The sequence below is a fragment of the Durio zibethinus genome, chromosome 1, assembly GCF_047325235.1.
Source record: "Durio zibethinus cultivar Kanyao isolate XHJ-2024 chromosome 1, ASM4732523v1, whole genome shotgun sequence".
NCBI lineage: Eukaryota > Viridiplantae > Streptophyta > Magnoliopsida > Malvales > Malvaceae > Durio > Durio zibethinus.
The window spans coordinates 29,437,441-29,509,529 of NC_143162.1; the positions used below are offsets into that span (position 1 = coordinate 29,437,441).

General features: G+C 31.0%; 5 protein-coding genes across 14 annotated transcripts; all 5 read right to left on the reverse strand.

Annotated features, from left to right (window-relative positions):
- Window positions 1-7,428: 7,428 nt before the first annotated feature.
- On the reverse strand, window positions 7,429-12,674 carry LOC111310746 (pentatricopeptide repeat-containing protein At1g43980, mitochondrial). 10 transcript variants are annotated; one of them, XM_089764268.1, is made up of 7 exons: window positions 10,259-12,674; window positions 9,894-10,072; window positions 9,715-9,800; window positions 9,532-9,573; window positions 9,299-9,425; window positions 9,084-9,223; window positions 7,429-7,723 (listed from the first exon to the last, which is right to left on the reverse strand). In XM_089764268.1, the coding sequence occupies exon 1, from the start codon at window positions 12,388-12,390 to the stop codon at window positions 10,417-10,419; it is 1,974 nt and encodes a 657-aa protein (XP_089620394.1). In that variant the 5' UTR covers window positions 12,391-12,674; the 3' UTR covers window positions 7,429-7,723; window positions 9,084-9,223; window positions 9,299-9,425; window positions 9,532-9,573; window positions 9,715-9,800; window positions 9,894-10,072; window positions 10,259-10,416. The 10 variants fall into 10 exon arrangements, with proteins under 10 accessions (XP_089620394.1, XP_089620397.1, XP_089620388.1 ...); XM_089764271.1 differs by adding an exon at window positions 8,542-8,616 and having other exon boundaries at window positions 9,084-9,425; XM_089764262.1 differs by adding an exon at window positions 8,034-8,616 and having other exon boundaries at window positions 9,084-9,425.
- A 4,042-nt stretch (window positions 12,675-16,716) lies between these two features.
- Window positions 16,717-19,924, reverse strand: LOC149520522 (Tetratricopeptide repeat (TPR)-like superfamily protein). The gene has a single exon (XM_089764297.1). The coding sequence runs from the start codon at window positions 19,774-19,776 to the stop codon at window positions 17,644-17,646; it is 2,133 nt and encodes a 710-aa protein (XP_089620423.1). The 5' UTR covers window positions 19,777-19,924; the 3' UTR covers window positions 16,717-17,643.
- Window positions 19,925-21,380: 1,456 nt separating this feature from the next.
- Window positions 21,381-24,025, reverse strand: LOC111311214 (uncharacterized). Its single transcript, XM_022910591.2, has 2 exons — window positions 23,003-24,025; window positions 21,381-21,764 (listed from the first exon to the last, which is right to left on the reverse strand). The coding sequence occupies exons 1-2, from the start codon at window positions 23,965-23,967 to the stop codon at window positions 21,704-21,706; spliced, it is 1,026 nt and encodes a 341-aa protein (XP_022766326.2). The 5' UTR covers window positions 23,968-24,025; the 3' UTR covers window positions 21,381-21,703.
- A 19,762-nt stretch (window positions 24,026-43,787) lies between these two features.
- On the reverse strand, window positions 43,788-45,634 carry LOC111311215 (2-oxoglutarate-dependent dioxygenase 19-like). Its single transcript, XM_022910592.2, has 4 exons — window positions 45,342-45,634; window positions 44,899-45,119; window positions 44,412-44,739; window positions 43,788-44,302 (listed from the first exon to the last, which is right to left on the reverse strand). The coding sequence occupies exons 1-4, from the start codon at window positions 45,573-45,575 to the stop codon at window positions 44,057-44,059; spliced, it is 1,029 nt and encodes a 342-aa protein (XP_022766327.2). The 5' UTR covers window positions 45,576-45,634; the 3' UTR covers window positions 43,788-44,056.
- Window positions 45,635-55,681: 10,047 nt separating this feature from the next.
- LOC149520523 (uncharacterized) lies at window positions 55,682-61,358 on the reverse strand. The gene is given in 4 exon segments (XM_089745651.1): window positions 55,682-57,946; window positions 58,243-59,402; window positions 59,847-59,971; window positions 60,482-61,358. Coding segments are annotated over 4 exon segments (4,404 nt in total). The 3' UTR covers window positions 55,682-55,704.
- Window positions 61,359-72,089: the final 10,731 nt, after the last annotated feature.

Below are 72,089 nucleotides of genomic sequence, written 5' to 3' on the forward strand. Positions count from 1 at the left end.
TAACTTAACAATATTATTTTTCAATATTTTGTTGATTTAGTTTTTTTAATATTTTGTCATTAATAATGTTATGTCTTATAACAATATTGTTTTTAGTTTCTTATGCTTGGCAGATGATGGTTCCTTTTATTTCACTATAGCTTTGCATCATTATGGCTATTTTTTAGGTGGTCAATATATAGAAGGACAAATAGCTTATTTTGACTTGTATGAGGTTGATAAAATGTATTTATTTGAACTTCATAGCATGGAAAAAATGATGAGGCATGTTGGATTTAATATGCACTTCTGGAAAAAAAACCTAATAGAGAGAATAGATTAGTAAAAATTACCATCGAGGTTGATATGATAGAGATGTATGAGCATATGCTCTAAGTAGGTACATTGTTGTTTACCAATAGTCCAAGGCATATGTTGAGTCTAATGTGCAGAGACCTAGTACTAATGCAAAATGACCTAATGTAGAAGAATTTAATGAAAATGAAAACAATAAAAATGGAACTAAGAGTGAGGAATTTGACTATATGGACAGTGAGGACTTTGACTATAAAAAATACTAAGTATGAATTGGATAAAGATGAAGATGAAAATGATGTTAATTTTGAAAATTATGTGGATACTGAATGTGATAAAGATAAAAGTCATAAAGAGACAAAAAAAAAAGAATTGTGAGTCAATTTTGATGATGATCTTTATAATATCAATGGATCAGATGATGCTAATGAGAAAAAATGGCATGAATTTCAAAACACTGACATAGATTACCCTATATTTTGTGTTGGAATGTTGTTTAGAGATACGAAGTAGTTAAAAGGTACTATGAAGAATGCTAACATCAAGGATAGGGTAAACATTATTTTAAAAAAAAATGACAAACAAATACTAGTGGCTATATGTAAAGATGGGTGTGACTGGACATTATATGGTAAAAAATTTAAGCTTGAAACTGAAGATCCTACCTTTCAAATTATAACTTACAAGTCCAAGCATTCTTGTTGTAAAGATTATTCTAAAAGGAATATGGATTATAAGTAGTTGGTAGAAAGGTATATAAAGTGTTTCCTTGCTAATGAAAATTTTTTTTTGCCTTTGTTTGAGAGGCAAGTGTACAAAAACTATGTGTTGATTGTGCCTAGGTCAAAGTTATGTAGAGCTAAATAGTTGGCTTTGAAAAAACTTACTAGGACTTACTTAGAATAGTATTCCAAGCTTGGGAGCTATACAAAAGAAATTAGAAGAACTAACCAAGGATTTATTATTCTGTGTAAGTTAGATGCTAGTCTGTTCCAAAAATTGTATGTTTTTTTGAAAGCATATGCTATTGAATTGATTATTGTAGGCCAATAATTAGTGTTGATGGCTGTCATTTGAAAGAAAAATATAAAGGCCAATTATTTACTACTATAGGGATTAATGCTAATGATTGCATTTACCCTATTGCATATGTTGTGGTAGAGATTAAAAATACTAAAACATGGACCTTGTTCATTAAAAGATTGATGAAGGATCTGAAAATGAAAAATCAATACAATTGGACTTAGATGTCTAACAAAAAAAATGTGAATTATATATTTCTGGTTTAACTTCTATTTAAAATGTTTTATCTAATCATTTGTTTTTTATCAAAGGCTTTGAAATCTTCACTCAAAATGTTGTTCCCAAAATTAGAGCATAGATGTTGTGTGAAACATTTACAAAGGGAAGGCTTTAAAAAATGTTTTATGGGTTACAGCAAAGGCAAGCCATTTACTATAATTCAATGCAATCATAGACAAGATAAAAAAAAAAAAAACACTCAGAAGCATATGGTTGGCTTGCAAAAAGGTTAGCACATAAATAGTCAAGGTCTCATTTTAGCACAGTTCTTAAATGTGATATTCTACTTAACAAATTGTATGAATATTTCACTAAGCACATTTTAGATACTAGAAATAAGCCAATTCTAACTATGTGTGAAACAATCAGGCACAAACTGATGAATAGATTCTATATGAAGAGAAATGCTATTGAAAAGTATTCTGTGTTGATTTGTCTAAGGATTTAGAAAAAAGTTGACAAGAACAGAAAATTATTTAAGAAGTACTGGCTGCAACCATCTACACAGAGAATATTTAAAATAAAAAACCTAACAGACTAGTACGTAATTAACCTAGATAAACCACCATGTAGTTGTAAGAAATGAGAGTTATCTAGTATTCCTTGCCCACATGCAATTTTTGCAACTTTGTTCAACAAAAAGCAAGTTGAAGAATATGTGCATGAATATGACTCTATTGACAAACAAATGAAGATCTACAAAAAAGACATGAATCCAATTAAGGGTGAGAATTATTAGCCTCCATGTGGCTACAAGCCAAAACCTCCAGATGTGCAAATGAAATAACTTGGCAAACCTAAGACTAATAGAAAAAAATAACATGATGAAATAAGGACCACATATGCAAAGGTTAAGAAAATAGATGTCATAATGTCATGCTCCAAATGTGGACCGAAGGGTTACAATAAAAGGTCTTACAAGAACATTTTTCAGGTACAATCAACTACAATTAATATTTACAATTTTAAGATTTTGTGTAATATGATTGAATTGATACTGTTTATTTCAATTTTTTTCATGTCTAATAGCAATAAATTCCCTAATCCAATAATAGCATACCACTAATAGCAACAAACATCCAACAGTAACAACCCACTAACAGTAACAATCCACCATTAATAGCAAAACTCCAACAGGAATAACCCACCAACAAGAGCAACCTAGAATAGCAACAACCCACCAACAACAACAACATCCAATAGGAGCAACCCACCAACAACAACAATAACAATTAGGTCCAGTCAGTTCTAATTCCAATAACAAAGAATACCAATAACAACCAATCATCAATAGCAGCAACAGTTAGTTTCAATGCAGATGTAACACTTAGATAGATGCCTGATATAAATATTTATATTTATTTTAGTTAATAATGACTTACCTATATATTAATTTTATCTAACCATCCCGATTTGTTATATTTAAGAGTTTAAGTCAAACTATGTACCATAACAATCCACCATTAGGTAGCAACATTCATAAATTGATACACAGTGTAATATTGAATCCTAATTCTATTCCTACTTCAACTTCTAATGAAGTAAGTTAACTGAAAATTTAATTTTTTGTTTGCTTTAGGGTTACTGTCAGATTATGTTTTTTAGTAATTTTTATCTTTGTATGCAATTTAGGGTTCAACATCTCTTTCACAAAATCTAGCTTTCATGAAAAAAATTATTCAAGTATGTTGCCCAAAAGCCTATGGCCAAGTAATAAAAGGTCCAGAAGTTTGCACAATAAATTAAGTTTGCAATGTGAAAGAGAAGCTTATTTTGTCATACATTGTATTTTTTGTTAGAACATTGTCTTTGATTGTGCTGAAAATTTTATTTGATTTTGCTAAGATATTTCGGTGTAGCCTTTGAACTTGTTGACATTAAAGTGTACAAAGCTTTACAAAGTGCAGAATTGTAGCCAATTTAAGGTTTGTCCATAACTGTATTTTTTGTTAGAACATTTAGTCTTTTAAAGTGTACAAACTTATATTTTGTTCCCATTTGAAATAAAAATATGAAATTATTACTTATGTATAGAAATGTTATATAAACTTGTAGTCATTTCTACAAAATAGAATTATTATTACTTATGCATGTTCCATACTTATGAAAGTGTTCTACAAACTTGTTGCTGTTAAATAGTAGTCAACTACTTCTTGTTCTATTTTCAAGATCATTCCATTGATTATGATGTGAACATAATCATATTATATAAAATATGATATTACACAAAATATAATCATATTACACAGTTTACAAATATACCCCTTTACGAATAAACTTGCATTAATACCCATGAAACATATTCATACACAAAATGAGCAAGTTTACAAACATAAATAGCTTCCAATTGATAGCATACATATTTCAAGCCAATTACCCTAAATAGTATAATAAATTTTGTTCAATTTCTTTCCAACAATATCATAAAAATAACTACAAGCAAACACATTGCAATCCACTTCAAGTTTTTATGCTTGCAATTGTTGTTGCTTGCATTATTTAAAGGGACTTGCTTTTGGTTTTTCATTCTTCGCAGCTTCCTTAGTAAACCTAAGATGACTACCTTGCTGTGTTCATCTATTGAAGGATCACACCATTGAAAAAACCTACATGCAACAAGTTACTGTAAATTTAAACAAAAACCATCACCAAATTAAAGGAATAAAAACACACTAAATTAAAGAAATAAAAATCATAAAAACCATGATTTGATACCTTTTTTTTTTTTTTTTGCTACTTGCTACCCATATCAAAAAAATACACCTAACTTTTTGTGTTTTTAAATATCTACAAAATTACTTATTTTTAAAAAATAAAATGTTGTATACTTATCCCATAGTTGTTACAATCGAAAAACCAATGGTCTTGGTTAGTATCAGTCTATGATGTCCTAATTTGAGCTTGCTGACCACAATGACAAATAGGTAACAAGCTTATAGTTTCCAAATGGCAACTCATAGCTCCTTTCTTTTAACCTTTAGCTCCTCCTTTCAACCCTCAGTGGGTTTCTCGCTTTCAACCCCCCTTTTCAAACTCTTTTTCTTTCTTTTTCAACACTCATAGCTCTTCCCTTTCAAACCTTAACTCTCTCCTTTCTGTTCAACACCCAAAACTTTTACAAGGTCTAACAAGTTTCTTTTATTTATATGCTTAATTTTTTTAGGTAAAACATTAAAAATTCTTTTGCTTTTTTTATTTGCTGAGTTAACATTAAAAAAATTTCACGTCATACAAGTTCTTCAAATCATGTGTCATGTCACGTAGGATTTATTGTCAATTTAAACAATCCAGCTAACGGAGGGATCACATTAACACATATTTGGATAATTTAGAACTCGATTAGAACTTTTTAAAGTTTAGGGACTAATATAAAATTTGGCCTATAGTTTAGAGACCAAGCATGCTATTTACCCATTAAAAAATCATAAATACGACAAATGATGCCTTTATCATCAATCAAACAAAAGATTTTATAATTTTTTTATAAATTTGAAATTGTACCAATTATAAGAATACCACAGATATGGCTTGCATATAAAAATTGAAAATACTCAATTACGATATTTTTATGAAAGCAACGTCGTAATTAACCTAGATTTTAAAATTAAAATTACTCAATTACGATGTTTGAATCAAGAAACACCATAATTAAGTTAATCAATTACAGCATTTTTTCAATAAAATGCTGTAATTGACTTATCATGTGTCATTTTCATTACAAATATGAATGAAAATAATAGAGAAACGTCTTCTATAAATGTTAAAAAAATATTATTGAGAGCCAGATAAGCTGAATGGATCAAATCAAGCATTAATTAGACATGGATTATTCAATCTTTTCAATCCATGACTTAGCTTTTCTTTTCCTACTATATTTTTACTAATTATATAAACACATTCGCTTTGATGTGAAATAGTGCAAGGCATATCATATCTATCAACAACTTGCACTTTATTAATCAATTATGGTTTTTTTAATTAAAACATTGTAATAGTTACACTTCTTAACTCAAATACAGCGTAAATTTAATAAAAACGTCATAATAGCCAATTATATAATAAAATTGGGAACTCAACAAAAATGTATCAATAATTGCGTTTGGACGCAATAAATGTTATAATTGACTTAAAATATAATTTAATTTCAATTCTAAACTTGCTTTTCAAAAATGTAATATAGATAAAAAAAAAATTTTCTTATTCATGTGAAATTTAAAACTCAAGCAACTTTACGTTAGGAATCTTAAAATACCATAAGAAGAAGTAGGTTTATGATTTAAAAATTTTAAGTACTGCTGAAAATTTGACATTTTTTTCTAGAAATTAGATAGCCTTAAAACCAAACCTAGAAATTCAATAACCACAATCAAGATTCTAGGAGAAAATTTTTTGAATTTTCCTGAACTAAACATACTTTTAAAGTACAATTTTGATATGGAACTAACAAATCAAATAAATATTATGGTAATATATATGGTGATTAAATTATTATATTTGATAAGTATTTTGTAATCATATATAACAGTGATTTTGGATCACTAAAAGTGATAAGATTATTACTTAGGATAATAATTTAATTTTCATCCAAAATTAGTGAAAAAGTTTTATTATAGGTAAAGTGATATATAAAATTAACAATAGTCAATATTATTGATTTAATGTGAATTAAAATTTGCTTCATTTTAAAATTATAATAATTTTATATTATAAATTTTTATATTTTCGAACTAATATTTGTTGTAACAAGTTAAAAAATAATTTATATTTTTTTACTTTTTTTCTTTTATTATGAATTTAATAAATTAGTTGTATTTTTTAATTTAAATATTTTTTACATAATTTATATTATAAAAATTAGTTTATCTAATAAATAAATTATTTATTAATTTATTAATTTTATTATAAAATAAATAAAATATTACTATATTTTAAAATTATTATCTTCAAATAACATAAAAATTATTAATTTATATAACTATTACAATATGTTATTTTTGTACTTTTAAATAAAATAATATAATTTTTAGTAAAACCAAATATAGTTATTTTTAATTCTAATGAATTAATAATTATTAATCAAATAAAGTGATTTTAAAATCATAGGTGATAAAATCATTTTAATAACAACATCATTTTGGTAATTACATTACGATAATAATTTGAAAATGATATTAAATACTAAAATATAACTAAGATTACATTTCATTGTTACTTTCACATTTTATTATTTATTTTTATTAAAAAAATAGTAAAAACATTAACCAAACAGAATCGAAGTTAATTTGGCTGCATTTTCTAAGTTACAATGGACTATAATTATATGATCGGATTGGTCTAAAACCAATAAATTAAGCTGGTTAAACTATAAAATTTCTTGCATACAGATGGATCAATTGTAGAGATTGATTTTATTAATACGTATTAATTATTAACAATATTTTAAATAAAAAATGATAGATCAATTTTTTGTAGATTAAGTTGAAATTTGCTGATACTATGCTATGACCTAATATTAAATTTAAATAAGGTACTTTAGCTTTATTGAATTTTGTTGATGTACTTCAAAACTCATTGATTTTTGTACAAAAAAAAAATTGTTTAATGAAATATTATGTTAATACAAATATTGGCAAATTTAGCCAATGTACTTCCAAGGCAAAATCAAATATCAACCGATAATACAATGGTAAATTTGACATTAATTCTTTTTTTTCTTATTTTTTTCCTTCATTTAACAAAGACCATAAACTGAAGAAGAAATTAAGAGGAAAGAGCTGCAGGATTTATCAATGAAAGGACATAAAATTCACTATTTGGATCAAAACAAGGGAAGAAAAAAAAAGCATAAATCAATTCTACCATAAGAATTTTTGAAGTCCCCATTTATTTCTGTCACAAGGACCATTATGAAATACTCTCTAATTCAAGTAATGGGAATATAAACAGTTTAAAGACAGAAACTCTCTGTTCATGGTTTAAAAACAGTTATTCAGAAAGAAACATCACAGGAGGAAAATGTTGTTGATAGTTTCTCTTGATCAAAAAGGTTAGATGGTGGAAGATCATAGCAATCCCAGAACAAATCTGTTCGTGGAGGTTTCTCTGTGACTTCAATAGGTTGCAATAGCTGCAGATATGTGTAAATACATACAGATTATAAGAAAATTATAGAATGTGGCATAGACAAAGTTATTTAAACATATTTAAATAACCCATTTTTTTCTGAATCACGACCCACATGCTTCTTAATCATCTTGAAAGTTCAGTTTCATCTCTTTCACTGCACCAGCCATATTATCTAAATTTATTTAAAGGACTTCAACCTATTTTCCAGAATTCCAATTCACCAAAAGGACAATACTTGGTAGGTGAAATCATTGATTAATGATTCAACATTTATAAACACGGAACCTACTCTATATGCAAGTGTCACGGACCTAAGGAGGAGTCCTGAATTTCACATCGAACATAAAAGGTGGGTCACTGGAGCATAAAAGAGTTCACACCATCTCTTCCTTGTGAAGCCCTTTTTGTAGGACAAAACCGTGAGACCAAGGGGGCCAAAGCGGATAATAGCTCACAAGAGTGTGAACCATAGCAGTCAGATTGATTTGGGACATCGAAAGGGTGGATATCCGGGTCCTGTAACCGCGCGGGTTGGAGCTTAAGTCTCAACCCGTGACAAGTGGTATCAGAGCCAGCCCTAAACCGTTTGATCCACGCCAAGTGCTCCAAGGGGAATAGGTAGAGTGACCAGCTTTCGCGACGAAGGCGTCACGAGGTTAGGTGGAGGAGAATGTCACAGACCTAAGGAAGAGTCATGAATCTCACATCGAACATAAATGATCGGTCACTGGGGTATAAAAGAGTTCACACCATCCCTTCCTTGTGAGGTACCTTTTGTAGAACAAAACTGTGAGGCTAAGGGGTCAAAGCGGACAATACCTCACAAGGGTGTGAACCGTGACAGGGTGAATGCTCGGATCCTAGAGCCGCGCGGGTCGGAGCTTAAGTCTCGACCTGCGACACAAGAGCATGCATTAATTAAAATCAACCAGTTATAATTTCTTTTGAGTATCCACTGGACCTTAAGCTACACAAGGATAGGTGAACCTCCCTCATCCCAGCCCATCTCCTTCTCCTAAGATTCAAAAGCTGAGAATTCCAAAGTGGAATCTGAATTTCTAAGTGATAAAGGGTACTCTTACGGACAAGAGGTCCCAAGTTTAGACACAGCTATTAATATTATTATTACATGGAACAATGATGTCAAGAAAAGTTAGGAACAGTGTCACTTCTTAGTTCTTATATGGTTTTTGGTTTTTAATTTTAATTTGTTGGATGCCATTGGTCTTTCCAACAAATTTGTTATCTTACCCTTTAAAAAAAATTGTTTTGGCATTACACAACATCTAAAAGCTAAAGAATGATATCATGGCACAATTTAAGTTTTGGCTTTTAAAAGGAGATGCCAAATGTGATCTCACCTCAATTAAGACAGGTCCAGGCTAACTTCCGTCTTTTCTCTAACCTACATCAAATGCTCTAAAAACAAAAAGTCCATTAGTTCCATCCACCCATATGCTTTGGATTCCATGAGCTTGGCCCTTAACACCAATATCATCTCCTGCCAAAAGTAACTAATATTATCCAGCCTAAACCTCAAATGAGTTCAGAAGATAGAAAAATAGGCCCGTCTCACCCTTATATGAAATTATACTTCAAAAGTTTTCTGATATATGTGTTTTTACATCACATCCATTTTTGCAACAAACAAAAATGAGAGGGGCTTCCATAACTGCAGCAAAGTTCAAACCAGCAAAATCATCCTGAAAAGGTAGTTAATATGAGAAACTGAGAAACAAGGTTTATCTCCTGGAGAACTGAAAACAATTAAGAGATGAATTTCTTTTTTATTTTTATCTCTCTACAAACCTCACTGCTACCGCCATCTCCCGCTAATGTGAGAACAAAGTACTATCAAGCACATGCACAGAACAAAAACACTCAGGGTTAAGATTTGCCCATGAATTCAGAATTTAGTTATCTTATTTAATACAAGATGAAATAGAGAAGAAGTTGTCTTGCTTGACCTTTAATGAACTGGCATCTGCGTACCTTTACCACCACAGGCCTTATTTTCTGAGCATTAATTGCCAAACTTTTTAACTACAGAAACCACATAGAACTCCAGGTTACTGGTACTGGGGTGCCAACACATTATACACAGTATTAGACAATATCATGATATCCCATGAGCCTATTCTTTACAAATTGGAGAGTATAACCATGAATACCTTTATATGCATATTTTAACTGGGCCAAGACAGTATCATCTTTGCTCAGAGCAGCAGCAGATGCTATACTAATCACTTCTTCGCATTGCAACTTGCTGACCAAACTGGTAATTAGTGTTTTCATAAAAATAATAGAATCCATTTTCTTCTTGTCATTTGCACTAGATAATGAACAACACCTGTCAAACTAAAGTTTAGCATCAAGCATTTCAAGAAGTGCAGAAAAGTCATTACTTTTTGCAAGCCTATGAACTCAACAATTATATGATATGATTCACTATTTAATAGCTATTCATTGCCCTTTATCAATAATTTAAATTAAAACCAAAACTTTCCATCTACTAATCAAATTAATTTATACATACCTAGACAAACTTGGCAAGGAGTGTATCAAGCCAGCCTTCATTAGCATTTGGGTTAAACAAAAACATATGCAAAACCATAAACATACATAGTGATCTTCTTTAACCTCTTTATTCTAGGTATGCTGGCTAAGGGATATATAGAGAAGAGGACTCTAGAGTTATCGACAAATCAGAGCCTGAGTTTTACAATTTTCTAGCTCTATTTCAATCTTACTCCACTCAGCACACTCTGTCTTATGATGTACATGAATACCGCCTTTTTCTTCCAAGTCCCAAGTTAATAGTTCCAATATTAAATATAGATCTTTTCCTCCCTCATGCTGTAACCGACCTACCTCAAACATAAATACATGGTTTTTTATTCCAATCCAGCTGCATCCAATAATTTTCTTCAACCTCTGCTTCATTGCCTTCCGAACTCGAATCATACCCTCCCATCTACCCCTCATCTCATATGCACGACTCAACACCAAATAAGGTAAAGATGACTGTGGTTTCAGTTCTATCATCTTTTCTGCTACTCTTTCAGTTAAATTTAGGTCGGCATAAGTTGCAGTAGCAAGAACTAGTGATTCCCAAACTAAAAAACTAGGTTCAAAAGGCATTGCTTCTAAAGTATCAAAGGCTTCTTTGAATTTACCAGCATGAAAGAGCAAGTCCACAACACAAGCATAATGCTCATCACAAGGCATAACTCCAAATTCTTCCTGCATTGATAAAAATATATTCATTCCTACATCTACAAAAGCACCATATCTACAAGCTAGTAGAACTCCAGCAAGTGTTATTCGATCTGGTGCCAGACCTTCTCTAAGTAGTTTCTTAAATAGTTCCAACGTCTCAACAACTCTGCCGTTGTGAGCCAAACCCATGATTAAAGTGTTCCAAGATATTAGATCTTTTACATGTATTTCAGAGAAAATCAGCATTGCTGAGTCAATTGATCCAATTTTAGAATATATATCGACAAGTGAACTGGCAACAATTGATTCAGACTCAAAACCTGATTTTATCACCAAAGAATGGAGTTGGTATCCTTGCTCAACTGAAAGGATGGTTACACAGCTTAGAGCACTACTAAGTATGAACTCAGTAGGCCTGCAATCCTCTCTCATGGCAAGCTGGAAAAGTAGCAAAGCATCATCCTGTGAGCCATGCCTTGCATAGCTTGAGATCATAGAATTGCAAAGCGCAGAGTCCCAATATTCCACTTCTTTAAAAAGCTGAACTGAATCCTCCAATATGCTGCATTTTGAAAAAAGGTCAATAAGTGCACTTGAAACAATGGAATTTGAGATGAATCCCACCTTGACACTCAGAGCAAAGATTTGTTTACCCCTATCCAAATTTCTCAAATTAGTACAAACAGTAATCACATTGGAAACTGTAAATTCATCTGGCAAATAACCAGCCAATCTCATCTGATCAAACTGTTTCAATGCTAAGTCTGCATAACCTGACTTATAACAAACCGAAATCAGTGAATTCCAAGACACAACATCCACCTCTTCCATACTAAAAAACACACCATAAGCATAATCTAACAAGCCAAGCTTCCCATACATATCAATCAACGAATTGCCAATCACCAAATTGGACAAACCAACACCACTCGTAATCATCTTACAGTGAATCTCCTTTGCCTGACTAGGACACGAGACATATGTTGTCAGAATTGAAAACGTGAACTTACTCGGTCTAACACCAAAATTCTGCATTTCCTTAAACACTTCCAATCCATAACCCCAAAACCCCATCAACCCACAACCCGAAATCATCGAGTTCCAGCTAACAACATCTCTCTCAGGCATTCCATCGAACACTAAACATGCTTGCTTAAACTGACCAGACTTTAACAACCCATTCAACCAAATGTTCCAGGATATAATGTTTTTGTCATTTATATCATCAAACACTTTGGAAGCATCGTTAAAAGAGCCAACTTTGAAGTAAAGATCGACAAAAAGATTTCCCAGAAAAGTTATGCCATTGAATCCGAATTTGATTAACTGAGCATGGATTGTTTGGGAAAATTTAATGGACTTTAAGGATAAAGAGTGTTTTATGAGGTTAGTGTAGTGAGAAGTAGAGGGTTTTTGAGACCAATAAATTGGTTTTAGGAAAGGGCGCATGCATGGAGCAAATGTTTCTTTGTTCCCTACACAAAGCAAGAATATTTGATGCGCCGTTTACTTTCTTTTAAGGCAGTTACAAGGTTTAGGGGTTAATGTTTCTCCTATTCTTCTTGCAGGGTTACTTGCCCTGCTGCAACCCTAATTCATTACAGAGATTTCTTTTTTGCGGAAAATGATTTTTCAATCATGATTTTTATTTTATTTTATTTTTTTGTTTGATCAAAAATTAATTCATCAACAAAAATCATTTACTAGTCAAGAAAAAATGAGGGATTTCTTTTAAAAATTATCTCCCTTTCAAAAAGTTTGAGTTAATTTTTAAAAAATAATTGTTTGTTGATAGGATAATAGTTTTACTGTATTTTGAACATAATTTTTTTAAATTTAAAGTTAATTTAATTTGATCAAAATTATTATAATATCAAAAAAATCTATATTTATTTAATTTTTTAAAAATATTTAAAATATTAATATTAAAATTCTTTTAATATTTTAATTTAAAAACTTCTATAATTTTACCCAAATCAAGTCCTGAATATGATATTTTAAACCTGAATTTGATTGGATCAAGTCTAAAATACTATCATATTATTAAAAATATTTTTTAAAATTAAAACTAAGTCTTTTGTTTTTTTAATCTTAAAAAATAGTAAAAATTATTATTTTAATAATAGATATTAATATAGTAAATAATATTTTTATTGTTTTAATAATTAAGAATATTTAATGTAACAATATTATTATATTAATATAAGTTTTTTTTTATCATTTCTTAATATTTTTCAATTTAAGATATATTATTTTATTTTTATTGACTAAGGTCTTTATTTTACTATTTTAATAATAAATATAAATTAATAATTGTTTTAATTTTAATAATAGATACTTTCAATATAAAATGTAATTATTTTAATAGTATAAATATTTTTAATATTTTAAGAATATTAATATTATTTTTAAAATTTAAATAATAATATAAATAACAATAGTTTTATTTTAAGTGTTTAATATTAATATTAATATAATATTAAATATTAAATATTATTATTAAATATAATTATTTTTTATTATTAATAATTTTAAAAATAAATAATTTTTAATATTTTAATAATTATATCAATATTATTTAAAAATATATATATATATTTTAATAAAAATAATCAAACAATAAAAAAAACATTTTTATTGATTTATCCAAACAATGTAAAATCTTTACTTTTTTAAAAAAATATAAATATTTTTCCAAAAAATATTTTTTAATTTAATTTTTACAAAACAAACGGCTCCTAATAACAGAAATTTTTTATTTGCTGTAGCGCTGAGCTTGGCAATTCCTTTTAAGTTCCCTCCCTTGCAAGTAAAGGGTTTACCTTAGCACTGTAAGTCTGCTTGAACGGGTTAGAGAAAAGACATGTTAGGACAACGGGCGTTGGAGACAAGAACTACTTAATAAAAAAATATTAATGTATTAGTGACAAAAGTATTTATCCAAATGAGTTCCATGACTTTTATTTATTTATTTATTTATTTATTTTATAAAAGTAAAATTCAATAAGGACAAAGCGGAGGGTTTTATCCTAAGTTTAAGTATTTTAATTTTATAACAAAATCAACATCTAATAATCATTAAATTTATATAGTTGAATATCAATTATCGATCAAGTTTTAAAATGAAAAAAGTAATATTTATTTAATAGATAATGACATTGCAAAACAAATTTAAAATTTTTTATTCAAAATTCAAAATATCTCCACTTCATGTTTAAAAAAAATTAGTCTTCGATTTTTAACTATATTACTTATTTAAAAAATTAATTAAAAACAAAATAACTTTAAAAAAATAATTATTATTATTTTTTAAAATTTAATGTAATTGGTACTTCTTAAAATAGTTAAAAATTATATTAAATAAAAGATATAATTATACACAAATCAATAAAATATTAACAAGAAATACTATCGAGAAAAAAAAAGTTAATAGCACCACTAATCTCTAAATTTTGAGAAAAATTTGATTTTGGTACCTGATTTTTAAAAAATTTAATTGAATCTTTAATTATTTAAAATTATACTATTTTAATCATTCTATCTATAAATTTGTTTAAAATAACGATAAATACTAATTTAGTCATGTAGAAGATATTATGTGACATCTTACGTGGCAAAATGGAGTAAAATAAAATTTTATTCAAAGGTACAAGATTAATGATGCGACTATCTTTAATTTTTTTTATTATATTTTATTTAACATTAATTTAAAACAATGTTTTTATAATTTTATTGTCATATAATTTATTTGTTTAATATTTTTTACTTTTAATAGGAAATACATTTTTAAAAATTAAAATTAAATTAAAATTTTCAATATCCTTTTGAAAAATGTTTCAAATCATATTAAGAAATTAAGTAAAAAAATTTTATATTGATTTAAAATATTAAATAAAAAACTCTATATCATTTTACAATATTAAGTAAAAATTTTCACATCATTTTAAAAAAAATTATTTATTAATCTATTCATAATTTTTTATTAAAAAAATTATTTTGAATATGTTCTTTATTGAAATTTTATATTTATAAAAATAAAAAATAAAGAATCATGATTGCCCATACCATCATCGATCTAGTAATGGGAAATTTTGGTTTATTGAAAATAATATTTTTTTAATTTATATAAATATAAAAAATTTTTATAGAAAATATATTAAAATAAATTGTTTTGATAGAAATAGATTAATAAATTTATTTTTTAAAATGAAATGAAAATTTTACTTAATATTTTAAATTGATTTTAATTTTTATTTAATTTCTTTAAATTGATATAGAAATTTTTATTTAATTTTTCAAGTGATATGGAATTTTTTTAAAATGATTTTGAATTTTTTAACTTAATTTTAATTTTTTAAAATCTATTTTAGATTAAGAATATTATTTTACTAATAAATCAAATCATAATAAAAATAAAAAATTATTATAAGTCATAATATTTAATAAAATATATTTAAAATATATAGAGTCGTTTTTCTTTAATTATTTTATTTTACTTTTTGTTTTCTTCTTTATAAAAATATATTTTGTAAAATATATTTGATTTTTTTAATTAGTATAGTTTTTGGGAAAATGTATTTAATATTTTTAATAGCAAAAAATTTTTTTGAATAAAATATTTCAATTATGATTTGTTAGTAAAATAATATTTTTGTTTTTAAAATGATATGAAATTTTTTTAAAAAGATTTTGAAATGTTGAACTTAATTTTAATTTTTGAAAATCTATTTTCTATTTGCAATAAAAAATTTAATTAATAAATTATATTACAATAAAAATTTTATTTTAAATTTAATATTTTAACAAATATATCTAAAATTTAAAAAATTGAATATGTTAGCATTTTTAGTCTCTAAGCGAAATTTTGTTTTAATCTCTCAACCTACTCCATAAGCTATCATCTAATACAATTCACGTGCTACCAATTAATATTTATCATTAATTTAGATAGTTTCATAGATAAAAGAATCAAAATAAAATAACATTGGGTAATTGATGATTGCATTAGAACTTTTTTAAAAGAATAGATGAAAATAAAATTTGACTCAAAGTTTGTAGACCATGGATGTTATTAACTAAAATATATAAAAAAAAAAATGATATTTTATGATTAAAAAAATCAAAAAAATTATTAATGTAAGTGAGAGTAATAATAAAATTGATCTTATTTGACGTAAAATAGATTAAAAGTATATAACACACTAAAAATACAAGCAATAAAAATTTTAAATATAATAGAAAATAAGAATAAGCATTAGAATATATTAATTTAACATAAATAATTAAGTTAGCAACTTAAAAGTTAAATTAATTACTTTTTTGGTAAATTGATAAGTTTAATAGTTAAAAAAAAAAACTTTCAAGGCTAAAAACATAAAACTTTTATATTTAAAAAAATAAAAAATTATTAATGTAAATAGGTAAGAGGAATAATAAAATTTGTATCAATTAGAGTGAAACAGATTAAAAGTATCCTAGCAGCCTAAAAAATTTTATGAAAATTTTGAAGTAATGAAAAATAAAAATAAACATAAAAAATATTGTTTTAACATAAATAATTAAATTGATAATGTAAAATTAAAATTTTAAATAGGCTGTCGATACCATTTTTGTTTTTTTTTTTCTTTTTTATTCTTTTACATGGGTTGACGTGATCACTCCAGCCCTACGGCCTTCTTTGTATATACGCTATGGAGTATGGGCTGCTTTTTTTTTTTTTACATAAAAGAATATTTGCTTTTTAGTGTTCTTGTTTCCAAGGTGTGTTCTGTGACATATTGAAGCCAATGACAACTTATATGATTAATTTAACTGAACATTACAGTTTACATGAATAACAAGATCTAGGTGCAATTCTTGCCGTCATAAGTCTCTTTTGGTAGGCAATCTTTAAGTCCAATGTAAGTTCTTGATGAGATCTGCCACATGCCTTGGTCTTGGAATTGGGTAGCCTCCCATTACCAAACTTTTAAGTACCAAAAAGAAAGGCTATACAAAGCTATTAAAAGTTGATTGAAGAATGCACGGAGACTCCAAACTTTGGTTCTCTAACACTTGATACCTGACTTCAAAAGTTTGGAGGAGTGTCAGGTCTCTATCTTACCACATCTGATCAAGCAAGCATGCAACGAATTTGATCTTTATGCTGCAGGATTCTCAAGTTAAGATGAGAATGCTTACATGATAAGATCACAGTGTAATCTTCTGCAAGATGTGGTCCCCTTTTGTTATTGTTCCCCAATTAGCTAGGTTGAAAATTATCCAGTGTAATATTGTATCTTTCTTCCCAGGAGCATGAAAGCACTCAGAGCATCTCCTATTAATCAGCACATACAGTCGCTCTTAGCTCGCGTCACGCCTCAAAGTAGATGTGAGCTCTAATTCTCAGGCTTTTTTCTTTCTAATTTATAATTTTTGATTCCTCAATATTATCTTCTTCAATAGTGCTGAAGCCAATAGCAATTGCGCGATGTGTGCTTAGATCCCCTTCCAAGTATTCCAATTGATGGTATTATGCATTCTGCTCCAACTGGTGATTTGGCAAGCAGTCTGACTATATTGCCTCACAGCCATCATCACATAAATGACATCAGGTTTTGCCATTTCGTTTTGTTGAGTTCTCACAAATGATGTATTATAATAGTTGGCATTCTTGCATGAAGGCATTTCTGGAGAACATAGCTACTATCTGTCAACAATTCCCTACCTACCTATTTTCCTTCTGTTCTCAAGTTCAAATCTTAGTGGAGTAGAAGGATTCAATTGATTATGTAGTTCAGCAGCCCATTCTCCAAACCTCACAGCACCATGCTTTTTGCATGCATCAAAGACTCTTGTTAACATTGCAACAGTTGGCACAAATGGCATATTCTTAATAAATTTCTCAAGCTCCTCCATGCAACCACACCTTCTATAGAGTTCAATCATACACTCATAGTGCTCCATCCGGGGTATAATGCAATATTCATTGCTCATTGAATTAAAATACTGCTTACCTAGCTCTGCTTCATGCTCACATATGCATGCAAGCAGAATACCATGAAATGTGACATGGTCTGGTTTGACACCTTCCTCATCCATCAAATCAATCAATTCAAGTACCTCTCTGCCCTTTCCATTGTGACAAAATCCAAAAATCATGATGTTCCAAAGAACCACATCATGTGAATCTGCCTCTTTGAAAATTATGACAGCATATAAAACACAACGGCATTTACAGTACATGCCAACCAAAGCTCCTCTTATCACCATATTCAGCTCATAACCATTTCTAACCATGAATCCATGGATTTGTTTGCCTTGATTAAGTGCAAATATATTTCCACAAGCTGCCAGAAGGGTTCCAAATACAAATTTGCTTGGTTTTGACTCCCATTGCATCTCACTAAAAAATGTAATAGCCTGTTCACTCCTCTGATGCTGAGCATAGCTAGTCAACAAAGCATTCCAAGAAACAGCATCCCGCCCCTGACTCATTTGGTAAAACCAAACTCTGGCGCTGTTCAAGGTCCCACATTTGCCATACATGTCAAGAAGTGCATTACCCACAAAGCTATTAGAGAAGAACCCATTTCTATAGACAAATCCATGAACCTGTTTCCCCATTTCAACATCTGAAAGGCCAGCACAGACTTTTAAAATTAATACAAGGGTCACATGGTCAATGCCTTCAGTCATTCTCCGCATAAGAAAAACAAACTCTAAGGCATCTTCCCATTGAAACAAACGAATATACCCTGCCAACATTGCATTCCACGAGATTACATTCCGTTCAGGCATTATATTAAAGAGCTCCCTGGCTTCTTTACTTCTTCCACTCATAGCATACCCTGACATGATTGCAGTCCAAGAAATCAAATCCTTGTAAACAAGTTTATCAAATATTGTACGAGCACTCTCTAGACTCCCACATTTCACATACATATTAATAAGTGAACTAGAAACCACTTTATCCTTCTCAAAGTTAATCTTAATCAAAACTCCATGAATTTGCATCCCTTCCTTAAGTGCAGACAGGCTTGAACAAGCAACAAGAGCATTAGAGAATGTAAAATTCAAAGGCCTAACATTTTCCTGAAACATCTTGAAAAACATAAATACAGCCTCTTTTCCATCCCCTACCTCAAGATACCGCCTAACAATCACATTCCAGGAAACATCAGTTGGATTCTCAATCTCATCAAACATCTGCCTTGCATCACTTATAGCCCCACATTTCCCATAAACATCAACAATTGAACTGCCCAAAATCACATTTTTACAATAACCATACTTCACGACCATCGCATGAACTTGCCTTGAAAGGCCAAGCTCTAAAACAACACCGCAAGAGCCCAAAACACAAGCGAATGAGATCTCATTCGGCAGAATTCCTTCCCTACTCATCTCCGAAAACAAGCACAAAGCCTTTTCATGAAACCCATTTCGTGCATACGCCGTTATCATCGAATTCCATGAACCCCCATCGCGTTCAGGCATTTCATCAAACAGTTCCCTTGCATCAACTAAACACCCACATTTGCCGTAAGTCTCAATGGCACGGTTCAATAGGAAAACTGGGGGCAATGGGGAGAAGGTGACTAAGTGGGATTCAAGTTTTCGGGCTTCAACGATAGCTTTTTTGACGGAACAAAGGTAAAAGAGATGGGCGTAAAGAGAGTAAGGAAAGGGTTCAGGGGAAGCAAAGAGAATAGAAACCGCTTGTTGAAGACGACCTGACTTAAGGTGGTTGAGGATTGATCCGGTTATGGATTTAAGGCTGTTGGATTGGCTTTGGGGTTTAAGGTTTTTGAGTTGAAGGAGACGATTGAGTATAGAGGCTGCACTCACAGCCATGCAAAAAAAAAAAAAGTATGGGCTTTGCAGCCTTTTGGATTAGAGGAAAATTTAAATGTTCAACTATTTATATAGTAGAGTTTTAATATGCTGTTGATGGTGCATGTTAAATTATTAACGGTTTCTTTTTATCCATTAACATGGTTCTTGTGCATCTGGAGCCGAAGTCATCGTTTTGGATTTGCTCTCCTAAAATGGGCTTATCAAATCAAGGATGGCAAAGCATAAGGAGGGCCTATCCAATCGTGCACCATTATGTACATGGAAATATAAGAAAATATATGAGAAAGTCCATTTAATCATTTTTATATTTATGTTGATGTTTTAATTGCCCAAAAGAAAAATTTTACATCAGTTAAAATGTTGGCCAACAAATTACCTTTGGATAAGTTGTATATTACATATTTGACATTCAAGATAGATATAGGATTTAGTTAAAAATTAAATATTTGAAATCAACGACAGTGAGAAATAATTGATGAGATTGTCAGGATTGTTGAATTTCATACCCATTATTATTGGCGTTGATGTAATTTTTGGTTCGAGGAGCTTGCTAAAAGTTGTGATGGAAAATGTTTCATGAAAAAAATAAAATTAAGAAATACCAAAAGTACTGTTTTAAATGTTCAAATCAATCTTACGTATAAAGAATAAAACAATGAAAAAGAAGAGGGACATAAATAGTAATAGAGAAAGCAAAGAATGTGAAATAAAGAATGATTGATGCTTGATTTGATTTTTTTTAATAGTTCATGAATGATGATGTGATTAATTGAACAAATAATTTATCTGTCTTGAAATCATGAATGAACATTAATGAAGCAATAGCCTGAATGTTACTGATGCAGGCATATGGCCATTAAGGTATAACGATTGGTAACATTAATGAAGTAATAGCCTGAATGTACAAAGTCTGTGATTCCGAGGATCATAAACTTCATAATGAAGCCTATCATTATTAGTTGCTCCATGTCCAACTCGTGAATCCTGGAGTGGTAGAAATTGCAATATAGTACTTGATTCCTCGTATACAGTCCTCAACTACTAGAATAAAGTGCATGTTCAATTCTGAAATGATAGAATAAAGCAACTACTTAGTTATTTCGTCTGCCTTAAGCATCCTATAGAAAATATACATTCACAAGTCTCAACACTATATATTGTCAAGAATTTGGAGAAATTCATTTCAAAATTTATACCAATTAATTACACTAATTAGGGATCAACTTAGAGAAAAGACAATATAAACTGTAGGATTCCATTGATTTAAAGAAGAATAGAACTTTGGGAGATTCCCGATTGGCCACTTTGCAAAGCTGTTTAAGCCAAAAGAAAAAAGAAAAGTGCAATGGAGTGAAGCTGGCATGTGTCAGCATATCATTTCTGCAGAACATATCTCCTATTTTAGTATAATTAATCAATTATAATTTAATATTTTATTAATATTTATAAAAAAAAAAAATAAGCGGTGAACTTTTCAATAATTTTTTATTATAATTGGATAATTGCATAATTGTAATACAAGAAATTGTAAGTTATATGATTCCAGTTTCCTGACACTAGATTCAGCCCAAATGCCTGTGGAGGTTTCCACTGCACCAAGGTGAAGTTCAAAAGGTAATGGTATGATTAAGATTAAACTTAATATCCATTAAACAAAATATTAAGAGAAAGGGAAATTTTCTCAATTTCTAACACAATGGCTCACTGCAGCATCTTGGAAAGCAAAATCACGATTGATCTTCAATTTAAGTAGGAAGGGAAAAAACAAAAACAACACTCTAATTAGAATCTCTGAATATTAATATACACAGGCTTCTCTGCATCTCTCTGCAATCTCCTGAATCCACTGTACCCAAACATTAACATTATTGGAAAGATAATTACACATGAACTCCATTTTCAAAGGAGGCTGAAGGCTGCACTTTTACCGCGATGCTTTGCTTTTCCTAGCAAGGATGAAAGCCAAGCAACCACCCCTCCTATGCCTGCATTGCACACAAGAAAAAATTGTTACAGCTGATAAACAGCGGTCATCTCTACTTTGCTGCAATCTCAATTTCAGATACAGTAATCTATAGTTGTTGTAGCCGAAATTTGGGGTTAATTGCAGTATAATGCATTATGCTATATAAACACACAATCTAGTTTAAGCTGTTCAAGTGGTGAAGCAAGTTTTTAAGCAACTAGAACTGTGCCAATTGATATGTCATAAAGTGTACAAATGCAGCAAGCCACCATCCCCACCATTTTTATTCTTTCTTTTTTTCAATATGTGCTCAGGGGTACCCCTAGATCTAATCCCCTCCCTTTTCTGATGCATTATGGATTTTATTCTTGGAGTTCTTATAATTAAGAATAGCTTTTGACTCATCGGTTCAGGCATTAGTTGGTAATAGTAGCAATACCTCGCCTTCCAGATGGATGTGTATAGTTTGAAATTTGAATCTCTTGCCTTTACTTAATTGTGATTTAAAAAGCGGTTCTGTTCAATGTTGCAAAAGCTGCAGTCTTGTTTGAAACAAAAATGTACGTCGTTCATGATTTTATTTTCTTTTGCTTCCCTTTTTCTCCAAAAAAGACTTTGACTAGGATGCAACGAGAAGGAAATTTTCAGTAGATGAAACTTTCATCTATGTACCTATTCTAGAATTTTCAAAAAGAATTAAATATTACTTGATACACATAACCATTACCATATGACAATGACTCTGCATCTCTGCATTTATAGAACAATCTCCTCTGCTTCCTATGTAAAATTATCTCTACAAGGATGAAATAATTAATCTTTTGCAAAAAGTTTAATAATCCTAAATTTTTTTTTTTTTTTGTTATGTGGTAAGGTTGTTGAATTTTGTTCCGTACATCCCCTCTTCGGACCGATTCAAGCAAACTTATCTATGTCGGATTTATAAAATCCATGAAAAATTATTTTTGAACCCAGATAATAAAGAGAATGTGCTCCTCTCTTAGCCAACCATCCGTTGGTAAAAACAATCCTAATTTGTTTTATGATAAAGAAAGTATTGAGCTTAAACTGATTATTGAAATGAAAATCAATTATTACTCGTTTAATCAATTCCATTTTCTTTCGTTTGGTCTCCATCACTCAAAACATTGATTCCTAGATCTCCCCCCTAAAATCCAACAAATTTAATTTTATAACTTTATCTATTAATACTCAATCAAAGCGCAAAGATAACCAAAATTTTCAGTTATAACATACCTGCGGCTGGTATCGCTGATGCTCCTGCAGCTGCTGCTGATGCTCCTGCAGCTGCTGCTGCTGCTACTGGTGCTGTTACTGCGGCAGCTTTTGGCGCTTCCACTGTTTATAGTCGATCCACCACTCTCACTCTCACTCGAACCTGATCTCTTCTTCCACCACTCTTTATCTACACTCTTATCAGATGCATCTGACACCGTTGGCTTCGGAGAAACTTTAGAATTATGATTTGTATTCGAATCATTCTTCTTCTTCTTCTTCTTCTTTTTCTTAGACCCCAAGGAAATTGGAAGCACCATTTTCAGAAGAAACCCTCCGTTATCTATGCTCCCACTTCTATTAATTTGCGGTTTCGGATTGTTCTGCTTCTTCTTCTTCCCCTTCTCGCTCTTGAATGCATCTTCATTGATCACATCTCTCCCTTCAGCTAAACTCTCCTTTTTTGGTTCAACAACGTCAACAGGTTGATGCTCCACAAGATCTTTCAAGGTAAGTTCATAACAGGACTCAGGCATTCTACTAACCATTTCCATAAGCTCCCTTTGGCCTCTAGCTATAGCTTGAGCTTTTGATGATGGTGATAGGCATCTGTAATTAATGTTCTGTGGATCAAGAGGACTCCTGGAAGGACTAGTTTTCCATAAAGGAGGAGTGGAAAATCCAGACTCATCTTCTATCATGGAAGTTTCAGCTCCAAAGCTCCCTTCCATGCTGTTGCAACTCCTATAATTTGCATAATTTTGAGCAGTCTTTTGCACTCTAGACTCATATTTCATGGCATGATCATAACTATCATAACTATCACTCAATCTCCTTCCTATTTTATCCGATGAACTGACATAAGATTTGGGCAGTTCTTTGCCAGGATCAAGCATGGTTTTTTGGGAAGAAAAATGGATGGAAGGCAAAGGAAGAGGCAGGGGAGTGATTGAGGCTTGTTTAAGAGATGGTGGGTGTAGAGCCATTATCTTCACCGAACCCTTCTAGTCACTTTGTCATTTTCTTTTAACAAATTGGTTTTAATGGGGTAAATAGCTTATTTGGTGTTGCATTTGGGCTCATAAAAGTCAAGAAATTCTAGAGGGCCGTCCCTTTCTCATTTTTCTCAACTTTTTTTTTTTTTTGTCTTTTGTTTTCTTTTTATGTGTCTATCTGAAAACACCGACCTTGTCCTCCTTCATGTTTTCATATTTTGACTTTTAGTTCTATCTTCACAACGTGTCTAACAAGCTCACTATCAGGTAAATAAATTATGTGTCCCTAAATACTTAATTAATTATGTTTCGGTTGTATTATCCATCTCATAAATAAAAAGCCAAAATTTTTTTATTGCTTTGATTTTGTGATAGAAAATGTTGATTAAAGACAAGGTATAGATATGAATCTCGTATTATATTTTCTACTTAAACGGCTTCATCCTGGATAATATTTACATTTTTATAAATACGATATACATTTAAACAAGAATTTTTCAAAATAAAAAATTAGTCATTATTAAAATAATAATTCATGAAAGAAAGAAATATAAAATTTTTTTTTTTTTTTAACCTTTGGGCAAATGATTTTGTTTGATTAAGCAAGTCCCAAACATCTCCAGCTTTTGAGTGATTGGTGGAGTTTTGTTTGTTACATTTTCATGATTTAGTTCTTTTTGTAATAAAAAAAATGGAAGGTTTTCGGCTTGACACGTTTGGGATTTTTTTTTTTTTAAAAGGAGAAAAGGCTAACTTCTACTTTAATAACTTAATTAAGCTTTCTTTATTTACTTTTTATATTTAATCCCTTTTACAAATGATGGAATTGTAAAAGAATGTGATTAATTAAGGAATCAAATCATGAATGTTGGGAACATATCATTTATAATAATTATATTATAATTAAAAAAAATTATTTGATATATTGATATTAGAGTTTTTTAACTCCATAAATAAAATTAAAATAATGATATATGTTTCATTTCCTTTTTAAATTAATTTTTTATGTTTTAAATATATATTAAAAAATATGTATCACCATTTTAACTCTACTTGTGAAATTAAAAATTTTTGCTGTCAATATATTTGATAATTAATCTTATAATTAATCAATCAAATTTTAAAATTATATAAAATCTATCAAAATATTATGTGAAATCTATTTTTATAATTAGTGGACTTTCACATTGTTTTTAATTATAATTAAATAATTATGATATTATAATAAAAAAATCGTAATTGAAATACTTTCCAGCGTTAAACACAAAAACATTGGTAAAGATAATATTTTAGTACCATATAAGCTTGTTTTAATATTTACAATGATTTTATCATTTAGATTACAGTAAAATTTCTTATAATTATATGAATGAATGTTAATTTTGTTGTACTTCAATTCATTGAATTTTGTTATTAAGTTTTCATTTTGTTGATTTAAAAAAAATTACATAAATTTGTCTTATAAATAAAATATTCAATAGAATATTTAATTTAATTACTTTTTATTTAAAAATTAACATAAATAACAAATCTGACTTAAAATTTTTTTTTTAAAAAAATTTGAATGAAAGGAGAATTCAGATTCAACATTTAAATATATATATATATATATTTATCATTCGAATATTTTATAATAACTTTTTAATTATAAGTAAATGGCGTCCATGCATGATTAAATTTACGTAAGCCTAAGCTAGTATCCAAACTCCTTAAAACCACGCTCTCAAAACAAAGCTCATGTTTGGAAATTATAAAAAAAAAAAAAAAAAAAAACAGAGCTCGTGCAGTTATCATAAATTTATAGAGTATTAATGCTTAAACATAAAGTATTAGAAAAAGCCAAGTTATCATTGTGAGGAACGGAATACAAAGTTTTGTCGCTGCGTAAAAAAAGTTACGGCACTATATCTTGAGGTAACCACTTTATTTGTTCTTTTTTTTTTTTTTTTTCTGCTTTTCTCCTAAAAAGAGTTAAAAAGAATATGAACGTTATGAATTCATATGTCCTTTTTTTTCTTATGTTCTTTTATATAAGACGTTCAAAATTTGAATCTTAAAGTTAGATTTAGAATTTAAAAAAAAAAAAAAAAACAAGGTGAGGTCCTCATGACCTACCACTATATGTTGTCAGAAACTGCTCTTCATGAATGAAATCCATTAAAAGAATAATGTGCAAACTACCTTGATAAAATAGGGATTTTTTTTTTTTTTGAGTACAGGAGCGGGGGAATATGGTTAGAATTCGAGCCCTTATATCCTTTACATTTAATCACTTTAATTTAAACATAAAAAATATATAATTTTTTATATACAAGGATAATATATATATATATAATTGCTTGACCAAATTATTTTTGCATTTTAGAATTTTATAACAAATCCATTCTTCTGTCAAATCTTTGTCTTATTTGCTTTTTGCTGTCATTTCTTCTTTTGTTGTTTTTCAACACTGAACCATAACCGAAGTTCATCAGCCCGTGAAACCACCAGTTTTTATCAGGGTAGTTCAACCATCAGCGCGTGGACCGTGAGCCTTTTTTTTTTTTTTTTAAATTATTACCAAGTTGTTAAATTTTGAAATTTAATCATTAATATTTAAATAAATGTTTTTTTAATCCAAGAGTGAATTTCTAACAAAATATTAACCGGATATGATGATGTCATGATAACATGTTTATGTCATAAAAACTGCCATGTGGCTAAAGATAACATGTTCCTCGGTTTTAGGCTTGACCAAGACATTGTCGTTACACAATACAAATATCAAAATTTGAGACCATCTCTCATTTTTCCTTGGATCCTCTCTCTCTTTAATCTTCAATTACCAAACCTCTCTAAAGTTTCAAACACATTATACATGCATTTAAAACAAATCCAAGAATCGATGATCGATCGCCATTTTGGTCATCGTCTATCACTATCAATCATTGTTCACCGGCACTGATTTAGCTTTTAAATTCCACTAAAATATTCTCTTCAATCTCATAATCCTTTTTTTTTATATAAAAATATTAGTTAATATCTTAATTTAATAAAAAAGCTATATTATTATATAATTAAATTATAATTTATATTAAAAATAAATTATTATCCATATAATTAATATTCTAAAATTTGAAGCTCAACTCTTTTTTTTTTAATATTTTTTTATTTCATTTCAACTTTTTAAAAATATTTAATTTCTTTCATTTTTAACAAAATGATGTTATCGTAGTAAGTGTCCCGTGCATTTTCTGCTTTGTTTTTTCTAATTTTTAATTTATTTTTTAATTTTTTTTCATATCTTAATTTTTTTAATTTTATATTTTATATTCCTTTTTAACTTTTTTTTTTTTAAAATTCTTTTAATTTCTTTTATTTTTAATAGAATGATGTGAATGTGGTAAGTGTCAAATACACTTTTTTCTTTCATTTTTTAATTTAATTTTTTTCTTTCTTTCATTGTTTTTCATCTTATCAAATGTCTTTTATTCTTTTTTTTTTTTTAACCTTTTTCCTTTTGCACGTACTTTCTTCTCTATCATTTTCTCTCTTGCTCTCGCACACCTATCTTAAAAAACAATACGAGGGAATAGTCATAGTGATGAAACGGAAGGTGTTTCATTAAGATCGAGGTCTAAGGAAGACATATACTTATATTTGTCATTAATTTGTGTTTACATTTCTTAAATATTTTTATTATTTATTTCTAAATAAATACACTTATATTTGTCAATATGTGTCATAATTTATGGATCCGAAGACCTATCGCATAATTTATGGATCCGAAGACCTATCGCTAAATATAGACTTTAGAATTCATCATCAATTTTTTAGGTGTGATTAGTCATCTAATTAAATTTATCTAATTTTAAAGAAAAATCTTAAGCCCTACTTAGATATTTTTAAATGATAGATTATAGTTTACAAAACCAAATTTAGATTTAGAAGTACGGTTACACGTGAAAAAAGTTATAGTACCTTCAAAACGCCTACTCAAATGATGGTATCAATTTGATTTCAAGTTATCCAAACCTTAAAATATTTTTATAATTTTACCAAATAATTTAATTATTAAAAATTGATATTAAAATTATTCTAATAGTTTGGTAGCAACTTAAAATAATTTTTTCACCTTAAAAGTATTCATGAAGACTAGTGTCCCATTTTAAAAAGGCTCCGATGGTGAATTCAGTTAATTAAAAACTTTATTTATGATAACAAAAGATATTTAGACCCTTGATATAAAAAAATCTTATCTAAATTCTTTAATATGATGGTAAAATCTAGAAATAGTTTTATCACCTGGGAATTTACATAATATTGCTATTTGTAATGCTTTTAATAATTTTATCATCGAAGATTCAAAATCTATTTTTTTTAAAAAATTAATTTTTAGAAATATCTTTTAATATGTTGATAAGATTTTTTGTCAAAAATTATCTTTCAATATGTTGGTAAAATTTTAAGAAAACTATTTTTTTCACAAAAATTAGGTTATGAAATTCTCCAATAGTTTGGTAGAATTCATAAAAAAAAAAAATCCATGAAAAATCCTTCAGTAGTTTGTTATGACTCATGTATTTATTTTTAAAACCCCTTTTTTTTTTTATTTCGACGAAAAAAATCAATTGACATGAACAAAAATTTTCATTCAACTAATATCATGCAATACTAATCATACAATAATACAATATATAAATTATTATGAAATTAATTAATAATCATGCAAAAAAATAAATAATCATAAATAATCTTTTTAAAATTTTCATAATAAAATAAAAAAAATCAAAAACAAAATGAAATGAAATGAAAATTGAAAAAAAAAAAAAAAAGAAAACATGTGCTTCAGGTCAAGTTAGTAGCGAGTTCACGTGCAGGTAACAGGGCATATGCAGGTTGGGGATTTTCAAAATGGCATTATTTGGCTTGAGTATAAAAACAAAAAATTTCAGCATTTTTTTCATAACGTTCTTTTCTTCTTTCTCTCTCTAAAAAAAATCTGTCTACCTTATCTTTAAAACCCTAATAAGAAAGTTTAACCCACCACCCTAAACCTAGATTTCGACACAAAAAAAATCAATCGATCGCCAAAAAATTCAACATGTTTCCAAAAAATGCAATGAACCCATAATTTGGCCGCTGCAAAACCTTCTGGTCATCATGAAACTCACCAAAAATTTCAAATCTTTATCATAAAATTCAACAAATACCTAGAATCCAAACGTAAAAACCCAAAAATTTTCCAAAAACCAAGAAATTCAATTTAAACCTAGAAAAAATCAAAATTTCCCTAAAAATTCAAATCACAAGCCTAAATTAATTAAAAAGCAAAGTCCAAAGCCAAATCAAAACTCAAAGCTATAAGGTAACGTTCGACAGAGTCCTATAAAACCCAAACTTCCCAGAAAACTTCTTGACTTCCCCAAAATCCCAAAAATTTGAAATTAATCCCAGAAACTAAGAAAACCAAAAATTTGGAAATTCGTAATCCCAAAAACTACAGGAATTAAAACCCAGTTTCTGAAATCCCAAAACAAAAATCTTAAATGTAACTAGAACCAAACCCTAATCTTTGCCCTAGCTACTAGAATTGCTCAATTGTGTTTAATTATTGCTTGTTTGCTTGTGATTGTTCTTCCCTTTTATGATCATAGTTTGAGTGTTTATATAGGGATTAATGCTTTTTCTATTTTGGAAAAAAAATCAATTCCACCAGACTCGTGATTTGATTTGATTTTTATGAATTAACTTTATGATTTTATTTCCTTTACAATCTTCCCTTTTTCAATGACTTGGGAATCAATAATTAAATTCAAAAATTGAATCCAAGATTTCCTTGCAAAATTCATATTTCCTTTTCATTTGGTTTTCTGATTTTTTTCTTCTTTTTTTTTTAACTTTTTGACTAATAATAAAAACTAAAATTAAAACACTAAAATCAAATTAAAACCAAAATTAAAATTTTTAGGCTTTTAATCTTATTAAGCCCAAAGCTTTCTAATTGGGCTCATTTCAATTTTGGATAATTTTTTCAAATAAAATGGAGTGTTTACAGCTGTCCCTTTTTGCGTATTTTTTGTGAAACAAGAACTGTACAAAGATAAAAAAAAAAAAAAAAGGCATCCATTTTATTTGGGGTCTAGAAAAATAAAAATTTTTTAACTTAAATCAAAGATTCATAATTTAAAAATTCAAGAGTTCGTAATTAAATTAAAAGGTTCATAAAACTTCAAAGATTCACAATGTTCTATAACAAGAATTGAAAGATTACAAGATTTGCAAAAATTAGAATATTTTTAGAGGTTCTAGATTCCCAAAAATTTCAAGTTTTGCAGAGCTTTCATATTCGCAAAGATTTCAAGCGTCGTAGAGGTTTCAGATTCACAAAGGTTTTAGATTTGCAAGGATTTTTAAATTCACAAGAATTCAAATATTCACAAGATTTTCAAGTTCGTAAGAATTTCAGGTTCGCAAAAATTTTCAAATGTGCAAGAATGGAAGATTCACAAGAACTCAGATTCGTAAGAATTTCAATTTCACAATAATGAAAGATTTGCAAGAATTTCAATTTTTCAAGAATTTCAATTTTGCAAAGATGGAAGATTAGCAAAAACTCACTCAGATTTATAAGAATTTCAAATTCGAAAGAAATTCAGTTTCACAAGAATTTCAGATTCGCAAGGATTTCAATTTCGTAAGGATGAAAGATTCACAAGAATTCATATTCGTAAGAAATTAAGTTTTACAAGAATTTCAAATTCACAAGAATTTTAGTTTTGCAAAGATGAAAGATTTACAAGAACTCAGATTTGCAAGAATTTCAAATTCGAAAAAAACTCAATTTCACAAGAATTTCAAATTTGCAAGAATTTTATTTTCGTGAGAATTTCATATTTGTAAGGATTATCGATTCTCAAGCTTTTTAGATTCTCAAAAACTCAAAATTTTGAAGACATACAAATTTGCAAGAATTAAAAAATTTGTAAAAATTTCAAATTTACAAGAATTAAAGATTCCTAAAATTTTCAAATTAAAGATTCGCATTCATAAAGTTTTTGTTAGTGATTCACATCCAAAATTTAAAGTTTCATATTTGAAAAATTCATGAATTCTCATGAAAGATTTCAAGGCTCATAGCTAGGATTTAGAGATTTTTATTTGAAAATTTTAGAGATTTACACCCAAAAGTTAAAGATTTTCATTTCAAAAACTTAATGATTCACATAAAAAAATTTTAAAAACTCACATTTAAAAAAAACTTTAGTATTTCATAACCAAAATTTTAAAAATTCTCATTTGAAAAATTTTAAGGTTTCACATCCAAAATTTTAAAGCTTCTCATTCGAAAAACTTTAGAGTTTCTTAACCAAAATCTTAGAACTTTTCATTTGAAAGACTTCAATGATTGTGCCCAAAATCTTATAAATCGTGATTATTTATGAAAATTTTTTTTTCCTTTTAAATAAAGGCTTTATAACTTGAAAAGTTTGGAATGTTTTCCTTATCCAAAAAGAAAAAAAAGAAAAAGCTCATCACAAAAGATCTTTCTCATTTAAGGATTCAAAAGTAAAAAATTTTCATCGTCAAAGGTAAAATTTTGTATGTAATAAATGTCATGATAATAATGCAAATGTCTTCTATATGATGCAAATGCAACAATCAAGATTCTCATTAAATGATGCAAATGTATAACTTAAATAATAATGCAGATGTCATATTATGATTCAAATATTTTTTACATGATGCAAATGCATGCCCCAACCATGATGCAATGCAATTATCAAAACAAATATTCAAATATTCACCAGATTATGTACATATACTTGTTCAAACAACAATGCAAACATAATGCATGTAAGGCGGATGTCACTTAATTAGTGCTGTAAAATTTCAATTATAGTAACAAAGTTATCAAGACTTCATCATCTTATATATTATTTATTAGCTTTTCAGCATTAACAATATCAGAAAAAATTTTGTCAATTGATCCACATTATTTTCCTTATCTGGTCATAACTCCTAAGTTTTGTTTATCAATCTATCATTATATTCATCACTAGGTCATCTTATTTGCCCCTTTTAAATCATTTTCTCAAGCTTCTTTCATTTCTGTCATCTTGGATTTCTTTCAAAGAAATGGAAGAATCTTTTATAGAATTATCATTCACTCATTTATCATTATTCTAATTTATGACAATATGATATGTTTTCTCAATTCATTCAAGGGGTACATATTTGGTAAAGAATAAAAAAAGGTATTCATTGTTGAAAGCAAATCTGGTCAAAAATAAATCAAGGATAAACGCAAGCAAAATACTATAATTGTTTAAATGAAATATCAATATCCAAAACAGTGACTGTTCAGACAATTTTGAACTCTAACTTAGAATTCTTTCTAAAAAATACATTCCATTGATATTCTCAATCTTTGAGCCAAACATTAACCATATCCCTTGGATCCTCAAATGAAATTGTTTTCTTAAGTCTCCATTTTTACTTAAACTGCTTTTTTTGGGTTTTCAGTTTAAGTTTTCCTTTTATCTCATTTTTCATTTTTTTTTCATTTTCTTACTTTTTTTTTCTTTTTTTTTTTTTGGCTTGCACATCTTTTTTCTTATTTTTCTTCTTACTTTTTGTTCCCCTTGATCCATTAATGACAAAAAAATTCCAAACAACCCCAAAGAAAGTCTACCTTAGTTTAATTTATGATTCTCTAAATTAAGTATTCATATTCAAGTAAAATGAGTTTTTAAGGGATGTTATGTAAGGTAAGATGAGGGGTTATGAAAGAAAAGAATAAAACATGCCCAAAATATATTTGAATGGTAATCAAATCAAGGATAATTTCTTTTCATATATAGTACTTTATGCCATCAATTTTTTCTTTTTTATGCTTTTTTATCTTTTTTTTTTTTTGCATCATTTTTCAAGAAAAATTTGAGCACAAAAGGCTTTGACACTAAAATCACTAAGAATATGCACTTTTCTTTCCATAAACAAACTTTTCAAACTTTGCCTTCAGTGTGGGGATGATCCTTGGCTAGGATTCCTTAAAAAAAAATTTCAACAAGCTCAAATAGGATTATGAAGGATAATTTTACTCTCTATGTAAAGGTTGGAAGAAAGATGATTATTTCTCATCTCAAATATGAATACTCTCAATAAAAATATTTATTGACCAAGAACAAACTTGTGAATAAATCATTGTAAAGATCACTTATTGCATTATTTTCACTTTTCAACAAGCAAAATTCTTTACTAGCTTTGTCTTATCTTATTCAATAATCCCAATAGATCAATCATATCAACATGAATGACGCTTTCAAAATTAAATTCTTAATTATTGTCATGATTGTTTGAACATTCATTATTTGAAATCAAAGAATGGATATAGAAAAAGATATAAAAGGTAAAAACATATAATGGTAATTCACACAAAGAGAAAATATCATGAAAATGTATCATATTTACCACTTTTATTAAAATAATAAAAAATAAAATGAAATCAAGTGCATAAAAGAGATCCATGCTCTAAAAAAATCCTAAATGATAAGCAATTTTAGTATGTATTTCTGTATCCTTATAAAAATTATACCTTTAAGTGAGTGGGCGAAGGGTCTTTATTGTCATTTACCTCTCTTAATTCATTGAAGATCACCAATTTTGCTTAAATCAAAATTTGCACCTTGTGCTCAAAAGCAGGGCATATTTATATAGAGTGACCTACATTCACATTATGATAATCACACGTGGCATTAACATTATATCATTTGGGATAAGATGGCTGCAAAGGTTCCAAATGAATTAAAGATACTAGGTCATATTTAACTAATTTTGGAAATAGCTAAGTGTATGTTATTGGCATAGAACAAATGCTAGCTCTTTCTTAGTGGTTCTTATATCTTTTCAAACCACATGCTTGGATGTTAGGTCTTAAAATTGGTGTAGTTATAAAACTAAGCTCATATACAGGTGTTTGAAAAGTTGATTGGTAAGGATTTGGAGCAGTATTGTTCATGGTTGGATAATAAGGTTAGTAAGAGATTTATGCATTATTATTAATTGTATGGTAGTAAGCAAGATGAATAAGTTATGGATATAGAGCATAGTTTCTGAATTGTTGCCCTTTAAAACTCATAGCTTGGGCTTCGACTTCTTTCTTTTTGGGCATTCCACATATCTTGGCACTATTTATCTGTCTTTTTTTAAACTTGCCACTCTTGATAGCATTTTCAATTATTTCTCATAAGATCACCAAGTCAACAAAATTTTTTATTATGTTCCTTATCATCTTATCATGATAAGGTGTTTTCAAGGTGCTAACAAATAATATTGTAGTTTCTTTCTCAGTCAAAAAAGGTTGAATTTGAACAGTTAGATCCCTCTATCGTTTAACATATTCTTTAAATAATTTAGTTCTTTTCTTTTTTATACTCTACAAAGAAAAGTGATCAAAAGTAAAGTGTATAATGTGGCCGTACTGATTAATAAATACTTGAGTGAGCTTCTTCCAAAAGTGGATACGGGTTCAATCTAACTAAATATACTACCTTGTAGATGAGTTAGTAAGGCTATCTTAAAATACATGTATTAATAATTTTTCATCACTAGTATAGACGATCATTTTTTAACAATACATAGTGATATTTATGATTGGGCACTTAGTATCATCATACTTTTCGAACTTTAGAACCTTAAATTTTGTTAAATCACAATATTTGAGATCATGTAAAGCCCAGTAGCATCGATAAAGTCATAAAAGTTTATACATTTAATAGTCTGTAGTCTTTTTTTTAGTAGGTTCATCTTCTATTTAGATTTTGAGTCCTATAAACTTTCAACCTACTTTAATTTCAGCTTTTCATCCTTCTTCAAGTCATCTAAGTTAGGGACTAAGATTGGAAATGGTTCAATTGTCTTTTTTATGAAAACCAGATTAGCAAAACTTTAAAATTTCTTTTAAATAAAAGTATAAGGCATCCCGAGATAAATATACCTTGTAAGGAATGTGAATTGCTATAGAGGAATGCCTTGAGTTGATTGGGCTTTATATAAGCCATGGCTAGGATATAGAGGATCAACAACCTATGAAAGATAGTTTTTAAAACCAATATCTTCTTTTGCAGCTTTCATTTTGTTTAGCTTATTTAGTGTTTCGAGGATTTTGCTTAACTCCTTATTTAATTTTCTCATAAGCCCTCTCTAATTTTTCAACATGGCTTTCATCATTTTACTTCATTCTTCTAGCTTGAGCTCGACTATTATACTGATGGTGAATGGGTAAAGCTATTATTAAACCTTAATTTACCATAATTAGGGTGCATGTTTAGAATGATGTTCATGAAACCATTAAATTATGCATAAGAATAAGTGTAGGAATGCATGAATGTAATAAAAAAAATTTTTAACCAAATGCAATATTATATCCATGAAAAGTCTAGAATTTATTGAGGAAAAAAATCTCTAATTTGTTGATATTGGCTTTACACTTCATTAAGAATATCTAATAGTCTTAGCCATGTACTCCCACTAGTGGCACATTTATCTTCCATTCTTCAAACCCTTTTACCATGTTTTTGGCTTTGTAAGTAGCTACAATGATTTGGTCAAGCAGAGATTCCAACTAATCATACTTTTTCACATATGTTCTTTTATTTGCTCACATTCTTCATTTATAGGCCCCATTTGTGTTCAAATTTTAATCACAATCTCATTCAGTATTTGGATGTACCTTTGTGCCTTAAAGAATACGTCATACATTTTTTATAGCTTTGCTTGCAACTATCTATTTTTTTTTCAAAAGTTGAGCCAGCTTTTGAGAGGTGGATGATCGTGTTATGTTAAGGCTAGTGAATAAACTTTTTCATTCATCATTTTCTTGTTCGAGTGCTTAACTTCCTTTTTAACCATTTGTTTACAAGTTTCAACACATTAGACTTCCTTTTTAGGCCAGTAAAGGACTTCGCTAGGCTTTTCTATGGATGTAACTAAGATTCTTCTTGTTAAAATCATTTTGTAGCATTAATCCTTATGATAAATCTAATTATGTGAATTCATGCATAGTAAAAGAAAAAGATTAGATGCATATAATATATACAAAGAATAATAAAAAAAGGTTAGTATGCAAATAATATATATAAAATATATATATTAATTTATAAGCAAAATAAATATCCCATCATATGTCCTACTTAGGATTTTCTAACACAAGGGAAGGCATGGCTCTAATTCAAAGGTTTGATAGTAGAAGGGTTCCCAAATTATTCTTTACATTATTGTCCATTATAGATTAGTAAAGCACCCAATCTTCACCAATTATAAGCTATAAGCAAAAATGGTTCAATTTAAGTGAGAGTATTTTGCTAGCCCATACAGACACATGAAATCTTACAAAGCTATAGGTACTTTAGTCCCTTTTAAGGAATGAAACTAAGTTATAGAACTCATGTTATACATGTGTAAAAAAATGATGGATATGAAAAATAAATAAATACAAACAAAGGGAAAAATTCTTAAATTTATTAAGTTAGGTTTGGATAACAAGAAATCATTTAGTAGCCTAACTCTCTATATCCCCAATAGAGTCACTAAACTATCATAACGTATAGATTTGAAGACTTATTGCCAGACATACATTTTAAGAGTTACCATAAAATTTTTTTTTTATTTAGGTGTGATTGGTCACCTAATTAAATCTATCACATTTTAAAGAGGAGTCATAAGTTTAACTTAGGTATCTTTAAATGGTAGATTTTAGTTTATGAAACCAAAATTAAATTTAGAAGTACGATTACACGTAATGAAAGTTATAGCATCTTTACAATGTCCACTCAAAGCATAGTATCAATTTGATTTCAAATTATCCAAGTTTTAAAATATTTTTTTTATTTTACCAAATAATTTAATTATTGAAAATTGATCTTAAAATTATCTAATAGTTTGGTAGTAATTTAAGATAATTTTTTTATATTAGGAGTATTTATGGAGACTAGTGTCATATTCTAAAAATGCTTCGTCATCGGATTCATTTAATTAAAAATTTTATTTGTGATAACAAATGAGATTTAGAACCTTAATATCGAAAAATCTTATCTAAATTCTCTAATATATTGGTCAAATTTAGAAAAAATTTTCTCACCTAGGAATTTATATAAAAATTGTTATTTACAACGCTTTTAGTAATTTTATTATCGGAGCTTTAAAATATATTTTTTTTAGAAAAAAATTTATTTTCAGAAATATTTTTCAATATGTTGGAAAGATTTTCTTTCAAAGATTATCTTTCAATATGTTGATAAGATTTTAAGAAAACTATATTTTTTTCACAAAATTAGGTTATAAAATTCTTCAATAGTTTAGTAAAATTCATAAAAAAAAAAAATTTAAACCCATGAAAAATCCTCTTATAATTTGGTAAGACTCATAAATTTATTTTTACAACCTTTTTTTTTTTATTTTGAGGAAAAAATTGAAATGAACAAAAATTATCATGCAATAATATTTATGTAATAATATAATATATAAATTATCATGAAATTAATTAATAATCATGTAAAAAGATAAAAAAATCATAAATAATCTTTCCAAATTTTTTCATAAAAAAAAGAAATAAAATAAAACAAAAAAGCAAAAAATAAAATAACACAAATAACCTTTCAGACTCATTTTATTTTCCTCTTTAACACCTGTAGCTCTTTCTTTTCAAACCTTAACTCCCCCTTTCTCTTTAACACCCAAAACTTTTACAAGATCTAATAAGTTTTTTTTTTCTTTAGATGGCTAACTGTTTTAGGTAAAGCATTAAACTTTTTTTTTTTGCATTTTTTATTTATTTAGTTAGCATTCAAAAAATTTCACATCATATAAGTTTTTTAGATTATGTATTATGTCACGTAAGATTTACAGTCAATTTAGAAGATCTAACAAATGAAAAAATCACATTGACAAACCTTTGATTAATTAAGAATTCGATTAAAATTTTTTTAAAGTTAAGGGATCAATATAAAATTTGACCTATAATTTAAAAATCATACGTGCTATTAATCCTTTATACTAATATTAACTTGTATTTAAATTCACAATATAATATAACATTTTAAAAAATTGTAAGTTTTTTTTATATAAATTTCAATGTTAAAAAGTGAATCCACATCATAACGAGGGCCTATTTCTAGTATTAATTAGTTAATACCTTTTTAATCAACAGTAAAATTTTAATGTTCTAAATAGGAAAAAAATAGAAAGTATTAACAATTTAGAGCTGACCATTAATAAGATTCCAACCTAAGATTGTTTAAATTGAGATAGACACTTTTTCAAGTGCATTTCATCGATAATCCTTTTATTATAACTTTAAAAATTATTTAAGTATAATAAAAAATTATATAAAAATCTATATTTATAAATATAAATTTTATACAAAATTTTAATGAATTTCATGTGATTTTAAATTATGATTAATTAATTATATTATAATAATTTTAGATGATATATCTCTGTTTTTCTTGGATGAGCGAATCTTGCGTTTGTGATTTGACACTTTTTAGTTTCCAAATTTCATCCCTTTCAGTATTTTCAAAAAAATAAGTACATGTCAACCCATCTTCACGAACATATATAGGTTCATGTGTCTTAATCAGTCGTCGCCATAGGCAAATCCAGAAAGAAGTTCACGGACAAAAGTTTAAACGAAATTGGTGGCTCAAAAGCCGAAAGATAGGCAGTTAATTTCCTGGTCGTAACTTATGACATAACAACATACAAGTCTACCAGAATAAGACCCCTTAATTTCCCTTTTTTAAGTCCTTTTTTATTCTAGTTTGTTTTGCCGTGAAAAAGTGTAATTCTATGAAATTAAATTAATACATTATCAATGAGTGATTAATTCCATTGATTAAGCTCATTTTTTTTTGACAAAAAAATTTTAGGTCTGAGTTTCACCGGTAATTAGAGTCATCTCGAATATATAACTTGCAGATATTTATCTTAAGTTGTTGGTACGGTACATCTTATCTTAAATTGAAAGATTGAATAATTTATCTATCTCTAAATTTTTCTTACAGAAAAAAAATTAATACATTATCATAGTTGAATTCGATTTATAATTTAATTAAACTGTAAAAGTTTACTCAATTAAGATTAATAAATAAAATAAAAATAAATTAGATTCATGAATATTTAAAATTAAAGATTAAATTATTCGAATTAAACTTAATTCATTATTTAAATAATTTGAACTCGAATTTGATTCAACAATTACAATAAAATTAATCAAATATAATTTTTTTAATCAAATTCAAATAACTCATTAATAATTTGATTTGTTTACATTATTAACTTTTACTAATAAAAAAATAGGCTCAGTTTCTCAAATATAAACTTAGACGTCTCTGACCATATTATAAAAAAAAAAAATCAAATATTATATTCACACTGCTCCCAAATTTTCCACGAAGACTAATAAAGCATACTTGGGAAATAAGATTGGAGAAAACATGAACAAATGCTTAGCGTGTCAACGTTGTTGCAGCCACACGTGGGGGGTGGGGGGTCGGGGGAGAGGGGGCGCAATTTCAAGGACTTTGCCTGGAGAACTAGAACTGGTATTTGAAAATGGTTAATACCCGATAAAAATATTATGGAATTCATTGTAGGGACCGCAAGTTTAAACAATCTGGTGGAGGTAGAAAGAAGAAAAAGAAACAACACTGCAAGATCTTCAAGGAAATTTCATTACGTAGGGACAACTTGGTGGAAAAGAATGGGATACAATGTTGTATTACTTTAATACGACGACAGGTTGAAGTTGATGTGTCAAGGAAAGGAAGTCGTCGCCCATTCAGTCTTTTGGCGTATTATTATTTGTCCCACCATTAAATAAAATCTTTGTTTCCTACCATGATATTATCTTTTTGTTGGGCTTATTCTATCACAAAATTTCTTAATCTTTTCTTAATTTGTTTGCATTCTATTAAATATTATCAAAGTTTGTTTTTATTTTAAGCTGTATTTTGAAATTCAAAATTTCTCAACTTGCTATTCATTTTTCTCTATTTATTATATAGAAAATCAAATTAAATTCCATCTTTTAAAATTTTCTTCTAGAAGACTTTGTTTTTGGTATCATTTCTCTCTTATAAATTGTATATAATTAAAATAAAATTAATGATATGGCAGATAAAAAAATCGAATCTAATATTCTATTAACAAATGATTCTTTTATTAAAAAAAAACAATGCTATGGATATCTATTTCTAAGGACTGTATTGATAAAAAAAAAATTCAAAAGACATATAAATAAACTGATACTCAAGATATTGCAAAGAAAGATTGGTGCATAATGAAAAATTAATTCTTTTTGGAAGAATTACAAATGGTCATTTTTTAAAACAAAAATTTAACAAATGATATATATAAGAAGTGTCTATAAGCCTTGTTAACCTAACTTTTATATATAAATTTGGAGTAAAATACACCAAACATTCATAATTTTTACATAATTTTTTATGTTCATCCTCAATTTTTTAAACTAATTTATTGCATCCATTATTTTTTTAAAATGTTTTAAATTTATTTATTTTTATCGATCATTATTAAAAATTTAAAATAGTATGTCATGTCAATACTCTGTAGATTTTCATATATGGCATCAACTTTTGTCCAAAAAGTCAAAGGAAGCTATGCGGACATCCTTAAAGGTATTTAATCAAATTTTAATGATCATTGGTGAAATACTAGAACATTCAAAAAAACTTGTGGATGAAAACTTGTATTTCAAAGATAGTGAATAAAAATAAACTATTATTCAAAATCATATATTAATTTTTTTATTTTATAAATTTGTATAACCACGCCAAGCCCAAGGCTTTTATGGGCCAAAGAAAAGTTGGCTTAACTTTAATAAAAAGTTTTATAAAAACTAAGTTAAAAGGTTAAAAAAATTCGAACAAAAATTTAATATTCATTTAAATTTTTATGTAATAAATTAAGTTTTTAAATATTTATTTTATTGTTTTATCGATTAAGTTTTATTATATTAAATTAGATGAAAATATTTTGTCTAATAAAAAACTCAATTGAGATGAAATAAATATTTAAATATTTAATTTGATGAAAATAAATATTTAAAAATTTAACTAATTCAAAATAAAAAATAAAAAATTTAATTTATTATAATAAAATATTATAAATTTAAATGATTATTGAATTTTTGTTAAAAATTGTTTTGAATCTTTTGTCTAAAAAATAATTAGAGGCTGATTTAAGATTCTTATGGGGCTATGGATAAGTATGAACCATTTAATACATGGTAAGTAGTAAAGTAAACAAAAAGATAGAATACGTTGTAAAATTTTAGGTGTTACTTCCGTAGGGATGGTTGTCATGTCGATAAGTTTAATATTTTTTAACAATAAATAGTAATTCAATTAGTTAGATTTATTTATTTTTATAAAAAAATTTTGAGTTTAAATTTTATTGATAATTATTTATTGAGATTATTTTAAATATATAACTTATAATTATTTATTTTAAGTTATTAGATATAATATATTTTATTTTAATCTAAAAAATTAAACAACTTATTTATAATTAAATTTTTTCTTAAAAAAAATTTTTATACTTTTTTCTAGAAAGAAAGAGGACACGACAGCTTTGATTGAAAGAGTAGTATAATCAGTTAGCAATTATGACATATATGCCCAAATAATTGATATATGATAGAATCACCTTGGTCATCATTACTTAAAATTAATAATTAAAATTTTGGGTTAATATCAGTACAGCTATATCTCTTCAAATTTGTATGAGTCAAAAGAAGAAAACACATCAGCTTCCACCCAAAAGAGAAATTAAAACAAAAATGATGCAAACTTTGTATGGATCGTTGAATCATTCAATTCAATCAGAATTCACAACACTTTCAGCTGGTATTTGCTTTGGTTTGTGGAGCTGGGGCCCAATCCCAGCCTAGGGATCGGCTCTTCTTCCCTGACCATGGACCGCAGACTCTAAGTCGTGCCGTATAATAGAGCCCATTTGGAAAGCCTCATGCCTGAACAATAAGGGATATGTTCATGTTGGGCTTGCTTTTAAAGCACTCTATTTTGTGTTAGGCTGGGGCTAGCAGCTAATTAATTAAGCATATCCCGTACACAATCAAAATTTACGTCAAATTGCTTTTTGCTTTTTAAAAAAAAAATTTTTTTTTTTACTATTTTTGTTAAAATTTTTTATATTTAATAAATATTTTTTTATGGATTTTATTTTTTAAAAGTGAGATTCACTTTAAACCATATTTTTTTCAAGATTTTAAATTTAATTTTTATGAGACCCATTAATATTAAGAGTATGTAGTACGTTTTTTTTCTATTATTTTTTATTTTTATATATTTAATAAATATTTTTAAGATTTAATTTTTTGGTCTCATTGATACCAAGGGTGTGATATATATCAAGTTATTTTCTTCCCTTTAATCTCTTTTTTCTTTATAATTTTTATTTATTCTTTTTAAATGTTTATAAATGTTTGTAATATTTTTCTTAAGACAGATCAAGTGGATATTTAGTCAATTTATTTTCGAATAATATACTTTGAGATAGGTCGAGGTTTTTTAATAAGAAACGAGTTTAGGTTAGAAATATATTTAGGATGTTTTATCATGACTTATTTCAAGGGATATATAAAAGTATATATTTTATTATTTATTTAATTTTATACGTATATATTATATTAATAAAATTATTTTTTACCTTAATTTAATTAATTAATATTTTAAATTCAATATGAAATGTTAATGTGACACCTTTTATGAATTTTTTTTTTCTTATTTTTGCTTTTCTATTCATTTTCCTTTTGTTAACTATTTTGAATCTTTTTTGTTTTTGGTATTTATTTTTTTATTGGATAGATTCTATGAAAAAAATAAGATCAATTAAGATACTCATGTATCATTTCCGTTTTTTTTTTTTAAATCTTGTCTTTTTTATTTTTTTAATTAATAAATTTTATAAAAAAAAAATACGATGAATAAAAACAGAAAAAAAAAAAAAAACCCCACAGCATCACGTGGGCATTTTTTTTAGTGCCCTTTTAAAAGTGGCAATCACTTAGGTTCAGATGGATATGTTTTCGAGATTTAGTGTGTCCAAATTTGAATTTATTTGGATTGGATTATGTGGGATTCACATAATTTTGAGTTTGAATTATTTTATATTTGACATTAAAACTATTATGGGTTCGAGTTGTCTCTGGTTTAATTTGTTTCGATTCAGCCACTCTCAGGTTATCAAGTCATGCTTATTATCATGTTTTAGGCCTTGTTATTGAGTCATATTATTGTGGTTTTTTGGATTTTCAGATCGAGAATTTTATGATAGACGTTTTAAATATTTTAGTATGTTCTTAATGAAGGTTTGAGGTATGTTTTGGAATATATAGAATTTAGAGTAATTTGTTTTAGCCTCGCATGTTCATGGGGTTCACTTCGTGGGTGCGGTCTTTCGACCACCTGTACACTCGGGTTTCGGTTGTCACAATGTTTAAAATCAAATCCACTCTGTTTTAAACGTCAAGTAAACTTAACCAGTATATGCTGGACTCTTCGACAAAGTTTGGCAAGCCCGGCTTTAACCCTTTGCTTCAAGTCAGGCCTTAACCCATGCCCGGACAGCCCTTCTCTACTCTCATGTTTCTTATGGGGAATATTTATCCTGTATGCTTCGGGAGAAAATAAAAGAATAGAACAATAGATTGGTCTCTTCAATGTGCAAAGAGATCAATCCAATCCCTATTTACACATTAAGTGCTGCTTATCCAAGTACTTAAAAGCCTTACAAATTAATTATTCAAATATTTTCCGAAGGATGAGAGGAGATTCAAACATTTCATTGCATAACATAGCAGACAGATTCAAACTTTATTTTGATACGTACGATGGACATAGCCCAAGGGAAGGGGATCAAAACTAAAACCTCTGTGTTTTCTTAAAATATCCTTAACCACTAGACTAAGACAAACTTTACTGCATCTTATTTTGTGATACATATTAATTATTATTATAAAGCAGTAATCGGTCGCCTTGGAGACAATTATGATAACTTAAATTAGTCGAATCTGTTTGAGGCATGACTTTCCGTCGATAACATGGTGCTGGTTGGCTTCTAAATAGTCTTTGTAGGTCATTCCACGATATGCAGAGGGATGGTTGTCATCTACAAATTCAGGTGCAGGGCTCACGACTGCCTCCAGTGATGGTCCCAAAAATAAAGGAAAAGTCACCCTCCTTACTTCATTGTTCAAAACCACACGATGAATGGTGCTCTTATATTTACCATTCGTTAAAATCTGTCTCGAAATTATGGTAAGTGTGATGAAACCATTATTCAAATGAGAATGAAAAGCATTAGAAAAAAGAGAATCTGAAAGGAAAGAAGATAAGGGAATTGGAATGGACCTCAAGATGATCAGCGAGATTAACGATAATCCAGTTGGAATTGAGGTTTGCATTGAGCCATTTTCCCTTGTGCTCAAGTTGGAGACCCCCACTTACATTTTGCATAAGAAGGATTAGGAGACCAGGATCATTATGAGGAAATTGACCAATAATGTTTGCAGCAGAAAAACGTGGTGGATAGTCATTTGCAGTGAAGAAATCATAGCCCGATTCCAAATCCATTGCTTTTTCTATATAAGATTCTTCAAGTCCCAAAGACTTTGAAAACCCTCTTAGTAAATTAATTCCCACTTCCCTCAATCTTTCGCTGTACTCTTGTAAAATCTCCCTGTTAATGCACTCAAGGATGAAAATTAATAAATATTTATCAAGTCATAATGCTTGACATATACAAATATGAATGAAATTCGAACTTCTATTTTGTAATACTCTAAATAAGAATTTTCTTCTGTTAAGAAGAACTTGCGTACGGTTGTATAATATGTACCTTAAGTCATCGGGGTGAATAGGGCAATGGAACTGAGGATGAGAGGCAATCTTGAAAAACTCCCGGCTCACATGGTGGACATCCCCTCTTCCCCATCTTATCTTATCCGTCGAATTGCTGGTTTCATATTTCAGTTTCTTCTCTTCAGGTAGATCGAAAAACCTCAAGAGCGCCTCCATCGTACCATTAATCACACTATCTGGTATTGCATGATTGATTACCTGCCAATATAACATCTAAATACATTAAAATCCATGCAAATTATTAAGTTTCCACTATTAATAACAAACTTATTAATCCACGAAACATGCATTAAATCTAGTGCAGCAATCGTCATGAATGAATGTTCGGAAGAAACCGTTACTGCTATACAGGGCTTTGAGTATTCTGTAAATATTGTGAATATGGCATATAAAAAAAATAGTGAGAAAACTTATTCATACAGCGAAGACGCCGTATTCAATGCATGTTTTTCCAAGGTTTTGAATGGCTTGGGAACGTTGAACAGGATCATCAGAGGTAAGCAAGGAGTAGTCAATGATGGGAATTGCATCATTTACACCTAAAATTGAGTAATTAATGGAATCGAGACCGTCTTCCTTTTGAGGGAAGGAACAGGTCTCGCTTTTTAGAACAGGAGAGTGCGTGAGCGCTGAAGCTGTATTAGTGTTGGCCATAAGGTCGAGAGATAGAAATTAGAGAGAGCTTGCAAAGTGGAGGAAGTGAGGCTAGTTATGAATTCTGAGGCAGCAGTCGACTCTTATTTATAGACAAATTCGCGGGCCCTAAATTGTGTATCGCTCTTATCAGGACAGAAAGACAAGTTAAAGATTGTGAGATAGCAAGGAAAATGACACTACCAAAATCTAATTATATATGGCAATGAGGCCGCAAGGGGAGACCTGAAATTTTAGAGTTGTAGGTTTAAATTTTATTTTGTGTGGATTTGATCTAATTTCATGTTGAATTTATTTAATTATATTTGCTTATTTATTGATTAGTTGTTTGTTTAATTTAATCTAATGATTTCTTTTATATGAACATAATAATATTTATTATAATTGTAACCTTTTTATATTTATAATTTTATTAAAAAAATTCTCGTCACAGTTAATTTAGAAAAATCTTTATAAACCCACGTTAATTTTAATGAAGTGCGGGCAATGCATAAAAATTAATGGTATTTTATATTAACAATGCATTAAATATGAAATTTAATGAAAAACGAATATTCCAATGTTAAAAAATCCATCAAAAGTTTAAAAAAAAAGGGTCTGCCTGTTATGCCTTTGTTGTAAAATGAGATAAGTGATAAATAGCCGATGAAATGTAAGAGAAATATAAGAGCGTTTTGGAGAGTGATAACATTTTCTTTGATGAAAATAATATGTAATAATGCTTTGAAGAGTAACCTAGAATCAAACTTGATGTAATGATATATAATATTAAGGGTTACATTTTATTTATGCTAAACGCATATATAAATATATATTCAAAGCAAAAACACAATGTGTGTGTATATATATATATATATATATATATATATATATATGAAGCAATATTATACAATATTTAAAAGGTAATACACTTGTTTGTGGATTAATATTTTCATGCCTCTTGAAAAATTAATAAGTCAATGATTTCTGTCTTAAACATAATTTAACCTGGAATTGGCAACAATGCACCCATGTCCACCAAATAACAAATCAATGAGATTATAATCTTTAGCTTGTGAATAATCAAATTAAGAAGGACCAGATTATAATATTTGACCTATCTAAAAAAATTTTAAAGCACTTTGAGAGGCGATCGCCCTCACCCTTTCCCAAGTAGTAACTCGAACAAAAGAAAGTTTTTTGTTCTTAATATTCATATCTCAATTATAAAGACTGAATTAAAGGGATAAGACAAAAGATAAAATAAAGATGCTAGTTTATATCTATTTCTATGTCTAGTCTATTTTTATCTCTATGTCTATCAAGTTGGAACAAACAATTATAGTGAACGGAGAATTTTCCTTGGTCTAAAACTCCTTAAATTTCAGCATGTAGGTCCAGAATGCCTAGCTTGCCACAAAGAAAGAAGAAACGTTCCTTGCTTAAAGATTTTGTCGTTGGGTAGTGATGGGAAGTAGTTGGAGCAAACCACGTTGCAACTTCTCACAAACAATATGTAAATCAATTTCAATACGTTTGGTTTTCTCATGGAAGACTGGATTAACAGCAATAGGAAGCGCAGCTCGATTGTCGCAATAAAGTGGAGTGGGGGAAGAAAATGTAATACCAAGATCTGTGAGTAAAGAATGCAACCAAATAATTTCACAACTATTGCTAGCCATGGAACGATATTCGGCTTCAGCTGACGAATTAGAAATCGTAGATTGCTTCTTACTCTTCCAAGAAATCAAACTAGAGCCAAGGAATATACAAAAACTTGTAGTTGAACGTCGAGTCATAGGACAACTAGCTCTATCCGAATCACAATAAGCAATAAGCTGAAAAGGACCCAAAGATGAAAGAAGAAAACCTTACCCAAGAGTACTTTTTAAATATCTCAATAAATGATAAGCAGCATCAAGGTAAGGCTTGCGAGGGAGATGCATGAACTGACTAAATTCACAGAATGAGTGATATCAAGTCTGGTAATAGTCAAGTAAATGAGTCGTCCCACAAAATGATGATTAATAGAAGGAAACCATTGGTATCGTTGAGTTTTGAGATTTTGTTCCATTAGATGATCAGCTGTTCTACCACAGTAAGTCCAGTGTCCTTAAGGATGTCAAGAACATATTTTCGTTGACACAGATAAATGCCATGCTTCGAACAAGCCACTTCAATGCGAAGAAAATATCTTAGAGGTCATAGATCCTTTATTTGAAGTTGGCTTAAAAGAATTTTCTTTATGTGATTGATGACTTGCAAGTTAGTTCAAGATATCATCAACATAGACTAGTACAAAAACATAGATAGATCCACTGCATAAAATAAAAAGTGAATGATCTACTTTTTTTTTTCTACTTTTTGGTCAAGAAAGGAAACAAAAATAGCATTAAAATCAAGAACGACACAACACCACCCCATCAAATTCCTCCCTAAGGATGGGGGTTAGAAAGTCCGGTTGAACATAAAAAGTTTCAAATAAACGGGTGTAACTAGAACTAGAATGGGGTTGTCAAACCAGCGCACTCCTCCTTCTTACAAGTGCATCAGCACATTTGTTGCCCTCACGAAAAGTGCATCTCATCACTACCAGCTGAAAACTCCTCAACAACATCATGCAGTCATCAACTAGTGTGTTAAAGAGATAATTCATGCTATGAATATTTTTCACAAGGTTTATGACAGAGGTAGCGTCGAGTTCAATTCGAGAAATATGATTCTTGCCTCCAAAGCAAGTTTTAAACCATCTCTCAGTGCTCATAGTTTAGCTTCCATGCTAGTAGCCTTGGGAATATATCTGGCAGACCCTATTACTCAGTCACCAACATGGTTTCTAACTAGCATCCTTGTTCCCACACTTCCTGGATTACCTAAGGATGACTCATTCGTATTAAGCTTGCACCACCAATTTGGTAGTGGCTTTCATTGTGTTAGGCTAAAGCCTTGTTACCTTTGACCCTAGAAAGAGCCTTACATATTAAAAGAAAAGTAGACAGTTTTTAGGCGTGAAAAAAAGAGAGTGGCGCTGCAAGCCGAGAAAAGATAAAAAAAAAAAAAGGAAAAAGCCAACAAAATAAAGAGAAAAGGGAGAAGGAAAAATTAGTTGAACGTAAAGTTGATCTATAATTTGATTGAGTTAAAATTTGGTCAACAAATTTATGATTTAGAATTCTATGTTTTGAATAGTAGAGATTGGGTTTGAAGCTCTCTAAAATAAATTCAAGATATATTTATTAAGTTATCTATTTAATGAGATTTTTTCGATTGTTTCTTTAATTGTTGATTAATTTTAGTTTTAATTATAAAGAGTTTTGTATATTTATTATTTGATAGTGAAAATTTTTTTTTTGTGGTTCGTGATTTTTTTCTTTTACACTAGAAGATTTTTTATATAAATCTTAATATGTTTTATTTTTCTCATGTTATTGATTGTTATTTCTATGGATTTATTACAATATATTATTTTTGTGTTATTATGTTTGTTACATTAGGTCCAACACGTTAGACAATGATGAAGGAAGCAATGAGAATCTTTCTCCTCTTTCCCGTTAATGAATAGCATTTCGAGGCTCGTTCCAAAGCTTTACTGACCACCCTTTCCTTGTCAAAGTTTCCTTTAAAAATGGCTAAGTTACATGTGATCCATGTCTCCCATAAAAGTCATATGAAAACGACAATCCAGGGCACTTTATGTAAGTAGAACCAATGTTTGGATGTGGCATTGGCTCGATCCCAGTCCCCCTAGTTGGTAGATTGACCAAGAGGAATATGGGCACTATAATAACCTTGTTCCTACCATTTTTGCACCATTATACACTCGTAGAACAGGCGTGACATAGTTTCCCTGTGCTGCATGCAAAACGCGCAAGCCTCCTGGATTTACATGCCTCGTGTTAAACCTGCCCTATTAGTAGGGGTAAGAGCAAAATTTAGACCAATCCATTGGTTGCTTGCATGATATATCCTGTCGAGATTTGGGTATTTGCCTTGCGTGGATAATGAATTGAGGAATACTAATATAATTCAATTAAGTCGTGATTGTCGAATTACATAAATCGTGATGCATATGGGTTTTGATCATACTTTTGCGTCTTTCACTAGTCTGTGAATCACCAGAATCGTGACGGATTTGACTTTCCTTTGCAATTTAGTTCACCCAATCATAAAAAATGCATCAGTTACGCTAGATTGATATCAGTGCGAAACGTCTGCTTCAATGCTAGATTTGTATCAGCATGAAACATGTGTTTCAGGAATAATTGTACGACGTTGCTGCGGCAGTTCCAAGCAAAGAATCTTAATAAAGAAATGGTAAGGGCAGTCATTTTTCCGTCACTTTTGTATACTTGAACAAATATAGCTTCTCGTCATCGAAGTTTTAAGTTTAAAAATCTGTCACCAATTATTTCGGTAAAATTTATCTTGCTTTTTTTATTGAAGGAGTGAAAGCGAGGTTGTTGTTGTTGTTTTTTTTTTTTTTTTTGCTTCTTCATCTAAAATATTTTTTACAAAGACTAAATTACCCTTATTGTCTCTTTTCTTTACAAGGTTTTTTTAGGTAGCGTTTTAAATTTTAATCTTTGATAATTTTTGTCGTAACGGTTTTGAGACCGCCAGACGTAAAAACGAGTTGTTTTAAAATTGAGAAAAATAAAAAAAAAGAGGGAGTCGCCACCAATCTTTATTAGGGTGTGATTGGCCACCCAAAAGTTTATCTTTTTAATAAAACTATAAAAACGGGTTGTTTAAAGTTTATCAAAAAGATATATTTCGGTCTACGAAAAATCAGGTTGGGTCCGGGAGTCGGTTACGCGTGGGGAAGGATTAGCACCCCCACAACGTCCATAAATTGGTACCATTCAACTATGCGTTATTTTCAATGTCGGATAAAAATGGTTTTAATTTGAAATTTAACATTAATTTCCTTTATTTAAAAAAAAATATTCTTTTTTTTTGCTAAAATTTTTATTTAGGAATATTGAGAAAATCTTTAAGTTAAAGAATTATTTTAAAATTCTCCAACATCTAGGCAGAATTTAAAGTAACTCTTTTCGCTTAAGATTTAACACAACAATCCTTAAAATGAAATAACACTCTTTACAGAAAATTGTTGGTGACTCTCCAACATCTAGGCAGAGTACCATGAGTAAATTAAAGAGAGAATAATGCAGACAATTATTGATGATAATACAATAACGTATGTATGCTAATGAATGTCATGTAAAATGAGATGCAATTTAAGAGTTGGATTCTTAAATATAACGAGACCACCCCGACTCTCCAACATCTAGGCAGAGCTTAGGTGCGACTGTTTATATTTAAGATCTCAATTTTATTATACTTTTTTTTATTAATCTTATTATTAATAAAATGCAATTTAAGAGTTGGATTCTTAAATATAATGAGACCACCCCGACTCTCCAACATCTAGGCAGAGCTTAGGTGCGACTGTTTATATTTAAAATCTCAATTTTATTATACTTTTTATTTATTAATCTTATTATTAATATGAATTATGAACTCGTGTGAAAAGACTTAATGAAGTAAAATTTCCTAAATACCCCATCATCTAGGCGGCATTCGGGAACAAATTGCTTCCAATAGAATTTTCACACGTGTCCTTAGGATTTTTCGAACTTTGGACTTCAAGGATTTTGGATTTCGAGCGGTTTTGAATTTAATGGATTTTGGATTTTTAAGGGTTTTAGAAACCTAGGATTAAGAAATAGCGCTTAAGGTTTCATTTTTTTTAAGAAAATACGAACATCTCTAAAAATCCCCAACATCTAGGCGGATTTTTGAAGCAAGTTCGATTTTAATAATTTTTGAAAATTAATTAAAAATTTCTTATGTTTATTTATTATTAACAATAATTCCCCAACATCTAGGCAGAATTACTGTTTTAGAAAAATATTTTAATTCCCTCCAACATCTAGGCAGGGAAAATTATTATTATTATTTTAAAGCATTTTAATATATTTTAATTATTATTTATTTTTAATTTTATTATTATTAAAACAATTAAACATTTATTCTAACAAACTTATAAATTTATCATGCATAAATATAAAATATATTTAAAATAACAAAAATAATAATATAAAAAAATTTAGAAAATTCAAAAAAAAAAAAAAATTTTTTTTTTACCTGAACCGGACCGGTCAACGATGGTCCGGGCGATCTGACCGGTTCGGCGGTTGGATCGGCGGTTCGGGCGATCTGACCGGTTCGACGGTCGATAGGCGGTTCGTATGAACCGGTTCAAGGCTGGCTGGAACGGGTTGATGGGTCGGGTTGCGCGGATCTCGGGTCGGGTTCGGGTCAACGCGCGGATCCTTCTTTGGTTAAAACGGCGTCGTTTTTGGTTTTATTGAAACGACGTCGTTTTGGCTATTGATAATTTATATAAAAGTCAAAATTTTTTTTTTTTTGCGTCATTTTTTCGGTCTTCAGAAAAAAACAACCCTCTTCTTTTTTTTTTTTTCTCTCTTTTTCTTCAGCCACACGCCGGCCGGCCGTCGGTGCCGCCGCCGTTTGCCGGTCGCCGACCGTCGTCTCCGGTGGTCGGAAAAACCCCAAAATTCTCCCACGAACTCTTCTCGACCCCCTGAGCACAGATCTGACCTCTTTTTCACCAAAAACGGCCTTGATTCGCGTAGATCGGGTTTTGAAGTTTTCGGTTTTTCTTCTCTTTTTTTTTTGGCGAAACTGATGATTTCTTGGCTTTTGCAGGTGGCTCGGCGCTGAGGTTCCTCGCCGTAGGCGAGGACTGTGTTATTTTTTTGGTTTTTGTTTTCATTTTTTTTTTTTTGTGGCGGTTCTGTTTATGGTTGTTTATGGTTGTTTTGGGTTGGTTTTTGTGTTTGGGTATTTTGGGTGTTTGGGTGGGTAGATCGAAATTTTCCGTTCCTGAACCCTCAAGCTAGAAAAAATTTTTTTTTTGTTTCAGAGCTCTCACCTGAAAAAATTTTTTTCGTTTTTTTTCTTTTTTCTTTTTTTTGAAGTTTATGTGTTGATTTTATAGAGTTTCAATTAAGTGGGATTTTGCTGGCTGTAGGGTGGTTAGTTGGTAGCTGTAGGGTGGCTGGCAGAAAGCTGGTCGGGGGGCTGGTTGGGTTGCTGATAAGGAGCTGGTCAAGGAGTTGGTCGAGGTAGCTCGGCCTCGCACCAACTCCTTGACTTCTTTCTTTTTTTTTGTTTGTTTACTTGTTTTGTTTTTTTCTGTTTTGTTTTTTTTCTTTTTTGTTTTGTTTTGTTAAATATTATTATTATTATAAAAAAAATAAAATAGTAGACCCGGACAAAATCGGTGTCTACAGCTGCCCCTCTTTGCACGTTTCTGAGAATCAGGAATAGGGCAAAGACAAAGACAACGATTTTGTCCGAAAATAAATCGTGTTATTTTTTTGGTTTTACAGAAAAGGGCTCCTCTTAGCAGAGGCTCAACAACTTTAAAATTTCTTCTTGAAAAAAGCTCCTCTCAACAGAGGTTCCACAACTTTAAAATTTCTTCTTGAAAAAGCTCCTCTCAATAGAGGCTCCACAACTTTAAAATTTTATTTCGGAAAAGCTCCTCTCAACAGAGGCTCCACAACTTTAAAATTCTTTCTTGAAAAAGCTCCTCTCAACAGAGGCTCCACAACTTTAAAAATCTCATATGAAAAAGCTCCTCTCAACAGAGGCTTCATAACTTTAAAATTTCATTTTGAAAAAGCTCCTCTCAACAGAGGCTCTACAACTTTAAAATTCTTTCTTGAAAAAGCTCCTCTCAACAGAGGCTCCACAACTTTAAAATTTCATTTTGGAAAAGCTCCTCTCAACAGAGGCTCCACAACTTTAAAATTCTCATTTCAGAAAAGCTCCTCTCAACAGAGGCTCCACAACTTTAAAATTTTTTTCTTGAAAAAGCTCCTCTCAACAGAGGCTTCACAACTTTAAAATTTCATCTTGGAAAAGCTCCTCTCAACAGAGGCTCCACAACTTTAAAATTCTTTCTTGAAAAAGCTCCTCTCAATAGAGGCTCCACAACTTTAAAATTCTCATTTCAGAAAAGCTCCTCTCAACAGAGGCTCTACAACTTTAAAATTCTTTCTTGAAAAAGCTCCTCTCAATAGAGGCTCTACAACTTTAAAATTTTTTTCTTGTTTTCAAATTTGAGTTTTCATCTTTGAACAAGTAAATTCCTCTCTTTTGAATTCCTTTGTTTGATCATTGTCTTTACCAAAATATTGTTTTTTTTTTTATTAAGAAAAGGAAAATTTCTATCTTTGTTACAACTTCTCATGGATGCATGTACTGAGTGCTCATGATGCAATGCATGTAATGCAATCAAAATCGTTCATTGTAGTAAAAAGGTTCTCAAAATCTTCTCACTTTCAGCTTCTTTTATCCAAATTCTTATATGACCAATCTGTCTTCAACATCTGACCATAATATTTTTTTTTTCAAAAGTCTGCAACATCAATGTCTTGTCATGCTTTTCTCATCCTTTTTCATTTGCCTTTGTCAACTTTAAAAGTAATGCTGAGATCTTTCATGTTTATTTTTCTTTTCATCATTTTAAGTTCAAGACAAATAAAATGCAATCACACATTTCTCTGAATATCAAATAAGGATAAAGGAAAGGATAGGCATTATTTCAAATGAAGGATAATGTATTTCTTATGGCTGATAACAAGTGTATGTCAAAGTGTTTGAATTGAAATAAATGTGTCAAAAGAATAATCACAAGATAATCATGAACAAAATATTCTCAGATTCTTTCTCTAAAACTAAATCAGATGACTTCCTTGATTATTCAGAGTTCATCAAACTACACTTACCCCTATATTGTGAGATCTTTTCTTGATGATGCTTTTACTTCACATCTAAGCCGCCTTTTCAGGTTTTCAACTTAGATAAGTCATCATTTTTTCTTTTTTCTTTTTTTTTTCTTTTTTTAAGCAAAATATTTCTTCACAACATCTGAATTTATTGGGGTAGGCAAATCACCTCCGTCCATTTCTGCCAAAATCAATGCCCCATCAGAAAAAGCCTTTTTCACCACATACGGGCCTTCCCAATTTGGTGTCCATTTCCCTCGATTATCATGTTGATTTGGAAGGAATCTTTTTAGCACTAAGTCTCCTTCCCTAAAGCAACGGGGACGAGTTTTCTTGTCATGTGCTCTCATCATCCTCTTTTGATATAATTGACCATGACAAAGTGCTGACAGTCTTTTCTCTTCGATAAGGTTTAACTGCTCGTAGCGATTTCGGACCCATTCTGCTTCCTCTAACTCTACCTCCATCAGGACTCTCAGTGAGGGAATTTCCACTGCGACTGGTAGCACAGCTTCCATACCATATACCAAAGAGAACGGTGTGGCTCCAGTAGACGTTCTGACTGATGTTCTATAAGCATGCAAGGCAAAAGATAACTTCTCATGCCAATCTTTGTAAGTTTCAGTCATTTTCTCCAAGATTCTCTTGATATTCTTATTCGCAGCCTCCACTGCCCCATTCATTTTTGGACGATATGGTGTCGAATTACGATGGCGGATCTTGAACTGAGTGCATACTTCATTCATCATTTTGTTGTTCAAGTTTTTGGCATTATCAGAAATAATTGTCCCCGGAAGCCCATATCTGCATATTATCTCTCTTTTCATGAACTTACATACCATAGATCGGGTCACGCTAGCATATGATGCAGCCTCTACCCATTTGGTGAAGTAATCAATCATCACAAAAATGAATCTATGCCCATTCGAAGCTTTTGGAGTGATGGGACCAATGACATCCATGCCCCACATTGAGAATGGCCAGGGAGGAGCTAAAACATGTAATGTTGATGGAGGAGCATGAATCTTGTCAGCATAAATCTGACATTTATGACATCTCCTAGCATAATCAATACAGTCACTCTCCATTGTCAACCAATAATAGCCAGCCCTCATAATTTGTCTAGCCATCATATGACCATTTGCATGTGCCCCACAAACTCCATCATGCACTTCTTCAATAATCTTCTTTGCTTCAGCTGCATTTACACATCTTAAGAGCACTTGATCTCGACCTCTTTTGTAAAGGATATCTCCGTCAATGAAAAAATTCATAGCCAATCTTCTAATAGTCCTCTTATCATTTTCAATTGCATGTTCTGGGTATTACTGGCTTTTAATGTATTGCATGATGTCATGATACCATGGCCTTCCATCAATTTCTTTTTCAACACCTGAGCAATGTGTTGGTACATCTTTCACATCCAGCTTGATGGGTTGGATTTCAATACTTGTATCTATTTTGATCATTGCAGCTAGAGTAGCCAGTGCGTCAGCAATTTGGTTTTCCTCTCTAGGTAGATGCTCAAATTGAACTTCTTTAAATTGCTTGACCAACTCAGAAATGTATTTATGGTACTGAATCAGTTTAGAGTCTCTTGTCTCCCATTCTCTTCGTAACTGATAAATGACTAAAGCTGAATCTCTAAACACATCTAACACTTTGATCTTCTTTTCAATTGCTGCTTGTAGACCCATAACACAGGCCTCATATTCAGCCACATTGTTTGTGCAATTAAAATTTAATCTGGCTGTGATGGGGTAATAATATCCATCAGGAGATATCAAAATTACCCCAATACCATGACCCAAAGCATTAGCAGCTCCATCAAAATACATCCTCCATGATTTTTCAACAGGTTCATTTTCTTCAATGGCCATCACATCCTCATCAGGAAAATCTAATTTCATTGGCTCATAATCTTTGACTGCACGATCAGCAAGGAATTCAGCTATTGCACTCCCTTTAATAGCTTTTTGAGTCACGTAAATGATATCATATTCTGAAAGCATAACCTGTCACCGTGCTATTCTTCCTGTCAATGAGGGCTTTTCGAAGATATACTTAATAGGATCCAGCTTTGCTATGAGCCAAGTAGTGTGATAAAGCATGTATTGTCTAAGCCTTCGAGCTGTCCAGGTTAATGCACAACACATCTTCTCTAATGGTGAATACTTTGACTCATAATCAGTGAACTTCTTGCTCAAGTAGTAAATTGCTCGTTCTTTCTTATCAGTTTCATCTCTTTGCCCCAACACATATCCCATTGAATTTTCATGCACTGTCAAGTACAAAATCAAAGGTTTTCCTGGCATTGGTGGCACCAACACAGGTGGATTTGACAAGTATTCTTTGATCTTATCAAAGGCTTCTTGGCATTCATCATTCCATTCTCCAGGATCATGTTTTTTGAGAAGCTTGAAAATAGGATCACACTTATAAGTGAGTTGAGAGATGAAGCGAGCAATATAATTTAATCTCCCTAAGAAACCTCGCACTTCTTTCGAGGTATGAGGAGGAGATAAGTTTTGAATGGCTTGTATCTTATCTGGATCAACTTTAATTCCTTTTTCACTAACTACAAAGCCCAATAGTTTTCCTGATTTGGCTCCAAATGTACATTTGGCAGGATTCAACTTCAACTGAAATCTTCTTAACCTGTCGAACAGCTTTTTGAGACTGATTATATGATCCTTTCCTTCATGAGATTTTACAATCATATCATCTACATACACTTCTATCTCTTTATGCATCATGTCATGAAAAAGAGTCACCATTGCTCTTTGATAAGTAGCACCAGCATTTTTTAACCCAAAAGGCATGACTTTGTAACAGAATGTTCCCCACATGGTCACAAATGTAGTTTTCTCCATATCATCTCGAGCCATCTTGATCTGATTATAGCCTGAGAAACCATCCATAAAGGAAAATGTGGAGTGCCTAGCAGTATTATCCACTAGAGTATCAATGTGAGGTAAAGGAAAGTTATCCTTAGGGCTTGCTCTATTCAAATCTCGATAATCAACACACATTCTCACCTTTCCATCCTTCTTAGGAACTGACACTATGTTGGCTACCCATTCAGGATATTTTGCCACTTCTAAAAATCCAGCATCGAATTGTTTCTTCACTTCCTCTTTAATTTTTAGCAGCATCTCTGGTTTCATGCGCCTTAGTCTTTGCTGCATCGACTTACATCCTGGTTTTAAAGGTAACTTGTGCTCTACAATATCAGTGCTGAGTCCTGGCATATCCTGGTAAGTCCATGCGAACACATCTACATATTCTCGTAGCAGCTCTTCTAGCTTCTGTCTTTCAGCTGGTAAAAGAGATGTACCAACTTTGACCTCTCTTTTATTCTCACCATCTCTCAAATTTACTGATTCAGTAATTTCTTGGTGGGGTTCAATTGGCTTATCTTCATGTTCTATTAATTTTAACAAATCAAGAGGCAGTGTATAGTTATCTGAATCTTCCTCATTATCAAGTTCATCAACATGAATTAAGTTTTCAAAATCAAATCCGAGATTAATGCCATGATTATCCTCATGTTCATTGTTTGAGACCCTGCAAAAGGGTAATATGGAAAGAATATTGGCACACAAAAATGGAATGGCAAGAAAATGTAGGAAAGAAAAAAATGAAAGGTAAAACGAAGATAAAAATGACAGAAAAAATACGGATGCATCTTCTAAGTCTTTTATTAAAATGACAAACATAAACACACCATAAAAGATCTCCTAATACTCGTAGAAAGTAATTAGAGATTTTAAGTTTCACATTACTTTTCCAAAGTTTTAAAGGCAACAGGCAGCTCTGTAACTTTTCAATTATCCAACTCAAAATCTGAAGGACAAAGGTACACGAATAGCTCTTCACTTTGACTCTTCTTTTCTCCATCATCCACCATTTGAATGGCCAGCTCTGAAAATTTTTCCATGAATCCTGCACTTGGGGCTCTCGATAAATCTGAATAAATGTATCCTCCCGAGTGAAAAGAATCATAAAGGTATGGAATGACTATCGGCTCTGACTCCAGCTCATATCCCTTAAGATTAGCTATCCTCTTATCTCTTTTCTCATTCATCATTCTTACTCTGTCCCCTCTTGTTGGCTTATATCCCAAGCCAAACCTGTCTCTCTTTTCATTTATGGCCGATGGCTCCGTAATTCCTTGCAGGTTCTTCCCAAGTCCGACTTCAGGTCGCCATCCCATCTTGGTAAGCTGTTTGACTACCATTTTAGTAGTCGCAGATAAGTGTGGTGAATATAATTTAGATCCTCCAGCTATATATGTTGCATTGGCAATCTCGAAAGATCTATAAGAACATTCTAAAGCTTCATCTACCGATTCCACATAAGGAGTATTTATCGGTTGAGTTACCAATAAATCTTCTTCTCCTGCCACACATGTTAGCTTCCCTTCAACAATAAATTTGACTTTTTGATGTAATGAAGATGGGATAGCACCTGCCATATGGATCCACGGTCTACCCAATAAACAACTATATGAAGGAGAGATGTCCATAACTTGAAATTTCACGTTGAAAGTACATGGGCCAATCTGTAATGGCACTTCTATATCTCCCAACACTTCTCTTCTGGTTCCATCAAAGGCTCTCACTATCATATGACTAGGTTTCATATAAGATCCATCAACAGGGAGTTTTGCCAGAGTAGTCGCAGGTATAACATTGATGGATGAGCCATTATCAATTAAAACCTTAGCCATTATATGACTTTTACATTTCACAGTAATGTGAAGAGCCCTGGTACTTCCTTTACCTTCAGGAGGAATCTCTTCATCACTGAAAGAGATATAGTTTGAAATCGTCAGATTGCCAACAAGCTGTTCCACATATTCAACAGAAGCATTGTGAGACACATATGCTTGATTTAACATTTTCAGCAAAGCATTACGGTGTGACTCTGAACTGAGCAATAATGACAATAGCGAAATTCTAGCTGGCATCTTGTTAAGCTGTTCTACCACGCTATACTCGCTATGTTTTATTAACTTTAAAAATTCACCTGCTTCACTCTCAGATACTGGTTTCTGCCATTCTTTTTCTAGGGTTGTGTCAAGACCACTTTGACTTTCATTTTCTTCTCCTACCTTGGCTTTCTCTTTTCTAGCTTTTTCTAGAGCTTCTGGGGTATAACACCTCCCACTTCGAGTTATGCCTCCTACACCCGTTATATTGGCAGTATCTGGGTTGACTACGACATCATAATCGTATTTCCAAGGTACTGCTTTATCATTCTGATATGGAAAAGGGCCAGAAACTTTAATTGTCACCACTGGCCGAGAGACGGGTTTTTCTAGCTTCGATGTTGGCTTCTCATCATAATAGATAGTTACTGGTCTACGCCCAAACTTATTCTTTGAATCAATGGTAGACACTTTCACCAACTCTTCTCTCTCTTGGTAAAACTCTATTCGACCTTCATCCATCAATTTTTGCACCTCTTGACGGAATTGGTGACAGTTTTCGATAGAATGCCCCAGAGCACCTCTGTGATAATGGCAGCTTTCAGTTGAGTTAACCGCTTCAGAGTAATTTTGAGGTTCTATCGACTTCAGCATGTCAGCTTTGACCAAGGTTTCAAACACTTTAGCCATATGAATTTTGACCTCTTCTATTCTTCTTTTCACGTAACTTGTTTGCCCATCAATCAAAGCATTTATTGATGGTCTGGTATGATTTGGTAGAGGGTTTCCATTGACATTTGGAGTCCCTTGTTGGCTGGTATCAAAATTTAATACTCCTTCATTGATTAACCCCTGCACTTTATGCTTCAAAGCAATACAATGCTCAGTGGAATGACCTGGATTCCCATAATGATAATCACAATGTGCATTGGGGTCATACCACTTGAGAAACGGAGGTTTCAAAGGTTCAATAATAACAGGAGCAAGCAGATGTTTTTCAACAAGTCGAGGATACAAATCTGTGTATGTCATGGGAATTGGGTCAAAATGAGGTCTTTCTCGATTGTTATTATTTTGTGAGTTTCTTTGATTGCTGTTTGGGTAGGTTGGTCGAGTAAATGGTCGAGCTGAAGGTGTTGGGGTGTAATTGGATGGTTGAGGGCTAAAACTTGATCTGGGTAACGATTGTTGGGGGGCTCGGTAATGGTATGGTTGTTGAGAGATTTGGTTTATGGTAGAGTAGTAATGGGGGTGTGGGTTATATGAAACAAAAGGATGGTGTGGGAGATTTGTGTGAGTGACAACATGTGTCTCCTGCTCTTTCTTCCTTAATGTAGCTATCTTCTTTTCAGACCCTTCAATTTTACCACTTTTGATAGCATTTTCTATCATCTCCCCTGAAATTACCATGTCAGAGAAGTTTTTCGTGGCATTTCCCACCAATCTGTCATAATACGGGGCCTTCAGTGTATTGACGAATAGCACGGTTATCTCTTTTTCAGTCAGTGGTGGTTGTACTTGGGCTGCTGCATCTCTCCACCGATGTGCGTATTCTTTGAAGGTTTCCGTCAACTTTTTCTCCATATTTTGTAATGACAGTCTATCAGGGGCTGTATCCAAGACGTGCTTATACTGAGCAAGAAAAACTTTGGCCAAGTTTTTCCATGAACTGATCTTATTTCGATCTAATTGCATGTACCATTTAGCTGTTGTACCAGTCAAACTATCCTGAAAATAGTGTATCAATAGTTTGTCATTATGGGTATAACCCGTCATCTTTCTACAAAACATGGTGATATGAGCAGATGGACACTTTGTCCCATCGTATTTTTCAAAATTTGGGGTCTTAAATTTTGGTGGGATAATCAAGTCAGGCACTAGGCTAAGCTCGTTGGCGTCAATAACCCCATAAGTGTCATTACCTTCAACCGCTTTAAGCCTCTCTTCAAGCTGGTCATATTTATCTTGAATTTTTGAATTTATAACAGGTTCTGACATTTCGTGAGACTTCTCTTGCTCAACAGGGTCGTCAAGATTTGGTACCATGATGGGATCGACTGGGATGGATCACAATGTGCATGGGGGTCATACCACTTGAGAAACGGAGGTTTCAAAGGTTCAATAATAATAGGAGCAAGCAGATGTTTTTCAACAAGTCGAGCAATCTGTGTATGTCATGGGAATTGGGTCAAAATGAGGTCTTTCTCGATTGTTATTATTCTGTGAGTTTCTTTGATTGCTGTTTGGGTAGGTTGGTCGAGTAAATGGTCGAGCTGAAGGTGCTGGGGTGTAATTGGATGGTTGAGGGCTAAAACTTGATCTGGGTAATGATTGTTGGGGGGCTCGGTAATGGTATGGTTGTTGAGAGATTTGGTTTATGGTAGAGTAGTAATGGGGGTGTGGGTTATATGAAACAAAAGGATGGTGTGGGAGATTTGTGTGAGTGACAACATGTGTCTCCTGCTCTTTCTTCCTTAATGTAGCTATCTTCTTTTCAGACCCTTCAATTTTACCACTTTTGATAGCATTTTCTATCATCTCCCCTGAAATTACCATGTCAGAGAAGTTTTTCGTGGCATTTCCCACCAATCTGTCATAATACGGGGCCTTCAGTGTATTGACGAATAGCACGGTTATCTCTTTTTCAGTCAGTGGTGGTTGTACTTGGGCTGCTGCATCTCTCCACCGATGTGCGTATTCTTTGAAGGTTTTCGTCAACTTTTTCTCCATATTTTGTAATGACAGTCTATCAGGGGCTGTATCCAAGACGTGCTTATACTGAGCAAGAAAAACTTTGGCCAAGTTTTTCCATGAACTGATCTTATTTCGATCTAATTGCATGTACCATTTAGCTGTTGTACCAGTCAAACTATCCTGAAAATAGTGTATCAATAGTTTGTCATTATGGGTATAACCCGTCATCTTTCTACAAAACATGGTGATATGAGCAGATGGACACTTTGTCCCATCGTATTTTTCAAAATCTGGGGTCTTAAATTTTGGTGGGATAACCAAGTCAGGCACTAGGCTAAGCTCGTTGGCGTCAATAACCCCATAAGTGTCATTACCTTCAACCGCTTTAAGCCTCTCTTCAAGCTGGTCATATTTATCTTGAATTTTTGAATTTATAACAGGTTCTGACATTTCGTGAGGCTTCTCTTGCTCAACAGGGTCGTCAAGATTTGGTACCATGATGGGATCGACTAGGATGGGTCCCGAATTGGCATTCAAGTGGGTCGGCTGCTGATTTGCAGAATGATTGACATAGGGGTACGGCTGCGCACTTGGTGGTGGTATGTGTATACCCCGAGGAACTTGAATCTGAACTTGAGGTGGAGTGAATCCCGGAGGGTATAATGGCTCTTCCACATTAACCTCATCTCCTATCCTAGATACACCAGCGACTCTTTTTCCTTTCATTGATCCAATCAACAGTTGTCTTAATTCAGCCATTTGTGCTTCAATTCTTTGTTGTATTTCCATCACTCTTTCTTGTATCTCCTCCTGTACCCTTTCGACCCTTTCAAACCTAGCTGTATTCTCTTCTGTCATGGCTCGAGTCTGGGAACGAGTATTATATCTATGCGAAATTGACGGGTTGTGGTTCCTTGGCTTTGCTATCCTTGAACCTTAGTTTATCAACCACGAATTAGATCGCATGATATAATGTCGTTGATATTATTGTTAGTATGAAAATGCATGCATGAAATGAATGAAATGCAAATTAGGGTGTTATCTTGGATCGATCGAAACAAAAAGAAACTTTCATTAACCATGGGAGTCTTTACACATCATCCAATCATTCTTGCATTAAAGCCATAAAAACATTTGATTTGAGCATATTGCTCCCTAGCTTCATGAAAAAAGTGTAATAATCTTTGACTGTGGCCTTGGGTTGGTACAATCTCTCGTTCTAGTGCTTTCGCCTTTTCAACCATGTTGCCTGCTTTTTGAACAGCCTTGTAGATTTGAGCAGTCAGGTGTTCGATGTATTACTGCCTCCCTAAACTTTCTGCTCTCCACATCTCTCGAGCATCTACCTCCATATTACAAGTGCGAGCCCAATAATCTTCTCTATCTTGCCACTCAGTCAAAATCTCATTTATGTGCCTCTGATTGCTTGTCAATTGAAGCTCCAAACTCATTAATTCATGCTCTAAGGCTTTTTTCTTGCTTTGCAAATCAGAGTTCTTGCTTTGTTCCCTCATTAGCTCAGCTTTTAGCTTTTCACTTTCTCTTTGGTGCCTTGTTACCTTTTCAGAGGCCCCTGAAAGTTTTTCTTTCCATTCATGTTGCTCTTTGGTGAGTGTGAAGATCATTTCTTTATTCTCTCGAGCTCTGTTCTTCTAATATTCCATCATGTCTCGTAGTTCTTCCACATCCTTCTTGGATCCCTTCAAAGGTCTACTATCTAACCTCAATTTCTTATTTTCTTGATGCAAATCTTGCAGATCCTCTTTCAATACTTTTCGTTCTTTAGTCAACTTCTGTACTGCATCATTTTTCATCATCAAATCATATCTTAATTGATTAACTTGATCCATCATAGCCACCTTTTCTTTCTTTAACCTTTTCTTTTCAATCTCAAACTCTCGTTGAGCGATCTCAAGAGTCGACAATACCGATACTGAAACAGGAGCTGACAACTTCTCTGAAACATCAGCTGGTAGAGGCCTAATTTCGTTAACTCTTTTCATCCTCCACACAAGGTAACCTTCAGCAACATTATCAGCGAGTCTAGCTGGGCTCATTTGGTTGACCTGCTTCCATGCTTTGATGATTTCACGAACCCTTTTCATATAACCGGGTGTTCCATATTCAAACTCGAGTGAACCAAGCCTATGAGTCATAGGGATGAACTGTCGTGAATCATATTGTCTTTGAACCATAAGGGGCGCGTAACTCACTGCCCCCCATATTCCTAACAGAGGTACCCATGACTCGTCTCCACAACTATATAAGATAGCCATCGGAAGCATCCATGGTGCCCTCCATGTTACATCTTCGCTGGTGAGCTTTAAAAAGAATGCCAACCACTAACTTTTTGTCCAATCTTTTCTCCATTCTTTAGTCATAAACTCCTTGATAGGACTGAAATGCACGGAGAATGGTCGAAATGATGTCTTCTCTTTTCCCCAAAAATGGCTTCTGAGCCAGATAAATAGTAACTGAGCACACCCCATAAATCGTCCTTCACCCTTTCTTCGATAAAAATTAAGTGATCTAATAGTTTCTGCCAAAATAGTTGGTGAAGGGTTTATACCTTTATCTAATTGCTCAAAGAAATCAACCACTGATGCTTCTATATGTCCTAAAACCTTAGGGAATATCATCAATCCATAGATGGCCAAAGCAAACACATCCGACCCCTGATCGGTATCAATATACTTTCTTATGTACTCAAGCAGAAAAGCTGATGGAATGATGTCAACCCTATTTTTTTCTTTCTTGTGCTTGTCTATCTCTTCAACCTCCACTTGCATGATCTTGGCTAATTTTTTTCTATATCCAGTGGTCTTATGCTCTTTCCAATAGATCTTGTCTTGATTGGTAGACTTTATCCGGAGTAAAGAAAAATATTCTTCGATCGTGGGAGCCAAGTCTTCTTGGTTGAATACAAAGCATCGATAAGATGGATCCCAGAACTGTATTGCGGCTCTCATTAGCTGTTCATCAACCTTCACAGACATAAGCAGTGCCACATCCCTGTATTTCTTGGAAAAAGATTTTTTTTTCTCTATTCTCTACTGTTTCCAAATGGCTTCCAATTCTGATATATTATTCTGACTGAGATCCACATGCACTGACTGTAGCAGCACCGATATGTGACCCTCTACTAAGCAATCTCCTTCTTTCCTCTGAATACCTTCTGAATGGCTCTTGACCTCCAAGTAGCTCTTACACACAGATGACATCCTTTAGATTCTTTGAAAGTTTTTTTTTTTTTAGATTGGTCCAAAACAATACCCTTTTAAAAATGGTACCTATATGATGCATGCAACAAAATTGAAGACAATAAAACAAATCAATAATGTAAATAAAACAAATAAAACTGAGTAAATGAATGAACAAGCATAACAGAATATACATAGTGTCCTAATTTAGGTAATCTTTTCACAAAAGGGACAGTATGGCTCTATCCTAAAGTTGGACTTTACGGCTCATTATATGCTGGGTTAAGATTTGCATGTCTAAAGGTTCCCAGACTATTCCTCACATCATCGTCTGTTATAGACTAGTAAGGCTCCCCGATCCTCACCCATTACAGGCTACTAACGGAACGGGTTCAATCTGAGTGAAAGTGTTTCGCTAGCAAATGCGGAGGTTATCACCTCACGAGAGCGTAGCTACTTCACTTCCTCCTAAAAGGACGGAGCCCGGGTATAGAGCTCATGTATGCAAGTGAATATGCAAAGTGTGTGCAAGGTAATGTATTAATCATGAATAAATCAAAAACCAAAATAAAAAATGAAGTAATAACTAGCACATAATTTATTTCATTTATTAACATGACTGTTTTCAGAAAAAAAAAATTAAAATAAAAGAAATTAAATTAAATATCAAATAAAATCAATTAAATCCAACCATTGTCAATAGCGCATAATTAAAATTTTGGCTTGACTCTCAAATAAGTCCCCAGCGGAGTCGCCAAGCTGTCGTAACGGTTTTGAGACCGCCAGACGTAAAAACGAGTTGTTTTAAAATTGAGAAAAATAAAAAAAAAGAGGGAGTCGCCACCAATCTTTATTAGGGTGTGATTGGCCACCCAAAAGTTTATCTTTTTAATAAAACTATAAAAACGGGTTGTTTAAAGTTTATCAAAAAGATATATTTCGGTCTACGAAAAATCAGGTTGGGTCCGGGAGTCGGTTACGCGTGGGGAAGGATTAGCACCCCCATAACGTCCATAAATTGGTACCATTCAACTATGCGCTATTTTCAATGTCGGATAAAAATGGTTTTAATTTGAAATTTAACATTAATTTCCTTTATTTAAAAAAAAATATTCTTTTTTTTTTGCTAAAATTTTTATTTAGGAATATTGAGAAAATCTTTAAGTTAAAGAATTATTTTAAAATTCTCCAACATCTAGGCAGAATTTAAAGTAACTCTTTTCGCTTAAGATTTAACACAACAATCCTTAAAATGAAATAACACTCTTTACAGAAAATTGTTGGTGACTCTCCAACATCTAGGCAGAGTACCATGAGTAAATTAAAGAGAGAATAATGCAGACAATTATTGATGATAATACAATAACGTATGTATGCTAATGAATGTCATGTAAAATGAGATGCAATTTAAGAGTTGGATTATTAAATATAATGAGACCACCCCGACTCTCCAACATCTAGGCAGAGCTTAGGTGCGACTGTTTATATTTAAGATCCCAATTTTATTATACTTTTTTTTTATTAATCTTATTATTAATAAAATGCAATTTAAGAGTTGGATTCTTAAATATAATGAGACCACCCCGACTCTCCAACATCTAGGCAGAGCTTAGGTGCGACTGTTTATATTTAAAATCTCAATTTTATTATACTTTTTATTTATTAATCTTATTATTAATATGAATTATGAACTCGTGTGAAAAGACTTAATGAAGTAAAATTTCCTAAATACCCCATCATCTAGGCGGCATTCGGGAACAAATTGCTTCCAATAGAATTTTCACACGTGTCCTTAGGATTTTTCGGACTTTGGACTTCAAGGATTTTGGATTTCGAGCGGTTTTGAATTTAATGGATTTTGGATTTTTAAGGGTTTTAGAAACCTAGGATTAAGAAATAGCGCTTAAGGTTTCATTTTTTTTAAGAAAATACGAACATCTCTAAAAATCCCCAACATCTAGGCGGATTTTTGAAGCAAGTTCGATTTTAATAATTTTTGAAAATTAATTAAAAATTTCTTATGTTTATTTATTATTAACAATAATTCCTCAACATCTAGGCAGAATTACTGTTTTAGAAAAATATTTTTATTCCCTCCAACATCTAGGCAGGGAAAATTATTATTATTATTTTAAAGCATTTTAATATATTTTAATTATTATGTATTTTTAATTTTATTATTATTAAAACAATTAAACATTTATTCTAACAAACTTATAAATTTATCATGCATAAATATAAAATATATTTAAAATAACAAAAATAATAATATAAAAAAAATTTAGAAAATTCAAAAAAAAAAAAAATTTTTTTTTTACCTGAACCGGACCGGTCAACGATGGTCTGGGCGGTCTGACCGGTTCGGCGGTTGGATCGGCGGTTCGAGCGATCTGACCGGTTCGGCGGTCGATAGGCGGTTCGTATGAACCGGTTCAAGGCTGGCTGGAACGGGTCGATGGGTCGGGTTGCGCGGATCTCGGGTCGGGTTCGGGTCAACGCGCGGATCCTTCTTTGGTTAAAACGGCGTCGTTTTTGGTTTTATTGAAACGACGTCGTTTTGGCTATTGATAATTTATATAAAAGTCAAATTTTTTTTTTGCGTCATTTTTTCGATCTTCAGAAAAAAACAACCCTCTTCTTTTTTTTTTTTCTCTCTTCTTCTTCAGTCGCACGCCGGCCGACCGTCGGTGCCGCCGCCGTTTGCCGGTCGCCGACCGTCGTCTCCGGTGGTCGAAAAAACCCCAAAATTCTCCCACGAACTCTTCTCGACCCCCTGAGCACAGATCTGACCTTTTTTTCATCAAAAACGGCCTTGATTCGCGTAGATCGGGTTTTGAAGTTTTCGGTTTTTCTTCTCTTTTTTTTTTTGGCGAAACTGATGATTTCTTGGCTTTTGCAGGTGGCTCGGCGCTGAGGTTCCTCGCCGTAGGCGAGGACTGTGTTATTTTTTTGGTTTTTGTTTTCGTTTTTTTTTTTTTTGTGGCGGTTCTGTTTATGGTTGTTTATGGTTGTTTTGGGTTGGTTTTTGTGTTTGGGTATTTTGGGTGTTTGGGTGGGTAGATCGAAATTTTCCGTTCCTGAACCCTCAAGCTGGAAAAAATTTTTTTTTTGTTTCAGAGCTCTCACCTGAAAAAATTTTTTCCATTTTTTTTCTTTTTTCTTTTTTTTGAAGTTTATGTGTTGATTTTATAGAATTTCAATTAAGTGGGATTTTGCTAGCTGTAGGGTGGCTGGCAGAAAGCTGGTCGGGGGGCTGGTTGGGTTGCTGATAAGGAGCTGGTCAAGGAGTTGGTCGAGGTAGCTCGGCCTCGCACCAACTCCTTGACTTCTTTCTGTTTTTTTGTTTGTTTACTTGTTTTGATTTTTTCTGTTTTGTTTTTTTTCTTTTTTGTTTTGTTTTGTTAAATATTATTATTATTATAAAAAAAATAAAATAGTAGACCCGGACAAAATCGGTGTCTATAATTTTTATCTTAACTACGTTTTGAACTCACGCTTCGTCGCGTAATTAAAATACAACTATATACTTGTTACTCATTGAAAATTTATTTATTTATTTATCATCATTATTAGATCACAAAGGAATAAGTAGCCTTATCTGCAAAATATTCCGACTTCGACAATTAACAAAGCTGTCGGCTATAATGGTTTTGACATTTTTCTTTTTGATGTAAACATCAGCATATACAGATGCAACTTGTTGAATTAATATGACAGCCCATCCCAGCAAGCTTATAAGGCCTATCCTAACCTAATCAACAGTGCAATACCTTCCCCATAGCAGTAATTTTTAAACATTCACGAAAGAAGAATCCTCAGCTTTACAGCATCAATGTTGTCACGATTCGAAAGTGATTAGCGAAACGAAGTAACAACTACAAGTGCCATAAAGCCAGATATGAGCAAAGCTGCTTAAGAAATTAAGAAAGACAAAGTACCTGTTTACAAACTCATTATTGCCAAGTCCTGGACTAATTTGATTCACTACATGAAAATAAATAATTAGTAACATTTTTTAGTAAAACATCGTTACGTTTTGTGTTTTTTCAAGTGTAGTATCGTTTGTATCACAAACATCACTAAATTTGCATATACTGATATTTATAAAAATAAAATGCAACCTAAATAATTTTTAAATTTGTAATAATTATAAATGTAATTCTTTTAAAAACTTTCTCAAATTCAAAAGGTTAATATTTAGTGGCTTTTGTCAAGGGAAATGCCTTAATTTTTCATATTTAGGGGCGTTGTCTATACAAACACCGTTAAATTATCCCCAAAATTGAATGGATCTCGAATTGCCCTTTTGCCCAAAACACAATTAATGCAAGCTTCAGCTCCATTCTGTTGTTTCTTTTCTTTACCCAACTACATTAAGACAAAGGTTTTGGATTGATTTTTGTTTTCCAGCTTTTTCTTTCCATTTCCTTTTCTTTTCCTTTCGATTTTTTGTTTGAAATTTTCTTCTGAAACCCATTTTCCTTGAAAAACCATTGGAAACCATTTTCCCTTTCCCTTTATTTTTCTTCTCCAGTTGACCACCACCGACCCCGTCCCTTTGACCCCGTCCCTTTGCCTTGTCCTTTTCTCCATATGTTTGCTTTCTTCTAATCAAACTATTTCTGTTAACCCCATTGGAATTCTGGGTATTTTTTGGTTCCTGTCTTGAAATTTTTTCATATGTATTTTTTTTTTATTTTTCTAAGGTTGTGGAAATAGATGAGAAAAACAGTGATAAAACTAACGTTACACAATCAAAACACTTTGTCACCGAGTAGAGAAGGAGGAGTAAGATTAATAAAAGGAATCTTTTTTTTCTTTTCTTCTAGTTTTAATGTTCATCTTTTATTATTATTATTATTTTTTTTTTTAAATTTAGATTTTTAGTCATACCCTCTTTAAGTAATTTTATATGTTTATCAAGTTAAAGTTCTAATAATTATATAAACTATTGATTGTAATGATTTGGGGTAGGTTGAGTCTAAGAAAATTTTGAACTTTATTAGGTTAGGTTTACTTTTATTACGAAAATATTGATGATTGAAAAGGACCTAGTTTGACTAGCTAGTTAGACTGTATTATGAATTGATGATGATTCTATTTACTTTTATTAAAAAGTTCTCCTTTTGTTTAAAAGCAGGTTAAAAACATGAAAATTATTTAACATGAAGATCAATATAGAAATCAAACTCAAAGAAATGAACATGCAAACTAAAATTGAAAATTATTAGAGTAGTAGAGCAATAGCATGAAAATAAATTAAACAAAAGTTTAAAACACTTGATTCAAGTAACAAAGTGCCTCCTAGGTGAATGCTCAACCTAGAAGGAACCTTGTACCATCAACCATGAAAAATCAAAGAAACAACAACTTAAAGAAAACATCAAAATTTGGAAACAGGTTTTGGATGACATCTGATTAAAATTCGGTTTCCACTCTTATTTGATAGTATTTGATCTCCAAATTTTTTGTGGAAGTAACTATTTTATATGTCAACATGCATATAATTTTCAAGAGCATTGAAATTTAACCCAAACTGTAGCAAAACAAAATTTGGAATTTCAGCTTGGAAAACAGAACAGCTCTTACTAAATCTTAGATCTCGCTCAAAATGTATGAAATTTTGCTCTCAAACTTTATAGAAGCTTAGATAACTCAAAGATGAACAATTAATACAAAGCTTGATACAAATTGAAATCGAATTGAACTTCAAGAGTAACAAAAACTGAAACAAAATTAAATCTGAAAACTAAATAACATTCTGGAAACAGCTTTTAAAAAAAAATTAAATTTGCTAGCTCAATTAGAACTATTAGATCAAGAGGAAGTACTATAAATCAAGCTAACAAGTAGAGGAACAACGTATAAAAAGCTCATGATTTGTTGAAACTGAAATCAACTTGAAAATTAATTAAACAGTAGTTAACATCAAACCTAGAAAAATTGTGTTGAATACAAATTGAAATTGCAAGTTTAAATCGAAAATGTTTGCTTAAAGGAACTAAAGTGGAGCTAAATAACAAGCAAAAGAATGTAAAAGAAACTTAAAATAATTTTAAAACAAAAGGAAAAACAAAGAACAAAGACTGAACAGTCAAGAACATAGCAGCTATGGAGTTGCTAGCACTTGGAGTTCCAACTAGGAAAAAAAATGCTGTGGCATGTATAAGGGGAGCTCTTCTATAGCTAAAGGAAAGCGTTTTTAATGTTTGATCCCAACTTTAAATTGTGCAATCTAAACCTTCAAAAATGCCAAGTTAGCTCTGAGATATTTTGGAAGATAGACAGTTGCCCATAACTGTTTTTGCCTTATTTCTTTCTTTTTTTCAAGCATTATTTCTTTCTTTCTTTCCTTCTCAAAACAAAAAATGTCATATTTTATTTCATCTTTCTCATTTCATACATCATACATGTATCTCATCCCATGTTCATTATAATAGGATAATATGAGCATTCTAATCCATCCATATTAATAGGTAGCACATGCATTTTACTTTATGCACATGCATCCCATGCACTTCTTGATAAGTAGTGCATGCATTCTATCTCGTTACGTATCTTAAGGTAGTGTTTACCTTATTAAGCCAGCACAACACATGCATTGCATTTCATACATACATATCTCATGCATACAGTAGGTCCGTGCATTCTATACAAGTATACTACATTAGTCATAGGAATACATCTCATTATTCACGTAAATATGTCATTGCATTTCATGCATATAGATTCATGAATAATAGGGTCGTATGAAACATACATTGCATTTCATATCCCACAATTCTTGCAACATAACATTGCATTTTTTTTTTGCATACACATTCATGGTTGATGAAAATTTTTATTTGGGTCTTTGTACATATAAAAATCCATTGTCATAAGT

Bases quoted from the DNA above. Each gene is read 5' to 3' on its own strand.
- LOC111311215 (XM_022910592.2), bottom strand. From the start codon at position 45,575: ATGGCCAACACTAATACAGCTTCAGCGCTCACGCACTCTCCTGTTCTA. The intron at 44,740-44,898 runs GTACATATTATA...GTGCATTAACAG, and splicing joins ATTCACCCCGATGACTTAAG to GGAGATTTTACAAGAGTACA. The intron at 44,303-44,411 runs GTCCATTCCAAT...ATTTCGAGACAG, and splicing joins ATCTCGCTGATCATCTTGAG to ATTTTAACGAATGGTAAATA.
- LOC111310746 (XM_089764268.1), bottom strand. From the start codon at position 12,390: ATGCGCCCTTTCCTAAAACCAATTTATTGGTCTCAAAAACCCTCTACT.
- LOC149520522 (XM_089764297.1), bottom strand. From the start codon at position 19,776: ATGGCTGTGAGTGCAGCCTCTATACTCAATCGTCTCCTTCAACTCAAA.
- LOC111311214 (XM_022910591.2), bottom strand. From the start codon at position 23,967: ATGGCTCTACACCCACCATCTCTTAAACAAGCCTCAATCACTCCCCTG. The intron at 21,765-23,002 runs GTATGTTATAAC...TGTGCAATGCAG, and splicing joins ATCAGCGATACCAGCCGCAG to GCATAGGAGGGGTGGTTGCT.